General features: G+C 47.2%; 2 protein-coding genes across 3 annotated transcripts; one reads left to right on the forward strand and one right to left on the reverse strand.

Annotated features, from left to right (window-relative positions):
* Nucleotides 1–364: 364 nt before the first annotated feature.
* LOC136947418 (alpha-N-acetylgalactosaminidase-like) lies at nucleotides 365–8051 on the forward strand. Its single transcript, XM_067241491.1, has 9 exons — nucleotides 365–489; nucleotides 2746–2902; nucleotides 3965–4105; nucleotides 5317–5528; nucleotides 5921–6015; nucleotides 6215–6376; nucleotides 6734–6931; nucleotides 7021–7161; nucleotides 7482–8051. The coding sequence occupies exons 2-9, from the start codon at nucleotides 2748–2750 to the stop codon at nucleotides 7644–7646; spliced, it is 1269 nt and encodes a 422-aa protein (XP_067097592.1). The 5' UTR covers nucleotides 365–489; nucleotides 2746–2747; the 3' UTR covers nucleotides 7647–8051.
* Nucleotides 8052–20397: 12346 nt separating this feature from the next.
* Nucleotides 20398–33382, reverse strand: vegfab (vascular endothelial growth factor Ab). Of its 2 annotated transcripts, XM_067241280.1 has the most exons (8): nucleotides 32676–33382; nucleotides 31066–31108; nucleotides 29558–29754; nucleotides 28467–28543; nucleotides 27261–27293; nucleotides 25373–25441; nucleotides 22636–22767; nucleotides 20398–22532 (listed from the first exon to the last, which is right to left on the reverse strand). In XM_067241280.1, exons 1-8 carry the CDS (start codon nucleotides 32727–32729, stop codon nucleotides 22511–22513), a joined length of 627 nt encoding a protein of 208 aa, XP_067097381.1. In that variant the 5' UTR covers nucleotides 32730–33382; the 3' UTR covers nucleotides 20398–22510. The 2 variants fall into 2 exon arrangements, with proteins under 2 accessions (XP_067097381.1, XP_067097383.1); XM_067241282.1 differs by lacking the exon at nucleotides 25373–25441.
* Between the last annotated feature and the right edge of the window lie 18250 nt (nucleotides 33383–51632).

Raw genomic sequence — 51632 nt, forward strand, 5'->3', positions numbered from 1 at the left:
AAAAAAAAAAAAAAAGAATAAACGACGTTTAAAGTACATAGAAATGATGATATAAAAAATAATAAAATCTAAAGGTTAAAAAAAAAAGTTTATAGCCTGTCCTATAGTAATGAAATTCTACTTTCAAGCTCAACATATGATCTGAAATACTTTAGCTTGTTCTGCCAAAATATTTTTATCGAGTGTAAAAATGCAGTTCTTACGTACATTAAATGGACTAAACTGTCTAAATAATCTTTCAAAGAGCGTCAATAGCTAATCTAAAAGAAGAAGAAAACATTAAGAATGTAACCGAACAACCCTGTGGGTCAGCTGACAACCAGCCGCTGTGTCATGTGATTCTCACTTCCTGATCATGTCGTTTAGCGAAGTGGTTAAAGCAATGCAAGGCAAACTTGTTCCATAGTCAGAAGGCAGGCTACACTCGGTGCTTCAGCCTACGGGGATTTGTATACCGAAAAATTCCCCAACAACAAGAATTTAACATAGGTAAGTAGTCAACTTTTTGCGATATAATATTGGAAGTAATTTATCAGAGCTGCCAACTCTCACGGTTTCGCCGTGTGATACACGCATTTCAACCATTTCTCACGCTTTCACGCCACACATTGTATATTTCACGCTGAAAAGGCAACATTTACATTTACATTACATTTATTCATTTAGCAGACGCTTTTATCCAAAGCGACTTCCAAGAGAGAGCTTTACAAAGTGCATAGGTCACTGATCATAACAACAAGATAGCCAAAAAACATCGCGAGTAGCCAAAACATGAAGCACACATTGTGAACAACCAAAGTAAGTGCCAAAGGGAAGAACCATAAGAGCATGTAGTTAAACAAGTCACAACCAAACAACATGAACAGCTATAAGTGCAAGTGTACCTGTGGGAAAAAGCAAGCAACAGTAATAAAACAATATATCACAGCGAGAACCAAAAATTTTAATCAGTTACCACTAACCACAAGAGCAACAAGTCTCTAAGCAAGAGTCATTGTGATCCTTGAGGAAACTAACATCGGGTCAAGCGAACCGTTCCTAAGTACCGTTGTACTCCCGGAACAAGTGCGTCTTGAGCCTTTTCTTGAAGGTGGAGAGACAGTCAGTGTCTCTGATGGAGGTGGGGAGTTGATTCCACCACTGGGGGGCCAGACAGGAGAAGAGCTTGTGTTGGGACCGGGCGGTCTTGAGCGGTGGGACCACCAGGCGGTTGTCTGAAGAAGACCGTAGGTGGCGGGTGGGGGTGTAAGGCTGCAGGAGAGACTTGATGTAGACGGGTGCAGTCCCGTTCACTGCTCGGAAGGTCAATACCAGGGTCTTGAATCTGATACGGGCCATGATAGGTAGCCAGTGGAGAGAGATGAGGAGCGGGGTAACATGGGAGCGTCTGGGTAGATTGTAGACCAGGCGGGCCGCCGCGTTCTGAATCCTCTGAAGAGGGCGGGTTGCACATGCTGGGAGACCAGCGAGCAGAGAGTTGCAATAGTCCAACTTGGAGAGGACGAGTGCTTGGACTAGCAGCTGGGTGGAGTGCTCAGACAGGTATCTCCTGATCTTCCGGATGTTGTAGAGGGTGAATCTACACGACCGGGAGACCGCAGCAATGTGGGCCGTGAGGGAGAGCTCGTCGTCCATGGTAACCCCAAGGTTCCTGGCAGAGGATGAAGGGGTCACCGTCGCAGATCCCAGGGTGATTGAGAGATCGTGGGAGATGGAGGGTTTAGCCGGGATGATGAGAAGTTCTGTTTTGGCGAGGTTCAGCTGGAGGTGGTGCTCGGTCATCCAGGCGGAGATGTCTGTGAGGCAGGCCTCAATCCTAGCTGAGATCCCCGGATCGGTCGGGGGGAACGACAGGTACAGCTGCGTGTCGTCAGCGTAGCAGTGGTAGGAGAAGCCATGGGAGGTGATGATTGGTCCAAGTGAGGTGGTGTACAGAGAGAAGAGGAGGGGTCCAAGGACGGAGCCCTGTGGGACACCAGTGGAGAGCTGGCGAGGGCCCGACAGTTTGCCTCCCCAGGAAACCTGGTAGGATCTTCCCGACAGGTAGGATGAGATCCACTGGAGTGCAGTGCCAGTGATGCCCATCTCAGAAAGTCTGGCGAGCAGGATCTGGTGGTTAACCGTATCAAACGCTGCAGAAAGGTCCAGCAGAATGATAACGGATGACCTGGAAGCCGCTCTGGCAGACTGGAGGGCAGTGGTGACTGAAAGGAGGGCAACGCCAAACAAGTAGCCAAGCTAACGTTGTGAATAGTAACGGAATGAAGCATCTTTGACGCGTAAAGCATGAAAGTTTGCACAGACAAGGAATTTGCTTTGGCAGGAAGGTGCATACAATAAACATATACCTAAAATTTTTATATGTGGACTATCTATACTAAGGGTACATAAACTAGCAGTACTAAGTGGGATTACAATACAATAAAATATACAATAAAATAAAATATAAGTTGCCGTAAATGTAACAATACTTCATACAACCGGAATATTGGGCAAACGTTCCCGGCCCGGTTGGTGCTTTCAGACCGGTTAAACGCACACCTCACCGTCTCAGATGAAAGAGAAAATACGAGAAACCTCTAAGTTCTAGGCTATTGTTATTTTGGATTCATCTATATCCAGCCATTAATGAACGGTCTGGCAAGTGATTAGTCATTCACAGTTGGATTAATACATCCTGTATGCAACGCAACTGTAACTATAATTTATTATCTCTAATAATTACTAACAATGAGTGTTTTTCAGTAATGTACCTGGCAGCTGTGGTTTGTGTGCTGGCGTTCTCCCGGGCCACCCTGGCCCTAGACAACGGCCTTATGAGGACCCCTCCCATGGGCTGGTTGGCATGGGAACGCTACCGCTGTGACATAGACTGCGAGAACGATCCCAAGAACTGCATCAGGTTTGACTGACTACATCCATCACCTCCTACATCCATCACCTCCTACATCCTTCACCTTCTACATCCATCACCTCCTACATCCTTCACCTCCTACATCCATCACCTCCTACATCCTTCACCTCCTACATCCTTCACCTCCTACATCCATCACCTCCTACATCCTTCACCTCCTACATCCTTCACCTCCTACATCCATCACCTCCTACATCCTTCACCTCCTACATCCATCACCTCCTACATCCTTCACCTCCTACATCCTTCACCTCCTACATCCATCACCTCCTACATCCATCACCTCCTACATCCTTGTGGAGTCAGGTGGCTGAGCGGTTAGGTAATTGGGATAGTAATCCGAAGTTTGCTGGTTCGATTCCCGGCCGTGCAAAATGACGTGTCCTTGGGCAAGGCACTTCACCTTACTTGCCTTGGGGGAATATCCCTGTACTTACTGTAAGTCGCTCTGGATAAGAGCGTCTGCTCAATGACTAAATGTAAATCCATCACCGCCTACATCCATCACCTGCTACATCTTGGATATTGGACATTTTGTTTGATGTTTTTAAGCTAATGCTGATAAGGCGGTTTTCTATAAAACACAGAGATGTTAAATCTAACCACATGTCAAAGCAGGTCTTTTCTTTACCAAAAACATGGGAATCTTAATTTAGACTGAATGGCCGTTTGCTTGGAAGTGTTTCCTGTTTCCCTCTCCCACCACACCCTACCTGCTGGTGCTTAACTCAGCTGAATGTTACATATAAAGTACAGCAGGAGATCAAGGATCAGAAGTGTGTTGTTCTGACAGTATCCATGTGGGCAGAATCAAGGAACTGTGTATTTGCCAGGCACAGTGCAACAACAACAACCACATCTCAGCCCAACAAAGACTTTAAAAAATCTAAACAAAATCTGTCTCCCTCTCTCTCTCCCTCCCTCCCTCTCCCACTCTGTCTCTCTCTCCCTCTCTGTCTCTCTCCCTCTCTGTCTCTCTCCCTCCCTCCCTCTATGTCTCTCTCCCTCTCTGTCTCTCTCCCTCTCTGTCTCTCTCCCTCCCTCCCCCAGTGAGAACCTGTTCAGGGACATGGCTGACAGGCTGGCGGAGGATGGCTGGAGGGAGCTGGGCTACGTGTACATCAATATAGACGACTGCTGGTCCTCCCATCAGAGGGACAAGAATGGACAACTGCAGGCCGACCCCAAAAGGTGAGGGGTCACGCTGTTCCAGTGCAGTCCCAGAAACGGGCTGTGATGAAGCGTTACTGCTCAGTCAGACTGGGGTGCAGCACTTCTAGTGTTCCTGTTTAAACTCTGATTGGCCTGACGGCTGCTCTCCTCCTGACGACTGCTCTCCTCGGGGGAGAGCAGAACAGGCCTGGTGCTGAGGTCAGCTTTGTGTTGTCTGGTCTTCACAGGAACATAAAGTCCCTCAGTCCATCTTATCTTGACTGACGCTGTATGTGACTTATATGGAGGTTGTTGACATATATTGTAGCTGTGGAGGCCTTCTCTATTGGCCAGGGCTCATGTGATGAGGGTACTGACCTGACTGTCATGTGACATCTCTATTGTCTTTTGGGTCAAAGTAGCTTTGAGAGACAAGGTATGAGTCTACATTAATTTCTCTGCATGATACAGTTGTGTGTGTGTGTGTGTGTGTGTGTGTGTGGGGTACATGCTTGTAGGGGGTTAAATATTGGCCAAACAACCAAAACTAATTCCCATATGGTTTAAAGCAGGGGTGTTCAATCCTCCTGCATGTTCTAGATGTTTCCCTGCTCCAGCAGGACAGCGGCTCTCGAGGACCAGGATTGAACATCCCCGGTTTAACCCTTGTGCTGCCTTCGGGTCACATGACCCAAAGGCACATTTAACGAACCATCATTGTGTTTACCCAATACAAAAACAAATAAAAATAATTTTCTTTTAACCTTTGCAATGTGGGGGGGGGGGGGGGGGGGGGGGGTCTGAGACAGCCCAACGGTTTAAAGAAAATGCTTAACTTTGTTTTTGTATTTTGTCATCTGACCCATCAATGACTGATGGGTCAGAATAACCCGAAGATAACACAAGGGTTAAAGGAAGATGGTAAATTGAACAGTGTATTAACATGAACCAAATAATGCCAATACCAATGGAATTACAGTTATTTGACTCAGTTATTTGGTTAAGGTCAAAGTAAGTTTTAAATTAAATATACATTTAATAACATGAAATCAATTCATCAAAGCAATGCTACAGTAAGTTACACAATGAGGTGTGAGACCCATCAAGCAGAGACCCTGTCCAGTAACTCCCGATTTGAGCATATGGGAGGTGGGGGCAGGTTGACACCCAGCCTTACATGCTTGTGTGTGCGTGTGTGTGTGGTAAGTCCACGTCTCAGTGTTTTCCTGGTCTTGCCCCTCCCCCTCCAGGTTCCCAGGGGGTATCCCCAAGCTGGCGCGCTACCTGCACGACCGCGGGCTGAAGCTGGGTATCTACGGGGACATGGGCACCCTGACCTGTGGGGGATACCCCGGCACGCCCATGGACAAGATAGACATCGACGCCAAGACCTTTGCTGCCTGGGAGGTGGACATGCTGAAGTACGACGGCTGCTACTCCAACGCTACGGAGCAGGAGCAGGGTGAGGGGGGAGAGAGGATGGAGGGAGGTATGGAGAGGGATGAGAGGGCGATGAGAGGATGGAGGGAGATATGGAGAGGGATGAGAAGAGAATGAGAGGATGGAGGGAGGTATGAAGAGGGATGAGAGGGCGATGAGAGGATGGAGGGAGGTATGGAGGGGGATGAGAGGGCGATGAGAGGATGGAGGGAGGTATGGAGGGGGATGAGAGGACGATGAGAGGATGGAGGGAGGTATGGAGAGGGATGAGAAGAGAATGAGAGGAATGAAGGAGGTATGGAGAGGGATGAGAGGACGATGAGAGGATGGAGGGAGGTATGGATAGAGGGAGGGAAATAAGAATTTAGATGTTAATCCCAGCTGAACCAAATCCATCCGTTTCCTCTCTGATAGGCTACCCACTCATGTCCAAGGCCCTGAATGCAACTGGCCGGCCAATCGCCTACTCTTGCAGTTGGCCCGCCTACCAAGGTGGACTTCCTCCCAAGGTAACTTTCTCCTGAGGTCACTTCCTATCGGCTCCTGACATCTTTAGTAATTTCACACACGTGCATGCATGCCAGTGTCCCAATACTTTGGAACTCTGTACTCCTGATTCTTGATCATCGGCTGTAGTTTCTATAGGAACAGCTGTATGATGTTTTGGATGTAAGAAGTCAGACGTGTGTGTTTGTGTGTGGTTGCTAGGTGAACTACACCCAACTGGGGGAGATCTGTAACCTGTGGCGTAACTATGGCGACATCCAGGACTCCTGGTCCAGTGTGTTGACCATCTCTGATTGGTTCTTTGAGAACCAGGATGTCCTCCAACCAGCAGCAGGCCCTGGGCGCTGGAACGACCCGGACATGGTCTTTCTCTCTCTCTCCTGTCTCACCCCCTCCTCCCTGTCTCACCCCCTCCTCCCTGTCTCCCCCCTCCTCCCTGTCTCACCCCCTCCTCCCTGTCTCACCCCCTCCTCCCTGTCTCCCCTCCTCCATGTCTCACCCCCTCCTCCATGTCTCACCCCCTCCTCCATGTCTCACCCCCTCCTCCATGTCTCACCCCCTCCTCCATGTCTCACCCCCTCCTCCCTGTCTCCCCCTCCTCCCTGTCTCCCCCCTCCTCCCTGTCTGAGTGTTGTCTCACACCTAGGAAACGTCCTCGCAGCTTGTATAGTAAATATGTTGTGTGTGTGTGTGTGTGTGTGTCTGTATGTGTGTGTCCAGCTGGTCATCGGAGACTTTGGGCTGAGCTTGGATCAGTCTCGGTCTCAGATGGCGTTGTGGGCCATCATGGCTGCTCCTCTCTTCATGTCGAACGACCTGCGCACGCTGGACAGCCGCGCGCGCGCCATCCTGCAGAACAAGGCGGCCATCTCCATCAACCAGGACCCCATGGGCGTCCAGGGCAGACGCCTGCTCAAGGTAACAGCCCAGCCACTGACAGCTTCAGGTCAGTGTTTACTAAATGAAGAGAATGTAACGATGTGTGTTCCTCCTTCCCTCCCTCTCAGGAGAAGAGTGGTATTGATGTGTTCTGGCGCCCCCTGTCTGGTAACACCAGCGCGCTGGTGTTCTTCAGCAGGAGAGACGACATGCCTTACCGCTACCAGACCTCCCTGGCCACACTCAAATACACCTCTGGGAGCTACCAGGTCAGCACCGCTCTCTCTCTCTGTCTCTCTATGTTCCTCTCTCTCTCTGTCTCTCTCTCTCTCTCTGTCTCTATGTTCCTCTCTCTCTCTGTCTCTCTCTCTCTCTCTCTCTCTGTCTCTATGTTCCTGTCTCTCTCTGTCTCTCTATGTTCCTCTCTCTGTCTCTCTCTCTCTCTGTCCCCCCCCCCCCTCTCTCTCTTTCTCTCTCTGCCTGTCCCTGTGTGTACATACAGTATCTCCTGCTTGATTCTGTGAATGCCAAGGCTGTCAGATAGAAGCAGGAGTGCTAAAACGACAACAACATGTGAGTCTCTCTCCAGATCTATGACGTGTTTGCAGAGAGGGTCATGCCCACCCTGAAAGCCTCCACAGACTTCGTGGTGTCTGTGAACCCTACAGGTGTGGTAATGTGGTACGTGTCATCGCCCGCTGGAGAGAAGCACTGGACACCCACCTCAAACGCTCTCCCCAACCACTTCCTGTAGCTGCCCCAACCACTTCCTGTATCTGCCCCACCCACTTCCTGTAGTCCCCCCTCCTCTCTGATGACACCTTGAAGCAAAGAAATTAGCACATTCATGTTTTTTGATTAAGTGATAAAAACAAATCAAAATGCTACAGAAGCTGAATCAGAATGATAGATTTTTTAAACTTTTATACTGGAACCATGAAGTGGTCGTAGAGATGGATGCTTGGTGACAAAATTGGTCTCTCAGGGATAAAACTAAGTACAGTCAACTGCCCCCCCCTCATCACCATGGTAACTGGGGGGGCAGACAAGGGAGGGTTAGGACTGTGTGCTCTGCAATTATTTTAATACAGCCAGTGATTTTTTTTAGTGTCTGTTTGTATGTTTTACCTTCTCAATAAAAGGCACTTTAATGACAAGCTTTCAGCCATCAGTCTGACTGTATCAAGCACACTCCCCTACACACACACACTCAACACAAACTATTTCAATGAATGTGTTCTCTATCATCTTTTGTTGCTTACCTCAGACAGGAAGGAGAGACCTGGCTGTATGTGTAGTTCTGACTGCAGCCTCTAGATGGCAGCAGAACACTGGTTGTAAGTACAGCCATCACTCAAAGAAGACAGTGTTGCGATGCACCTGCTTCTCCCAGAGAGAACCAGCTGCCCCTGGCTCGGACCACCGCCACGCCGGGCCTGGTGCATTGTGGGATGGATGCCTCCCAGATGAAACGGCTCCATATCAGATGAAGGTAGGGAGACTGGCACTGCAGACTTATCCTGCTGGCAGTCAACATCCCATATCTGTGTTCCCACCCCGCCCCCACAGCCTCGATCTGTTCCTCCCCCCACACCTCCACTCTGCCCTGTAATCTGCACACACACACACACCGTGACCTCTGTTATACGTACAGTTGTGTGTGACCTTGTGCAACTTCTTACTGGTTCACATGAGACACACTGTGACTTGACTGCATACAGGGAATAGCACACACATGCAGTAAAACACGCACAAACACGGTTTAGACTGCAGAACACACACGCACACAGGCACTGGCCTTAGATGACGCCTGTGTGTGTGTGTGTGTGTGTGGGGGGGGGGGGAATGGATCTTTGCCTTCCCTTTTCCTTTCAGCAGTTTCAGATATCCAACCGTGAATGCGACACATCCCTCATTGTCAAGGTCTCTCGCCCGCTTGGGAGCGAGGGATGAGAAGTGGGAGAGAGGAAGAAAGAATGAGAGGGAGACTCAAAGGGAATGTATGAGAGGGGAGGGAGAGAGGGAGGAGAGAGAGGAGAGCATGATGGAGGGAGGAAGGGTGCATAAGTAGTCACAGATGAATGTGGGAGGGTGGAATTAGGGAAGAGAGAGAGAGAGAGAGGGAGGGACGGGTGAGAATGAAAGACAAGGATGGAGGGAGGGAGTTAGAACGAGTGCGTTCCTGCCGATGCTCACGTAGGCTCACAGCTGCAGAGGCTGCAGTTGCCACTCTCGTCCTTGCACCCCCCCCCCACACACACACACACAGACTACCCGACACCCCTCTTGCCCTGCACATGCACAGTCACCAAGCTCATAGTCATGTTGTCATCCTAGAGAGAAGTGTGTGTGTGTGTGTTGCAGGATAAGGGGGATAAGTGTGAGAGGGGGGGGGTAGGTCCGTATGTATAGGGTGATCTTCATGTACTTACACATAAAGGACTTATATGGACACATGCCCTCATCCAACACACACTCACTGGGTTCAAGACACACGCACACACAGCCTAATGTGGAGCATCATCAAGCTGCTACTGAGTCAGAGAGTAAATGTTTACAGACATTAAAGCACTGAATGTGTATATATGTGGTTTCCTGTGCGCCCACATTTCTCTCTGTATTTTCTTCTCTCTATATCTAGTTTCCTCTCTCTCACCAATTTCTTCTTTCTTTCTCTCTAACTCAATTACTTTGTCTAGGACTGCCAGCACGAGAGTGTGTGTGCCAGCATGCCACACACACACACACACACACACATACACACACACACACACATACACACATACACATACACACACACACAGGGCCATATGAGGTCTTCAGCTGCTTGGATGACATCATCATCCTCAGACACAGGCTAGCAGTGGAGACTGCTGCAGCTTGATGACATGTAGCCATCCCATTGGCTGAGGGGGAGATGGAACACAGACGGCTCCTCTCCTCTTCCCCCCTCATCTCCTCTATTGCTGTGTTATTGCATCAGCGCATGTGTCGAGGGACTGTGATGTGATTGAGGAACTGTGTGTGTGTGTGTTTAAATCTGCTTTACAGGAGCACGCTAGGGTTCACACCCTCCCAGGACTCCCAGCACCTTGGCAAATACTGTATGTGTATGTATGGTAAATAGGAGTAATGCAAGTGTCATGCAGATAATGAAGTACAATTTTATGGAATCCAAATAAAATGGAAATGTGGCATTCTGGCAACATAATACATGACAAAACGATAAAGAGCTGATACTTCTTCAGCAGGAGTGCTCACGGGCCGGGGCAGTTATCTGCTCACGCGCCGAGGCAGTTATCTGTTCACGCGCCGAGGCAGTTATCTTCTGAACTTTGAGATTACCTCAGAGGTGTTTTAAATGTGGTTTGGAATTTTTTTTGAGAAAGCTTCAAGCTTCCCACAGCGTGCGTCTTTATAGCCGCAGGTTATGTTTACTGTATGAACTGAGGTTAGTCGTGCCCAGTTGTGAAGTCATGTTTGACCGCGTGAGTTTTATGAATGGACCCGTTTCTCGTCTGTGTGACTCGTTGGCACGGTTGCCAGGGATGTGGACGAGGAGAGCTGCACGTTGCCGTGGCGAGGCTGTGCTTGGCAACGCTCCAGGCTGTCAGCTGCTTACTGATGAGTGTGTGAGTGTGCGTCTGTGTGTGTGTGTGTGTGTGTTTGAGACCAATTCGGAGGTGGCAGCCAAAGCTGCTCGGTCTCACACACACACACTTTCTCTTTCAGACACAAATATACACTGTTCTGTTCTGTTCTTTATTCATCTGCTGCCTGGCTCTCATGGTCTCCTCCACAGTCTGAATTTTCCCGATCGTTGTTTTAAGGAGCGACAATTACCGTTAACTGTCAGCTAATTTCAGGTTCTGTTGTTATAGGTTACGAATTGCGACTGGTCCCATGAAATCCGAAGTTGCTCTTTGTGATGACGTTGTTGTCTCGGTGTATAAATATTAAACCTATGCTGAAACTGAAATGTGACTCTGAAATATTAAACCTAGACTGAAACTGGGATGTAATACCATTCATTATGGCTCGTGTGGGAAAGAACCTTCACATCAGAGAGCTGGTCACAGCACTCCAGTGCCAGAGCTGGGCTTCTTATGAGTCTGTACTGTAAATCTTACTGCTGTACCTTTGATCCAGCATGACTCTCCTTCCCGGTTCAAAGCTGACACATGTATTTATCCTAACTCTGCCAGCGTGTGTCAGTCTTTATGTAAGCTGTTCTGTGTCGATTCCATCCACATCTCCACCTTCCTGCACTGCCCCTCCTCCCCCTCCTCCTCCTGTGGTTTGTTGGCAGAGTGAACCAGATACCCGTGTGGCTGGCAGGCCTCCCCCACCCTCCTCCACCTCCCCTGCCTGGCTGACCTTCAGTCTGGCTGCTGTGAGTTCATCACTGCAGGCATAACACACATAAACATTAACCTGCTCACAGCACAGCTTAGTCTAGCGGAGGTGTGTGTGTTTGTTCTGTAGCTAAAGTGGATTTGTGTTGTAAAGGAGGATTTTTGTGTGAGAGTGACTTAGAATTTTTCTGGGGCGTGCAAGTCTGAACGACTGTGAGGGAGAGGGAGAGAGAGAGGGGGAGGTAGGGAGGGAGGGTGTTTGAATCAGGCAGACTGAAATCTGAGTAGGTTTATTTGTCCTCCATAATCTCCTCTTTAATCAGTTGGTTACAAAGTCAGTGAGAGCTCCATTCAGGGTGCAAAGACACCTGTTGTGTTGGCACAATCAGACTAGTCTCTCTGGTGCTGCTGCACACTGAGGCCCTCTCCTCCACACTGGGACCCACCTGCACCGTGGGACTCACTTAGAGCTAGTGATGTGGCAGCGTGATGATGCCAGCTACGGCCCAGCTAGCCACTAAGGTAGCCTGCTTCACATGGCTTTGAGAGCCATGTGAAGCAGGCTACAATTTTAGCCTGTTAGCTTAGCCCTCGTAGTTCTGTTTATAAACTGGATTTATGCCATCATGTTTCCACATGCACCCCCAGCCCAGCCCTGCCGCTGACACAGCTTGCGACCACCAGGGGGCAGTGGGATGTTGCGGACCCACTGTTGGTGATGGGGCCGGTAGCACCAAGAGGTTTTAGGCTGCAGATCACCATTACAGGCCAGTTTCCAAACCCTGTCTGACCCCCGGTCGAGTCAGCCTGGATGGTACAGTGTTGCAAGGGTTGCGGGAGCGTTGCAGGAGCGTTGGGAGGACATTGTGGTTTGTGGAGCAGGGTATTGATTGGGTTCTTCAGAGATTCCTGGAATTCTCAAAGCTCTCCTGTGATGCAATGTCACTGGCCAGAGGGCACAACAGGACAGAAGACACACACACACACACACAGTCACACAAATACACACACACACACACAAATACAGTCGCACAAATGCACACACACACACGCACAGTAACACACATAAACGCACTTGCACAAATACACACACACAATTGTGTGTCCAGATAGTACAGACTCCAAAGTAACTACATGGAAAACCAACATTGCTCAGTGGTGGAGCATTTGACGCATTCTAGACATCGCAGGTTCAAATTTATTATTGGTCAGTGTAATGCTGGTGTCATCTCCAGGTGCATGGTGATGTCATATCTAGTGGCCATAGTCAAGCAGCCATGTTTCTTCCACTAACACCCCCTGCTTTCCCTGCCAGTGGAGCCAGAGCATAAACACATGCCATTAAAGGTTCAGTTAACATCAACCTTTCTTAGCAACAAGCACTACCCCTTTCAATGGCTCTAATTAGTGTGTGGGGGGAGAGGCTGTGTATGGGTGTGTGTGTGTGGGTGAGTGAGTTCTGTAAAGAGGGAAACATTTGACAGTTTGAACAGTGCTACTTCCTTTGACAAGGAAACACATTTTGGACCAAATGCCCTTCTGCCTGCATGATGTGGCAGTTGGGAGGTTTACTGTCTGAAAGCTCAGAGAAACGCAGAGCGAGAAGAGAGGAAGAAACAAGAAACAGAGAGGAAGAGGGATAGAGGAAGAGGGAGAGAAGGACAGTGTGAGAGAGGGACAGAGAGAGCGAGAGAGAGAGAGAGAAAGAGAGAAGCAGAGGATTGTTCCCGAAGCCACTTTCTAAGAACCTGTTTTCTCTTACCCTCCTACCCTGCCAAACGCCCAGAGTTATATTTGGCCTCTCTCTCTTTCTCCTCTCTGCCCTCGTTGGTTTGTAAACGGTTGTTTCCTGAGCCAAGACCGTCACGAGGTCACAGCACGCTGGTTTCAGAGGCTCTTTCACAACAACCAGCCAGTTCCTAATTTGGGGGAATATAAGATAAGATAAAGGTATGTATAGGGTGAGGGGAAAAGAGAGGAGAGAGAGAAAAAAAGAACATGGGGGATTGTGTGCAAGAATGTCTGTGTGTGTAGTAAGCGTGTGAGTGTGTGTGTGGGGTAAATGTGTGAGTGTGTGTGTAGTAAGTGTGTGAGTGTGTGTGTAGTAAGTGTGTGAGTGTGTGTGTAGTAAGCGTGTGTGTGTGTGTGTGTAGTAATTGTGTGAGTGAGTGTGTGTGAGTGTGTGTGTAGTAAGTGTGTGTGTGTGTAGTAAGTGTGTGAGTGTAGTAAGTGTGTGTGTGAGTGTTTGTGTAGTAAGTGTGTCTCTCTCGCCCTTCATACTCACCTTGGCCTTTTACAGTATGTTTCCTGCATGACGACTGAAGTCTGAGTCTGTGATACACACTCCCCGTGGCCAAGGATGCACATACACACACACACACACACACACACACACACACACACACACACACACACACACACACACACACACACACCCTAGCCAAGGATACACACACCCTCGCCAAGGATACACACACACATATACTCACCCTTGCCAGGGAAACACACACACAATCACCCTTGCCAGGGATATAAATAATAATGCAACTGCGCTCTTGCTCTGATTGTCTGACTTTCACAGCTCTGCCTCATTCATGTAGTATTATTTATTAATGATCACCTCACAACCTCATGCACTTGTATGCATACAGTATACACACATACCTTCATCACACACACACACACAATCTTCGCAGATATACTAAACACATGCCCTTTTTTGCAACCGATATTAGAAAGGTTCTGGCTAAGGTTGCTGCCTAGAAATGCCCTCCCTCCCTCCCTCTCTTCTCTCCCTTTAAAGCCTTATCTACTGACAGACTGGCATCACCTAGTCTCCAGTTTTCCTCATCTCCTCTCCTATCCTCTCCTCATCCTCCACTTTCAGAAGGTGGAAGGAAAGGGTGTGATGAGTCTGTTCATTCAGCGTCAGAGCTTGAGCATGTGTCAGCAGAGTGGTCTACACAGACACACCAGGCCTGTGAGGTCCTGACCCTGGCAAGCCAGCTGTTGAAAGAAGGTCCTGAACATAATGACTGCACGAAGCATTGTGGTGACAGAGCAGGCTTACTGGCATACCTGCAGGCAGGGTCATCCTGTCACCTTCTGTCACCCGAGAGGAGGGGGGAGGGGAGGGAGAAGTGGACAGGTGTGAGTGATAAAGTGAGAGAGAGAGAGAGATTGAGTCGATTTAATGTGTTTCTCCTTGCTCAGTGCAGAGTTTTAGGTACTTGCTTTCATCTCTCCTGGTCCCCTTGTAGATAGTAAAAGCTGTTTATTCACCAGCAGGGGAAAACTCATTAAAGGCCGTCTAGCTGATATGTGGCCTATACAGATCACATGATGTTAGTTGAATAGTTCAACAGATAAGGTTACACTGTTTCAGTTTGTCCTAAGTTTTCAAATACTGTAATGTGTGTAAGTGAATGTTAAGTCTCAGCAGTTTGAGAGGACTGAGGAATAAATTGTTAACTTATTCTGAAACTGTTTAAACCAAGCCAGCTCCTGTCAGACATACAAATACTTTACTGAGTTAAACATGGAAGTTTTCCACCATGTTATGTCTGCGTTCTTGGTCTCTGGCTAACTGTCTTTCGAAAGAAAGTAACCCTGTGTGTGTGTGTATGTACGCCGGTTGGTACTCTTATCAGCGTGACCTTGAGACCACCAGACAGATCTCTCTCCATCTCTAAACACGCTGAGGAACTTGGCTTTCCTGAGCAGCACATTTCAAAGTGTTCATTTAACACCTGGGGGTTCATTTCACTTGTTGAGTGTTAAAACAGGTCCACTATCACCATCATTCACACCCCAGCTACTAAATTAACACTTTCAAAATCTAGTTTCAGTTTGCAGTAGGTGCCCTGGTAGAGTATGCTTCCTGATGCAGTTCAGCTATCCATGCCTCCCTGTTAGATTTCCTTAATGGATTTGACTAGAACTATCCACCCATGAACACGAAATCCCTAAATATGGCAAAGTAAGAAGATTATTCGTAATCCACTTAACCTCACGGAATATTATCCTAATGTATAGGCAAAGTATGAATGAAACAGTTACTGTAATGTGAGGAGGTTGTGTATAATACGAAGGTAATCAGTCTGAGGACTTCCTGTGGGAGTGACTCTGCTATCTGCATGTGATCCTTGAAACCAGGGACAATCAGAGGGAATTGTGGGTAAACTGGTACCATAGAGGCTTCTGGGAATGGTTAGAGAAATCTGAGCTAGAGGGAAAGTGATGCAACACACACCACACACACATGCACATACACGCACGCACGCACACAGGCTTCCAATTACACGTTGACACTAGGAGGCATCCTAAAAATAGTGGTCTGGCCAATGAACATTTATGACGGTGCCCTAATTTGTTGTTTGAGTGGATACACACACACGCACACAGATACACCACAGACACAAACACATACACACACTCATGCACAGACACAAACACACCACCTACATAAACATACCATTACACACACAGCTTAACCCTGCGGCTTCTTGCCCCTGGAGGTAGCATGTCCTGGCTCTGCTCAGTGAAGCCAAGCCAATCACATGTGAATGATTTGAGCGGTCAGCAACTGGGGTCCCCTTAACACGAACGCATGGAGAATGTTCTAAATCTCTCCTTCCTGCTGCCCCTCTGCCTGCTAAGCTCTCTGTCTCCTGGTCGAGGCTCTGGGGGCAGGGAGCCTACACCCACAGCTAATAGGCAGGGCACACTGCCATGCACTTTGTATTTATTTATACACCAACAGTTGACTGGTTCATGCTATACGTTAGCAGTATGGATGGTAGGTCTACAGGTATTACTGGTTCATGCTAAACATTAGCAGTATGGAAGGCGCTGGTGTTACATAAGATACTTGTTATCAGCCTGGTGTTGCTTGTTTATTGTGCATCATCTGTGTTGAAGTGTTTAGTATCTATGAACAACCCTCTGTTCAACCCTCTGTTTTAAACCTGTTTTTTCCCTTTAAGCCCATCCTGGTGTCTCCTGCTGTAAGGAAAGATCGAGGCGCTCTCTGGAGTCTGGAGCGCTGATGCTGAGGTAAGATGCACTCTCTAACTCAGCCTCTCTCTAACTCAGCCTCTCTCTCGCTCAGCCTCTCTCTCGCTCAGCCTCTCTCTCGCTCAGCCTCTCTTTCACTCAGCCTCTCTCTCACACCCGCCTATTACTCACCAGACACACATACACACCCACAAAATCATTATTCAGAGCACAAACACACAGTGAGTGTGTAGGTGAAACAGTGGCGTGTCAGAGTTTGGGAGGGCATGAGTAACAGTCTGTGAGGGAAAAGTCACGGACTCCACTGTGTTCCTGTGTTCATGCCACCAGGTCAAAGTTTGTTATGGATACTTAAAGTAAAATAACCCTGGTCAGGACTGATTTCTGTACATTCAACACAAGACAGAGGAGTAGAGAGAAAGTGAATGTGAAGGAGAGAATGGAGAAAAAGAGACTGGCTTTACTCTTTGTTAATACCCTAGGGAGGTGTGTATCAACTCTGCCCTGCTTTCCCTCCCTCCCTCCCTCCCTCCCTCCCTCCCTCCCTCCCTCCCTCCCTCCCTCCCTCCCTCCCTCCCTCCCTCCCTCCCTCCCTCCCTCCCTCCCTCCAGACAGGAGGAGGAGGGAGACAGGAAAGAGGGAGACAGGAGGAGGAGGGAGACAGAACCAGTTGTACTTCAAATCGGAGGAAGTAATAATGGGATGGATTACTTCCTAGTGTGAGAAGGTATGTGTGGCTGAACACATACAACGTACATCTTTAATCCAGTAAACACACGGCTCACTAGACACACTCATGAGGCTGTGATTCAGCTGACGGCACGTCCATGCTGCGCTGAATCTTTCTTAAAGCTACGGAGTCATCCTTCCCTGCCGCAACCCTCCACCTCCACCTCAATCTAGATTTAACTTTCACACCAGAAGCAATGTAAAGAATCTCTCTCTCTCTCTCTGGGTCAAACGTGCCGGACCTGAGCTGCCTCCCAGTGCACACTTCCAGAGATGGCAGAAGTACACACATACTTTACTCAAATAGAAGTACAGATTCTCATGTTTAAAAAGACTGGTATACATAATATATCTTTTTTTCAACAACAAAAATTCAACCTTTAGAAACTTTTTTTCCAAAACGTTTTGGTCCACACACAACACCCCACCAAAAATTCTATTTTTTTCCAAACATTTCTTGAAAATTATTTTTTTTCAACCTTTCGAAAGTTTTATTTCATACACATAAAGAACCGAGAAGCCTAAAACTTTAAAAAAAAAAGTATTTTTTCAACCTTCGAAAATATTTTTGTAAACCTTTTTTTTGATACCTTTATTTTTTTACTTTCTTTTGAAACTTTATTTTGAAACTTCAAAAAAAAAATCGCTTTGGATATAAGCGTCCGCTAAATGAATAGAATGTGTTGATGTATGGGCAGCTGCTTGTAGTGTCTGAGTCCATGCAGTTATCTCGTCTATGGCAGTAAAGTCATTCAGGAATGTGAGAGGTCCCTAACCCTTCCCCAGGAGAGAGAGAGAGATGCCGCCCAAGATGATTGCAACACCATTGTCAAGGAGGGTTAACCAGGGGCAGCAGGCCACTGTGTAGGCCCAGAAGCCTGGGGCTAGATTTAGAGTTGCTGCGATTGAAGTGGCACATGAAGACAGACAGATTTGCAGTTTTTAAAAAGTGGGTTGATGTCCCACTCATGAAACCTACACCTCTCCTAACATTACTGGTTCCCTTGACCATCACATCTAACTGGCTTTTGTACTTTTTTTAACCTCTTGTGGAAGAAATGTATACATTTAGTTATCCTTGTATCCCCCAGTGTCCCTTCCTGGGATCTGACATTGATCTCTTGTGTTTAATAGGATAATACAAATAATAACACATTAAAATGTGGGTCTTATCTTCTCTGGGTAAATGTCTGAAGGCTTTTATATAGAACACCAAATTATGCTTTATTTTCTCATTATTTCAAAGAATAATATTTAGTCTGATCAGTCATAGGGCTCTCTGTGGATGTTGATGTATATACGGTTCAAGATTACTGACCGACCGTAATGAAGTGACACAGTATATATGGGAACAGACTGTTTCCACGCAGCGATAAGAACTAACATGAGATCGAGTGTGTGGGAAAGTTCTGTGCTTAAACTACCACAGGACAGAAAACTGACCTCAACGTCTGATTTAAAACGAGGGTAGGAAACCACGGATCCGTATCAGTCAAGAATCCACTTCATCACGCTGTTCTTTCTATGATATATCCCCCCTGATGAAACAAGTCGTAGGAGTAAAGAAAAACTCCAGCGCTGGATCACACATTAAAACGTCTCTTTATATAAACAATCAAATAGGTTACAGACTGCAGTTAAACCAACAGTCAGTGTAAAGTACGGTGTGTTAGTTTACTAGCATGGCCTAGCTACGTTTGCACAGGAGAACATAGCTATCTCACCTCTGCTACATGATCTTTGGAAAATCACACATAAATTCATTCAGATATGACATTCTTTGGGGATTTTTTTGCCCCCGTGAAAAGGGGCCCTGAGATTAGCAAGGATATTGTCTGGCTATAAACGGCTGTAATGTTGAGCTAAAGGCAGTGTTAGAGAACGCTCTTGCACGGCTGCATTACCATTAGCGCCGGTTGCCAACAGGCTAATCCTGCCAGAAGTGGCGAGTTACGGACTAAGAGAGTGCTGTTTAAAAACAAACACGACAAAAGACCCAACAACCGCCCCTTAATCCACATTAAATGGGAATTTGGCATGCTAACGGGCTAACAGGCTAGTACAGCGTCCTGGCATCCTACACACTGTAGTACAGTGTAGTGTATGGGCCAAGTCGCTATAGGCTAGTTGATGCAGGCTAATTTCTGTGGTTGCACGTAGGCTACTAGGCATATAGCTTTGTTTTATCTTTTACCTTGCAGTATCTGGGACTCTTATTTGAAATGCAGTTTAAAATTGCAATTAGTGGAACATACAATACATTAAAATCTGAACTGCAGGTTTTCCTCCAGCTCAATCAGATAGCGGTATCCCAAAATTGGTAAGGAGGAAAACCCTCATCAGACGCAATTGTCTGGAACAGGATTGCTCGAACATAATTGTCTGGAAACTATAGGGCCGCTCCAAAATTATAAATCGACATTCCACTGGCACTGAGCTGTTTGTGTTGCTAAACCATTCTCAAAGGGCCTCATCATCTTACACGATTTGTTTAAAGGGAACACATCTTTTTTTTTTTTACTGAAAGGATCTTACCTATTGTACTGTAATGGAAATGAGCTGCGGGCTCATGTAATTAGTGGCTGCAAGTGTGGCTGATTATAAGGGGTATAGAGGAGTGGTTAAAAGGGGGACTGGCGGAGACAGAGGAAGGCTAGTCGGAGCGTGAGCACTTTGGGAGGCGGGTGGCGAGCGTTCGCATCCAGTCCGGAAAGTGTACGGCGGGCCCAAGCTCAGACCCCGGGGGAGGGTCTCGCCAAGCGGCGGCTAAGTACCCTATCATTGTCTGTTGTCTTGTCCATTTTAATTAGCTTTATTGAATTACCTGGCAGTGGGAGAGAACAGGGTGCGAGGAGCATGGCACCGTCCAAAGGGGGATAGTTGGGCTCCCCTATACACGAGTGACGTAGCGTAGGTGTGCGTTCGAGTGAGTGCCAGAGTGCAGTGACGTTGGGGTGTCTATTGGGGGTTTGACCCAGCGTTGAGTGCCGTGCTTTCACAGGATTGGGGAGGGTGGAGTGTGGTCCGGGGAGAGCCAACTTCCTTGAGTGGCGGTGTAGCCTGTGTTGTGCCCTGGAGTATTTCACCTCAGCTTATGAGTTTTTAGAGAACCCTTGTCCTGACGCAATAAAGACCTTGTTATATTGTTACCCGTTTGTAGTGGTGTTCTTTCAGCCTGACACATTTGGCAGTAATTTCCTGCTCCACGAACGAACCAATATTCATTACAGTAACTTTAAATGCCATTAGTTTATCCTGACGAGCTGGACGGTTGAGTTCTCTTAGGAAGCCATGATGGAGAGTTGAAGTTCCTCCTGTTGCCATCGTGATTATCCCTACTATCCCTTCCCGCCGGTTGTCATAGTAATTATCCCACTGATGGAGGTAAACGCCAACTCAGTGAAGTCCCAAATAAATCGTATTTATTGAACTTGAAGATCCTTACAATAGCATCTGGTTGCTGTGTAGGCCTACCACATTAACTCTGCATTCAAAACAAAAAATCACTGCACCACAATCACTTTACATGATGTTTTATTCATACAGCTAACGTTTTGGTCTAAGTAGGGGTGTGTAGACACGTCTAGTGGGGGGTTGTTTACACTGTAATGCTCTTCAGGAGGAAGCAGTTACAAGGTCAGTTGGAGTATTTATCAAATGTTTGTTGTGGCTATAGTTTAACACACAGACATTCAAAAGAAGAAATCTCTGAGTTATGATAACTTGTTATGATACTGGTTATATCACTCTGCTGTTTTGGTAGGCGGTGTAGACGTTTCTTCTTTTGAATTATTTTTATTTTGACTATGCGTTTGTTTACACATAAGAGGGACTGACCTAACTTGTGTGTCCCTTTAAAGTTTGACACCAGCCTCCAACACCCCTGACATCATAATCCAGACAACCTTCAAAACACAGCAACCGTTTACTCATTTTATATAAAAAAAACAATATAATTTGTAAATAAATATGCTTTACTACTGTACAGTCACAAAAAAAACACATTAATATTGGAAAGGAAGCAATATAAGTAATGAAATCCAAGGTTACACTGAGATGGCACTTTGACACGCACTCTTATCGTTGTAAATACAGCCCCACCGTGATGGGGAGGGCTTGGCTTGTAGCAAAGGCTTTATTACTATCTGCACAATGTAGATCTAAGGATGGGCAAGCGTGGACATGTTCTCTCTCTCTCACACACACACATACACACATCACACACACACATATACACACATCACACGTTGGGTGTACCAATAAAGACAAACGCGTACATCAAAACAAACACACAAGGCAATAGCACTGGTTTAAAATCACACACAGCACCTACACCCTCTGATAAAAGAGTTTTCAAATCCAGAATAGATTCATTAAAGGAAGGAATTAAAGGAATTCCATGAAAGGAATGTCTAGATAGTATTTGTCTTAATCTTTGTCACAAAAAGCAAAGAGCAGGGCTCTCCAGGTAGCTAGCTTGAGAAGGAGCTGTCCTTGACACCACACAAGATAGGGGAGGGGATGCCAGTATGGACATAACACTGTATAAATAGATCCAATTAAATATGTGGAAAAGACTGAATACTGAAAAAGAATCTTTAGTGTTATAAATTATCTAAAGTGAGCAACTGTGACTTGACTGAACAGTGGTGACAGAACATCCAACGCTTCATAAGTTCAATGGCAGACATCTCTCTCCTCCTACGAAACAAAAATTAAAGAAGCAAAAAATAATTTAAAAGTATTTTGAGTGTTTTCTCAGCACAGTTTGTGAGGCACAGTTTTTTTTTCTCAATGGAATCCAAGCTGCTACAGAATGTGGTTACTAGTGGTTTCCACGGTGCAAGCCATGACAGAATCAGAATCCCTTTAGAAACGAACGACACCTCGTCCTTTCTCTTGGCATCAGACCAAGAAGGAAGTTGTACACATTTACAACTTGCAAAAGGAAGTGACTTCACAAAGGGTTGGGTCACCATCTCCTATTGGCTGTTCTGGCTCTGACAGGAAAGGAAGTCTGTGTCGGAGTTCTCTCCTTCCTTCCTGCTTCACAGGAAGTCTTCTACCCCTGTTTCCTCCACGCCTTGACACAGTTGTTCATGATTGGCACTTGGCCACAGTAGAAGTATCCAGTGAAGTTTTTGCATAAATGAATTGCCAACAAGACCACAGTGGAGCTACACAAAAGTCTAAAACCAGCAGGCGGCCGCGGGCTCTGGGACCTCTGTGGTTTTAAGTTTGTTTTCTTTAGCAGCAATACAAATTCTGTATTCTTTTTTTTATCGCGGTATATACACAGATGTACAGTGGGAGGATTTTTTTTAAATCAATTTTCTTTGTCACTTCTTTGATGTTTTTTTTCTTCTAATATCTCTCTCTTTCTCTCTTGTTTTCTCTGTGGTTTCTCAGTCTGTTTGTTCTACAGAGAGAGAGAGCATTGGGTTGAGAGTTCAAAGTGCTGTGCTGTGAAATATCCATGAATATTCCTTCATTTCTGTCTTGTCTGTAGATTGACCTTTCATCTCCGGGGTTTGTCACATCTTGGGAGGCAAAGGAGAGAGAGAAAGAGAGGGGGGAGGAGAGAGAGACATTAGAAAGAGTATTACACAGGAACAAGGCATTCACACACAGGCCTGCACGTACCTGCAGGTCCTCTCGTTGAGCTCTAGTTGGCGCTCCTTGCAGTCGGCCTCTGTGTGTTTACAGGAGCACTGGCAGGTCAGCGGGTCCTGAATGAACCACCGTCTCCTCTTCTCCGAGCATGGCTCACAGTGGCTGGGGAGGGAGGGAGGGAGGGAGGGAGAGGGAGGGAGGGAGAAGGAGGGAGAAGGAAGGAGGGAGTGAGGGAGAAGGAGGAGGGAGGGAGAAGGAGGAAGGAGGGAGGGAGAAGGAGGGAGGGAAAAGGAGAGAGGGTGGGAGAAGGAGGGAAGGATAAGGAGAAGGAGGGTAGGAAAAGGAGAGAGGGAGGGAGAAGGAGGGAGGGAGGGAGAAGGAGGGAGGGAGAAGGAGAGAGGGAGAAGGAGAGAGGGAGGGAGCATTATTAAATTGTTATCTCATAAAAAACAACTTTGCTTTTGCTGTAACTTAACATACCTGATATTTTTTTGCAAGTGTGTGTCTGAATGTGCCTTTTGGTACGCCCCCAGGTGTAGCATGGGACATGAGGGGGTGGTACTGCACATGTACACACACTCAAACTCATGCATGCACAAATGCTCACACATACACACTTCAAAATCGGCCATGAATGCAAGCAGGAAGATTACCCCCCATCCCCCCAGCCCCCCAGCCCCCCATCCCCCCAGCCCCCCATCCCCCCAGCCCCCCAGCCCCTCTCCCGCCCCCACAGATAAGGATACCCCCACTTCCTGGGGTAAGGGGGGTATGGAGGGGGTATGGGGGAACATTTTTAAGATGCTTTGCACACAGTGGCTACTGTTAGACATGCATTAGCAGGCTTTGGACCATCTGTGACTTAATACACAAAACATAACATTTGAACTCAGGCTAAACTCAAAGGACCCGACAGCAAACATTCAGATTGTATTAATAATTAATTCTGTGAGTTAACTGTCTCAGCTGTGTCCTTGGTGTGCAGTAAAATAAGACTCTGTAGGTGAACTGATAGGAAGATTCAGACTTTATTGAATAAAAGCTGAATCATGGCTTGACTTTCTACTTACAGTTAAACATTTCAGTTGGAAAATCAGCGGTTTAAAGATACAACTGGTTTGAATTTCATCACAAAACTATATGAACAATACCAAAGTAGATAGGACAGACTAGGGCAAACAGCATTCTGTTTCCATATGGGGAGGTGGACAAAACCATCTTCAAAGAGTACAAACTTCCGACCAGTAACATAATTTTAAAACCTCCAGTCATTGGAAATCTGTTCTATTAAATTGCAGTCATGAATCCTAAGTGTGTTCTTGCTGTGGTTGGAACCCTTGTAAGCAACAACAGAATAAAAACAGCAGTTGGCAACCAAAAAGATTCCTTCGTTTACATAGCTGACACAAGAGGAACAGAGTGATAGCCATCTCGGCTATCTTCTCATCGCTAACAAAGGCACACTGGGTCTGTGAAGACGACCAAAACCTGAGGGATGAAAAGAAAAGAGAGAAGGAGAGGGACGAGTGCTATAGACAAAACAAAGCGAGACAGACTCAACACTCAACATCGAGAGCGGTGATTGCACAGATACCAGATTATTATGCTCTGTAAAGCCATGCTGGTTGGGGTCCTGTTCTGTCGCTGTCATTGTGGCACTGTAGCTATCTGGGATGTTGTTATTGTTGCACTGTGTCTGGTAGCTGAGATGTTACTTTACACTGTGTCTGGTAGCTGAGATGTTACTTTACACTGTGCTGGTAGCTGATATGTTACTTTACACTGTGCCTGGTAGCTGAGATGTTACTTTACACTGTGTCTGGTAGCTGAGATGTTACTTTACACTGTGCTGGTAGCTGAGATGTGGTTACTTTACACTGTGTCTGGTAGCTGAGATGTGGTTACTTTACACTGTGCCTGGTAGCTGAGATGTGGTTACTTTACACTGTGTCTGGTAGCTGATATGTTACTTTACACTGTGCTGGTAGCTGAGATGTGGTTACTTTACACTGTGCTGGTAGCTGAGATGTGGTTACTTTACACTGTGTCTGGTAGCTGAGATGTTACTTTACACTGTGCCTGGTAGCTGAGATGTGGTTACTTTACACTGGGTCTGGTAAATACAGACTGTTTATTGACTGACCACCAAAATTCTTGGAACTTAGTTCTAAGTATATACTTAGTTAAAACTCTACACTCTCTTCTGGTCCTTGATCTTCTGCTGTACTTTCTAAATGCACTATTTATCTCTATTCACTAGAGGTTAGAGGAGACCTCCACCCCACCACCCATCAAAGCACCCCGTCACACTCCTGGGAGGTGGGGCAGGACCTGCGCAGAGGGGCTGGGAAGGGGTGGGGGGGGATAGGGGAGAACGGGAGAGGCGGTGGAGTTGGAGGCAGGTCATGGGGGGTTGAAAGTCTGCTTCTGCTGCGACTGCTCGGATGCTCAGTGAACTCAGGAGCCTGTGTGGCTAACATGCTAATCAAAGTGTGCTAGCTAAGGTGCTTCCTTAGCACTGTATGCTAAAATGCTAACAACGCTAACGTATTAGCCAACGCAGAAATAGACTGACAACTCTATGCATGGGTTGGATTTTAGTGTCAGCGGTGTAGCTGATGGGTACGGAGAAGCATTCTGCCAATCAGTGTGGTCAGCGGGCAAATTAAACGGCGCAAATTAAAAAGGACAAAAAAGCTTTCCCCACACGAGCGTAAAGACCAGCTGAGCAGCACTCAGGCGCAGGAAGGAGGCGGAACTGACGTACGATTCACGAGTCTTTTTGTCTCTGTTTTTCTTTCTCTTTCTCTTTTGGCCTTTGCCCCTCCGGGATTTTCTGGAAGTGAAGAAGAGGCAGAGCAACGCAGAACGTCTGAGAGGACTGGGCGGGTTAAGGAGGCAGTACGGCCACGTGTCAGATATCAGTCGGCTGACCAATACGTAAATGGATGGGTATATATTACTATATATTTATATAGTAGGCCTACTTGTACTTATATAAATGATATATATCATATATTACCCAACACAATGATATAAGGTACATGCACCTGTTTCTTTAAAAAGAATCTCATGTTCACGTTACACAGAGAGTTTATGTGATTGTTTGGCTCCAGAAAACACAGTTTGGAGCCAAACCTCTCCCTCAGCAGGTCTCACAAACAGAGAACAATTAGACTGCTCTATTTCAGCCCTGTTCCAGTTCTCTGGCCCAGTTCAGCAGAATCGAGCTTCCAGCTTCCAGGAACATCCAGCCAAGCTCCTTGATCTGCCCCGTCACCTCTCAACAGGAGACAGACTGCAGGTGCCAGACTACCAGACTACTCCAGCACTCAAACCCGCTAAATAATCCCACTCCAGTTCCTCTAGGGTTGGGTATAGCTCAGTGTGCCTTTGAGTTCAGATCAAGAGGTTGCAGGTTCAAATCCCCCCTGCGGATAAAAGCATCTGGTAAGTGAGTACATTAATATGCACCACAACTGCCTTGCTGAACAAGCCTGCTGCGGTCGCTAGGTAGATGCTGAGAGACCCGCTAATACAACATGGATCACTGCCCAGCAAACACCAGCAGGTTAACGGCTGAGCGCCCCCCTCACCACCTCTGATCATTGACCTCCCGGTAGCAGCTAAACATCAGCCGGGGGGGTCAGAGGTCCCAGTGGAGTACGGTAGCTCAACAGGAGTTGAACGACCACCAGAACATTCCAGTTAGGAAAACTCGCTGAAGACGGAACCATAAGCAGTTAAAACCAAGGTCAGCGATGGCCTCAAGATCCAATTCTTATCTATATTGTAGGAGACGTAAAAATGTACATAAACCCCAGCTGAGAAGCTTGTTTCTCGCCCGTGGCTGCAGGAAGAGGCGAGGAGGGGAATGACCCTCAGATCCTTAACTCCTGTTGTTTAGACAAACAAACCGTCTTCAGCTCTGATCATAAAAAAGTGAAGAAAACACAGAACCCAGTCTGAAGAGCAGGTCGCCAACATCAGAGGAGGCAATAAAGGAGAGGTGAGCTCTTTAGGCGTCTGTTAGGGTGGTGATAGTGAGAGAGGAATAAGAAAAGAGGATGTAAAGGCCAGGTGCAGAGGGCGATGACCTCGTTCACCTGAACAGCATTCTGGGAGATTACGTGTGTAACACAGCAATGATTGGTCATCAAAATGATAATGGAATGAGAAGTGGATCCAGATGATTTATGGGACATCGACAGAGAGAAAGAGAGGGAGAGAGACAGAGAGAAAGAGAGGGAGAGAGACAGAAAGACATCGAGAAAGACAGACAGAGATGACTGATCCAAGATGGCACCGATGAAGACTGCCTCGGTCGTTAGGTGCGCTCGGCAACTTATATTTTATTATTTTATTGTATATTTAATTGAATTCTAATTCCACTTAGTACTGCTAGTTTATGTACCCTTAGTATAGATAGTCCACATATAAAAATGTGAGGTCCCTATATGTTTATTGTATGCACCTTCCTGCCAAAGCAAATTCCTTGTCTGTGCAAACTTTCATGGCGAATAAATCCCATTCTGATTCTGAGAGAGACGTATAGAGAGAAAGAGATGGAAACAAGAATGAAACAGAACAGGCACCCACAATCCCCTGCCAGATCCAGAGTCTAAACACCGAACACAGAAACAGTTTATACTCACTTTTCTCTCGGTTCTTTCACCTCTGGCTTCGGCCTGAAACAGAGAAACAAACGGCATGAGATGACATCGCACCCCAGTGCCTGTGTCCAGGTAAACAGTACGCATCATCAACGTGAGCCGTCTGCCTGTGAGGTCCTACATACACACTCGGTCTCTCCGAGTCGCCATAGCAATACTGGCTTCACTCTCCAATTTCTTTACGCAAATTATGTGTGTAACATGCATACCTCACCCCCCCACCCCACACACTCCACACACACACACCACTAACACCCACATCTGACAACAATAGTGGCTTGTCAAGTTATTTCATTGCTCAACTGGACAGCTCTGTTGCTGATAGCAGTGTGGAGCAACAGGGCTGCTGGCAGAGCTAACAGCTAATCCACAGAGAACATGGGGCCAGGAGTTGGGAAACTGTTTAATACTCGTAACTCTGCTCTGAGGTCAAAGAAAACTTCAACATTAACTGGAAGATGTGTTGAACATGAACCATGTTGATCCAGTTTTGATTCATACATCAGGACTGCAGGGCCAGGAGTTCGTCCTCTGTGAGTACAGAAAGGCTTCCCAAAAAGTCTCTTCTCAATTCAGAAAGGAGTTTTTGGTGGCTGTCTCTGGCAGTTGTGGACATTGTGGTGTGATAGTCCTGACCCTGGGATGAAGTATAGATTTGTAAAAAAAAAAGGTTTGTGAAGGAGGGTTGTAAAGGAATCGATGTCACTCGTTCACCTGAACAGCATTCTTGGAGATTATCTGACACAATTATGATTGGTCATAAAAATGATAATGGAAAGAGAAGTGGATCCAGCCCTGAACAGCGTGTCTGTGCTTTGGGGCTGTGCTGATTCATTATCAGAGACACAGCGTGTCTGTGCTTCGGGGCTGTGTTGATTCACTAACAGAGACACAGCGTGTCTGTGCTTCGGGGCTGTGTTGATTCACTATCAGAGACACAGCGTGTCTCTGCTTCGGGGCTGTGTTGATTCACTATCAGAGACACAGCGTGTCTGTGCTTCGGGGCTGTGTTGATTCACTATCAGAGACACAGCGTTCTGGAGAGAGCTGGGACACGGGTTCATCTGTTCAGGTGTTTGAGATTGGGACAGAGAAAAAATGACAGGAAAAAGAGATCTATGTGGAGACCATGGTCTTAGATGAGCAGTGTGTGTGTGTGTGTGTGTGTGTGTGTGTGTGTTTTCTTACCTGCATTCACAAGAATTGTGTTCTGTAAAACTCATAAAAATATCATTTTGTTGCCTTTGTGGTTTTATTCTTTTTATCTGGGGAGACAAAGAGAGAGAGATAGTGTCAGTGTTGTTGAGAGAAAGAAAGAAAGATGGAGGGAGAGACGGAGAGAGGGAGGGAGGTAAAATATTGAGGATTAAGGAATATTTGTGTATTGGGTACAGGTTAGGGAAGGAGGTAAGAGGTCAGGAGTCAGGTCATGGTGTACCTTCTCGTAGTGACATCATGTTTTGGGGTGATGGAGGAGGGGTTAGAGGTGAGGTTAAAAGGTCAAAGGTCACGTCTTCATCTCCATGGAGATGGTCAGAGAGAACGAGGATTCAGAGGTCAGAGGGCAAGCCTACCCAAGTGACAGAATATTATACTTAAAGTCTACTTACAAAGGATAAGTACAAACATACGTACATATACTAAAGATGTCAACAAGTATGTGCATTATGTGTAGTCATGTAAAAAAAAGCTAACTTGCTCTCCACTTGGGTATACTTGTGTCAGATGAGAAAGTGAGAAGTATCATAGTGAGAGGTCAAGGGTCAGAGTTCAGAGCTGTAGGGTGAGAAGTCACGGGTCAGGGTCTGAGCTCCATGGTGATGTTGTGTGTTGAGGTGGGGAGGTGTAGGGTGAGAGGTCAGGGGTCAGGGTCTGACCTCCATGGTGATGTTGTGTGTTGAGGTGGGGAGGTGTAGGGTGAGAGGTCAGGGGTCAGGGTCTGAGCTCCATGGTGATGTTGTGTGTTGAGGTGGGGAGGTGTAGGGTGAGAGGTCAGGGGTCAGGGTCTGAGCTCCATGGTGATGTTGTGTGTTGAGGTGGAGAGGTGTAGGGTGAGAGGTCAGGGGTCAGGGTCTGACCTCCATGGTGATGTTGTGTGTTGAGGTGGGGAGGTGTAGGGTGAGAGGTCAGGGGTCAGGGTCTGACCTCCATGGTGATGTTGTGTGTTGAGGTGGGGAGGTGTAGGGTGAGAGGTCACGGGTCAGGGTCTGAGCTCCATGGTGATGTTGTGTGTTGAGGTGGGGAGGTGTAGGGTGAGAGGTCAGGGGTCAGGGTCTGACCTCCATGGTGATGTTGTGTGTTGAGGTGGGGGTGCACTGCAGCATCTCGTCGTTGCAGCATCCTGCGCAGCGCGTCAGCACCACGCAAGACGGGATGTAGATGTGCTCCACCTCCTCTGGGTACTCCTGCAGGATCTCCACCAGCAGCTCTCTGGGCCGACACAGGCTCTTATTATACACCTCCATGAAGGGGATCACTGCAGGACACACACACGGGGACACACACGGACACACACACACGGACAAACACACATGCACCAACACACACCTTCAGTAAACAGTGTGTAGAGTGTGTCTGCGATGCTCCAGCTGTAGACAGGAGAAGACAGCACTCTGAGACACACACCATCTCACTACACACACACCATCTCACTACACACACACCATCTCACTACACACACACCATCTCACTACACACACATCCTCTCACTACACACACACCATCTCACTACACACACATCCTCTCACTACACACACACCATCTCACTACACACACACCATCTCACTACACACACACACACCATCTCACTACAGACACATCCTCTCACTACACACACACCATCTCACTACACACACCATCTCACTACACACACACCATCTCACTACACACACACACACCATCTCACTACAGACACATCCTCTCACTACACACACACCATCTCACTACACACACCATCTCACTACACACACACCATCTCACTACACACACATCAAAATCCACATCCTCTGGTTGCTAATCTATATTATATCTTGATATCAAGTCTGGATAATCTACGTGACCTTTTCCCTCTCTCAGTTTAGCCCACATCCTCCCTCCACTTTCCTCTCTCCTCTCCCTCCCCTCTCTCCCCTCCTCTCCCTCCCCTCTCTCCCCTCCTCTCCCTCCCCTCTCTCTCCTCCTCTCCCTCCCCTCTCCTCCTCTCCCTCCCCTCCTCTCCCTCCCCTCTCTCATCTTTACCTATCTCCCACATAACAGAGATGCCAATGTTGGGTAACACATGGCCACATCTCTGAAGTGTGTCTCTGAGGGGGAGCTGACTCTGTTGGGGATGAGCAGATCTCACCCCTAACAGAGTAGCTTCCCCAGCCAAACCCAACACAGCATGACACAAAACCACGCCAGCGCTGCCTTCTGATTATACAAAATATTGTGCAATTTTGGATTGGGTAAAAAAACAAAAAAAAACAGGGAATGGCCAAGGAGCAAATTCCATTCCTATCATCCATTTAAAATACTAATTGCCCCATCTTAACCTCAAATAATTTTTCAGATTCGGAATGTGTTCCGATTCTCTGTGTTATTTACATATTCTAACAGGCCTACTGTGTTCTTAATGTTGTTTTTACTCGGGCCGTCCCCTGGGTGGCGCTGCAGTTATATGTAAGTCCAGAGAGCACCGTTGGTTTCTCTGTTCTTGTCATCGTGAACCTCAACAATCCCGTTTGGCTTTCTGCCTTCGAGGAAGCCCCGTTAAAGCTGTTCCCACGATGCCCTACCAGACACCTACCGTCATGCGCGCTCCTCCCGCCTTCCTTTGGTATGTGGGCTCCCTGCACGGGAGAGAGCAAAGAGAAACACGTTCGAGGTTATACATTTCTGCCAACATGACATAATTACACTCGGCAGTAGCAGTTACATATGTTTAACCGCTTCAGACTGGCTACGTGGCGCCAGGCTTTCGATGTGACGTGGACGCTGTCAAAGATCACCAACTAGCCTATGTTTGTTTTGTGTCGAAGCCAAAGGCGACATTGTCATTAACTTTCAAGTTATTCAGTTTTCGAAAATGTTTCTACCCTGGTAAACTAACATCTGAATGAAGGCGAGCAACCTGTAGCCGGTATGGCTGGCAATAATTTAACGTATTCACGTGGGATCTGCTTGCTTTCACTGTGTAGCGGCACAAAATTGCCCATGCGCATTGACTCTCTCTCAGACACACACACACACTCACAGACACACACACAGACACACACATACACACCAGAGAGACACAACATTGCGTGTGGCAAGGGGGATATTATCAGTGCGTCAGACTATCCTTCATTGGGACAACCGGTGACCGATTTAATTTAAATCTAAAAAAGAAAAACATAGGGGGCCCTCGTGTGTCTGCAGAGCCCGCCCCCTTCGGTGGTGTGAGGGCCCGCGAGGCCCCCAGAGTTTGAAGGCTGTTTTATTAATGAGGACGATACTTGCGAGAATGTGCAGTGTTTGTAGTCATGTACCTTAGTCTAGGCTACTCGGTAGCGAGGTTAGGCTGTAAGTCGTTCACAGAAAGCCCGTCAGTCACGAGAAAGCTGCGATCGAGTTGGAGATAGTGCTATAGACAAACAGCTTAAAAAAGTGTCAGGTTGTGAATAGTTGGCTAAATAAGAATTAGGTAGGTATAGGATGTATAGTAACACGTTAGACTACCTCTTAATAAATGAAAATTAACACATCGCGATCCAATATGGAGTTAGGTCACACTGAAATAATTGTTAAGGCTTAACAGCAATATTCTTGTCAACCTTTGCTCCGCTGCTGGGCACAACAGTGGTTTAGAATCTAGATTAATGATTAAGTAGAAAACTCGGCTAAGTCATATTCAAGTCTCAACAACTAGACGATGGAGAAGTATGTATCTAGGCTATATAATCCATACCGTAGGCCTAAACATTTTTTGAACATGACATGCAATTTTTATTTTTTTCTGGTGCAAATCTTGTGACATAATAAAAATAGAACCTGCTTCTCCCATAATTCAAAATGAAGCGCTGCGCCTTTAAAGCGTAATAATATCACCACGGTGGTTTTAGCAGGCCCGCAATCACCCGACTCTAAACTTAATAACATTCGACCAGAAGCTTTACATATTTCCTCTTAGCAACCAAAATGCACCGCCCACCACGCAGGGCTGTATGCGTGAAGTCTATAGTCAGGTTTGCGTAATGACTATTTAATTATCCCTGAAGCCATGAAATATTTGAGGTTGTTTAAACATGAGCAATGACCTAGCCGGGGGAGCGACAAGGACGGCCAACACATTAACGACACTTGACCACATTTCAGAAACTCTAGTCTATTTCTCTCTGTCCGAACTGAAGACCTTTCATTTTAACCCACATAACTTACCCTGACAGCCGACAGCGTCAAAAATAGTAATGTCAAACTGTCAAATAAGTTCATGATTGAAATTCCAAATGCAGACGTCGATTTAAAATCCAATCCAGTATTGTAGCGATTTCTGCCAAAGCATTTGTGAAGTTTATAACACGGATAACAAAGTATGACTGCTAGAACTTGTCTAAACAGTAAACTGGCTGCTGTAAAGGCGTTAGGTCCGTTCCGGTCCCACGGTCGGAGCGACACCTGGACGAAAATCCTTTGAGCATAACGTCTTTCTTTCAACTGTTGCCAATAATTTTCAAGATATCCAGAAACATGAGAATCCAGGACGCGTACCTTCTCACATTGTTCTGTAATAAATCTTTATTTTCTTGAAAGGCAATTGCAATCCACATTACAAAAGTAATCCCATACTTGGTGTCCCAGCCGTTTCCAAGTGCGTGTCCATTGGAAAAAGGGAAAATGCGGCGACTGAAACTTTCGCTCCTTCAACTGTCGTGCCAGTCTAGAGCTACACTTGAAATCACATTCACTGAATCAACATTCTGGATTTCCTTCAAAACTTCTCTCCGTGTGATAAACCGCCGTTTGATTTTTACTTCCTGTTCCTTCTACCAATTCGTTTGTGCCAGCAGTCTTCTTTCCTCTCTGAATCGTTAACACATCACCGTAAAAGATTCTCGAGGTCTAAAATTTCTCCGTCTCTTCCAGCCGCAAGGACGCTGTCTGCTCAGACGGTCGGTCTACGGGCGGATTGGGAGCTTTAGAAGCCGCGGATTGGCTGCTGGTGAATGGAGGGGGTGGTCCTATGTTTGCGCACTGGCCCGAGCCCGTTGGAGCTCAGGAGGTTTTGAAGTTCATCTATTAAACCTTGACTTTGGTGATAACCTCAAAGACGAACTACTGTAAAAGCGAAAAAGTCCGTTAAAGTGTAGGGCTGCATGGTTGTTGTACTACATTGGGTTTGTTCCGAATGTGTGGGTGATCTTAATGATAGGCCTATTAAAATGACCATATAGGCCTACGCCGTTATAGGATAATAAGAACATGTGACATTATAAGTAAACAAACCAACATGTAAATAAGAAAATTATGAGATTGATCATTTCTACGAGCCTGTCACACCAGCTCCTGCATTGCTGTTCAACATGAACAGCGTTGTCATTTCATTTTATTATGTGAACTCAATGAAGAACCAACTGAACCGAGATCGAGGTCACTTTGTCTGAAAATTTGAATGTATTTCATTATATGGATTACGGAATATGTAGCCTAACTATTACGTAGGCAGACATAGGCTATGTGTAATCCTGTACCATGGCCAACTGCGTAGATGGAAACTCCCGTGAGCAATAAAGGGAAATTAAACTGAATATCACTTCTCATGCAACCGGCGAAATCCCTGGACATTGGAATCGAACCGAATTAGGACTAGGGAGATTTGGTGCGTGTGTGTCTCCGACCACGTACAGGTGTGTGTGCGTGCTTTAGCGAACGCAGCCGTGCCGGTCGGTTCCAGCACATGTGATGTGAGTGTTGGTCATCCCAGCGTCACTGTGCGTCGTTGTCATGGAAAGTTGGAGCGTGCGTGTTGTGTCGTGTGTTTTTTTCCCCTCGTCTCACAGAGCTAAAAAAGGTTTCTGGGTTTCCTCTGCTGGGATCTGCAGGTGTCCGGTCGGCACTTGACAGCCGGCAGATCCAAAAAAGACCGATCCGTTAAAATATCTTGCGAACGTGTGCAATTGCACTCTTCCAAAAGTCAAGGAATTATAATGAGTTTAATAGTCTATCTGCGCGTTTCGATAAAAATATATATAATTTCTGAAAATGTAAAACCATAGGCATTTTCTTCTCTTCCTCTTCCTGATCATCATGATTTCATATAATAGTGGAGTGTGTGTAAGAAAACATTTCACACGGCCTCACACACCATTGTGGAGTCTGGTAATAGTCTTATCCTACAGTGAATATCAACAACAGTTTTCAGACCGTCTGATTTACATCACAAAGGAAGTGAACATGAGGATTTCTGAATGAGAATATTGTTCTGGATAAGAGCGTCTGCTAAATGACTAAATGTAAATTGTGAGATCTGCGTCCAATCAAAGCTCGTAATTTCCAAAGCTTCAGTGCTTCCCTCTGCTGTGGGGTTAGGGTACTGCAGGCGAAACAAACCGCACAGCCAACATACAGGAAGTTCACAGGCAGCCAAGGAGAAATGTTGTGCTTAAACACAGCAACTTTTTGGTAGCTCACCTATGGATCTGTTATGTATGGATTGAAGCCTTTCTGTGTGTGTGTGTGTGTGGGGGGGGGGGGGGGTCAGATGGCTGAGCGGTTAGGGAATCGGGCTATTAATCAGAAGGTTGCCAGTTTGATTCCTGGCCGTGCAGAATGGATAAGAGCGTCTGCTAAATGTAAATGTGTGTGTGTGTCTGTGTCAGTAAGTAAAATGTTTAAATAATAGTGATGGAGGAGAAATGTAAAAAAATACGAAGAATGAAGTGACGCTTTGTCAGGAAGTTTGTGAACAAGAAAGAAAGAAAGAGAGGGGAGGGGGAGAGAGAGACAGAAAGAGAGGGAAGAGGAGGGGAAAGAGAGAGGGAGGAGAGAGAGAGAGAGGAGGGAGAAAGCTTTTAGAGTGGAGGGCTGGTGTGTAAGGTGAGCAGGGATGAGGAGAGTTTCTTGGCTTCATAGTTTAATTGAAGAATAACACACAAGTTCATCAGCCATGTCACCAAGCTCCTGTTTCTGCTGACTCAGAGTGTGTGTGTGTGTTAACACACATGAATACGCCATATGCGTTTACTTTGTTCCTGCTGACAATTGAGTGAAACATACACACACATACGCATGTGCACACACAATCTTATTTGAACACACACACACTTAATGAGGTCTCTTGTTCCCACTTGTAAAATAACATCATCCCCAACACACTCTCACTCTCAGAGTTCCACCTGTTACTGCTGCTGCTGTGTCGGTACTTACACACACATCATGACACAGTTATCACACACACACTCATATCATTATCACACACACATCTCTACATCATTATATCTATAGATATTTGCTCGATATTTCCTAGTTCCACACTGTCACTGAAGCCTCCCAGACACACTGCCAAAGTATGATGTTGCAAATTACAAAGGATTTTCTGTTTGCCTTTATTCCCCCCATTTTCTTCTTCTTTAATTTTCTCCCTCCCTCCTTCCCCTCCTCTCCTCTCCTCCCTCCCTCCTCTCCCTCCTCCCTCATTCTTCCTCTCCCCTCCATCTTCCCTCGGAAGAGATCATGTCTTGGTAATGTGTGAGTGTGTGTGTGTGTGTGTGTCAGAGAGGGTAAGCCTTTGGCATGCCTCTGGAATGTAGTGATTTAGAAAGAAGAAACAGTGTTTGCTCCTCCTCAGAAACATGGAACCTGAAGGAAGTTTCCTCGTCCGCAGCACCTGATAACATCCACAGCCAATCATCACAAGGGGAGATGTTCTGGAAGTCTGCCAACGTCTTATTATTATTATAACTTTTACTTAGCCAGGATCGTTCCCATTGAGATTAAGAATCTCTTTTTTGCAAGGGTGACCTGGCCAAGACCTGACCATGTGTGTGTATCAGCAAGCCTGAGTGACTAAAGATGTCTGTGTGTGTGTGTGTGTTCATGGGTCACTCACACACAATGCCCTGGGCTGTGGGATTGTTAGAGATGAAATGGTCGGGTGCTGTTGGTGGCCTGGTCTGCTGCTGTTCCTGTCTGGTGGCTGGTGGGGTCAGCACGTCCTACAGGAATGTGTGTGCGTGTGGGGGAGGGGGGACAGTGTGTTTTGGAGAAGGGCTACTTTCTCTGGCATTTCTCTCAGTTCATCATCCCCCTTTCCTCCTTGTGTCTCAGCAGCATGTTAGAGATCTGTAACAAGCTTTCTACAGGAAGTGGCCTTTACTCTCTCTCTCTCTCTCTCTCTCTCTCTCTCTCTCTCTCTCCGCTCTAACAGACACATCATATTCCTGCACGGAAGTGCTGACAGTCGTAGACAGCCTGAAATCAAGCCCTAACCCTCTCCACCACACCACCATCCAGGACACTGATGATCTTTGACCCCGGCAGCTGTGCAGAGTGTGCCGTGGAGAGGAAGCACAAGTCTAAACTGTTCTGGTGTGTGTGTGTGTGGTAATGAGTGTGTGAGTGTGACTGTCCGTCCTCCTCTTGACTTGTAGCATGTCAGACTTCTAGACTTGATGAACATGAAGATATGTTTCAGATCAAGAGCTAGAAAAGTTTGAGTGCTCTGGCAATCAGCAAAGCATCTCTCTCTCTCTCTCTCTCTCTCTCTCTCTCTCTCTCTCTCTCTCTCTCTCTCTCTCTCTCTCTCTCTCTCTCTCTCTCTCTCTCTCTCTCTGTCTCCCTCCTCCTCTCTCTCTCTCCTTCTGATCCAGGATATTAATAGACGGGTGGTTCTGAGGGAGTCTGCTGCTTTGACGCTGAAGATGACATGGAAGTAAAGAAACCTACATGAAGCCCTGACATGCATCCTGCTAGGCCTCGCAGACATATCTCACCTTCTGACTCTGTCGGTGGTTACAGGCCTCACAGACATCTCTCACCTTCTGACTCTGTCGGTGGTTACAGGCCTCACAGACATATCTCACCTTCTGACTCTGTCGGTGGTTACAGGCCTCACAGACATCTCTCACCTTCTGACTCTGTCGGTGGTTACAGGCCTCACAGACATATCTCACCTTCTGACTCTGTCGGTGGTTACAGGCCTCGCAGACATATCTCACCTTCTGACTCTGTCGGTGGTTACAGGCCTCACAGACATATCTCACCTTCTGACTCTGTCGGTGGTTACAGGCCTCACAGACATCTCTCACCTTCTGACTCTGTCGGTGGTTACAGGCCTCACAGACATATCTCACCTTCTGACTCTGTCGGTGGTTACAGGCCTCACAGACATATCTCACCTTCTGACTCTGTCGGTGGTTACAGGCCTCACAGACATATCTCACCTTCTGACTCTGTCGGTGGTTACAGGCCTCACAGACATATCTCACCTTCTGACTCTGTCGGTGGTTACAGGCCTCACAGACATATCTCACCTTCTGACTCTGTCGGTGGTTACAGGCCTCACAGACATATCTCACCTTCTGACTCTGTCGGTGGTTACAGGCCTCGCAGACATATCTCACCTTCTGACTCTGTCGGTGGTTACAGGCCTCGCAGACATATCTCACCTTCTGACTCTGTCGGTGGTTACAGGCCTCACAGACATATCTCACCTTCTGACTCTGTCGGTGGTTACAGGCCTCACAGACATCTCTCACCTTCTGACTCTGTCGGTGGTTACAGGCCTCACAGACATATCTCACCTTCTGACTCTGTCGGTGGTTACAGGCCTCACAGACATCTCTCACCTTCTGACTCTGTCGGTGGTTACAGGCCTCGCAGACATATCTCACCTTCTGACTCTGTCGGTGGTTACAGGCCTCGCAGACATCTCTCACCTTCTGACTCTGTCGGTGGTTACAGGCCTCACAGACATCTCTCACCTTCTGACTCTGTCGGTGGTTACAGGCCTCACAGACATCTCTCACCTTCTTTTTGTTCAATGTATCTTTATCGAACTATCTCTCACCTTCTGACTCTGTTGGTGGTTACAGGCTGGGAAACACTCGTGGACTCTCATGTACAGTGACACTAGTTAACGTGCTGACTTGTGTTGAATGACAGTAAAGACAACCACACGTTAATCTGTTAGACAACCACCCGTTAGTCTGTTAGACAACCACCCGTTAGTCTGTTAGACAACCACACGTTAGTCTGTTAGTCGATGTTTGTTTGAAGACAGAGAACAATGTTCACTTATTGGAGTGGTCCGTGGGATCGTTTCCCTTCGTGAGAAAGAGTCTCATTGTGATGACCCAGGTGGGAGATGTTGCTTGGTAACTTCACAAACACTCTTAAAACACACACATGCACAGATGCACACGTAAACACACACGCAAACACACATGCAAACACACGCAAACACACACGCAAACACACACGCAAACACACACGCAAACACACACGCAAACACACGCTTTCCTGTGTGTACTGATCCTAGTGATGCTTTCACGTACACACACATTTATTTACTCTGTTTAGTTATAACAAACAAACAGGTCTCTCTCCCTCCCTCTCCCTCCCTCTCCCTCTCTTATCTGTGTGTACCTGTCAGCACAAACATGCATTAACAGAGGTCTGACCTCCTGCAGGTCAGTGCATCGTGTAGTTGAGATAATCTATCAGCGTTTCAACAACCACAAACCACCTGGTCTGCTTCATCGGCTGAATGGGACAATGATACCAGTTACCAACTTGTATTCACCTCCTTTCATTTAATGATTAACTTTGATGATTTGAGATAGAAACTGAAGTGGTTTCATTCTGACGTGGTCCAGCTGCAGGGTGTGTAGTTGTACAGTACGTGTACACAACTGTTATGTAAACAGTGCTCTCTTCTGGTCTCACAGATCCACAGATGAAATGTCAACAGGAAATGTCATCGTTTGCAATTCTGGTTGGTTGAGGTTTGGATGACAGCCAGGAGGAAGAAGGAAGTTTGGATGACAGCCAGGGGGAAGGATGACAGCGTTTATCTAGTCGTCCGTGTAATCGTCCTTGCCAGCAGTTGGCTGTAAGTCAGAATCGACCTGTCCTGTCTCACACTGTGTGTCAGAGTCTCTCCGAACTGCAAATATTTACTTCATTGACATCCAGAGTTCTGTGCTCCCTAAAACACAAAATCGCAGCTATGAACTGTTACATCATAAAATCAATGTTGTATGAACTGTACTGTACTTTGAAGTCATCTCAAATCTCAAGTCCTCTTACGTCGCATAGGATCAAAGTGTCTGCTAAATGAACACCATGTAGACGGTGCATCCAGGGGAACTTGGTTGTCAGAATGAGGAGTGTCGCAGCGAGAGCTGACTAGCGACGGCACCGGGGAGCCAGTGAGCTGTCGGGACTTGTTTGCTCGTATTCTCAGAGGAATTGAATAGGAGTGTGTTTGACCTCTCTGTGTGAGATGGAATTCCTCGTAATCAAAGCCGTGGAAATTGAAGCAGGTAAATAGGTAGGGCGTCAGGTGGCTGAGCGGTGAGGGAGTCGGGCTAGTAATCCGAAGGTTGCCAGTTCGATTCCCGGTCATGCCAACTGACGTTGTGTCCTTGGGCAAGGCACAACCCTACTTGCCTCGGGGGAATGTCCCTGTACTTACTGTAAGTCGCTCTGGATAAGAGCGTCTGCTAAATGACTAAATGTAATGTACCCCCTAGTCTGGGGGAAAGCTGTTCACTGCATTCCTGAGTTCAAGATCAATACACACACACACCAAAAGACACAAACATGCAGATAAATACATGCATGTACTGTACACAGGCATGCATGTACTGTACACAGGCATGCAAACACACATACAGAATCACATACTGTACAGGCCTAAACAAAACATTTGCACCAACACCAGTGAATACACCAACCTCAGAGCACACACACAACCATGCAAGCACTGGTCCCATCACAGCTGAGGCACAGCCTCATCCCTGCCTCCCCTCTGCCTCATCCCTGCCTCCCCTCTGCCTTCCTGCCTCCCCTTTGCCTCATCCCTGTCTCTCCTCTGCCTTCCTGCCTCCCCTCTGCCTCATCCCTGCCTCCCCTCTGCCTTCCTGCCTCCCCTCTGCCTCATCCCTGCCTCCCCTCTGCCTCATCCCTGTCTCCCCTCTGCCTTCCTGCCTCCCCTCTGCCTCATCCCTGTCTCCCCTCTGCCTCATCCCTGCCTCCACTCTGCCTTCCTGCCTCCCCTCTGCCTCATCCCTGCCTCCCCTCTGCCTCATCCCTGTCTCCCCTCTGCCTAATCCCTGCCTCCCCTTTGCCTTCCTGCCTCCCCTCTGCCTCACTGCCTTGTGTATACCCCTCCTCCTGCTCCACAGACCAGCTGTAGTTTCTTATCTCTGTGTTTTCTCTTTGTTCTCTGTAAAAATGAGCTCTCTGACCTTCACGCCTCACAGAGACTCGGCAGCAGAATGTTTCCTTGTGTTTCAGGTGTTATTATCCTGAGTCGTGTTAGTTAACTGCTGTTTCTGTCCTCTAAACTCCAGTACATGGGCTGAAGTCACGCTGTGAAAATAATTCTTCTTCTTCTTCTTCTTCTTCAGCAAGCTGTCGTTGAACATGCTACCGAGCAGTCAGTAAATGGAAGAAAAAGAATTGACACTATACTATACTACACTACACTACACTATACACAAATGAATGAATGGATAGATAAGTTGAGAATGTTATAATAATGTTATAATAAGTTATGAATTTCTTGAATTAACTTATTGAATGTGAAAATGAATGATTGAGTTTATGAATCATGAACTTGGTATGCACTTGGCTCAGTCTGTGTTTAACGGTGAGAGAGTGAGTCATGAGTCAAAATGACTCTTCTTTGTGTTCACAACTTTGAAGTAACTTAAAGCATACACGACACGCACGCACACTCAACATGCTGTCACATGGTCCCATTAGAAAACGCCTTTTTCTAAAGTGCTCAGAAATTAGTTTGTGAAAGCAGAAAGCATTTCACAATATAACCTGGAAGCCTTCTGAAATCACACTGGTCTCCACATGCACTTTCACACACCCACACACACACACATTAAACAATGCACTAAAACACACACACACACATTAAACAATGCACTAAAACACACCCACACACATTAAACAATGCACTAAAACACACACACACACACACACACACACAAAGTAAGGGAATCGAATCCTTGAGGCATTCTTCTCCAGTGAACACACTTCATTAAGAATTTAGACAGGAGACAGGCCCCACCCCCACCAACGCCTTGTAGAACACACCCCTGTTCCCTCCCTTACACACGCACACACACACACTCACACACACACGCACACACACTCACATAAGCGTACAGACACATACAGACTTATAGGTGTGACTCACGTGTGTGCGTAAGAGAAACAGGAAAAGGCAGGAGGTGTGTGTGAGTGTGTCGGAGACTCAACACTCAGCAGAGCTAGAGGGGTTCCCTCCCCCCTTCTCTTGCTCCAATGGACCGGTCCAGCAGGGTTCAGAACCCTGACCTGGGACCCCCTGGAATAATGGACCCACCCAGTGACATCATTAAGGAGAGGTTTGACCTCCTTTCAGAGATGGTGAGAGAGAGAGAGAGACAGAGAGACAGAGAGACACAGAGAGAGAGAGAGAGAGAGAGAGAGAGAGAGAGAGAGAGAGAGAGAGAGAGAGAGAGAGAGAGAGAGAGAGAAAGGTAGAGAGAGAAAGGTAGAGTGACTAAGAAATAGAGGGAGTAAGAGAGTGCATGAGAAATAAAGAAAGAAAAAGGCAAAATCAGGAAGAAAGAATGTTAAACTATAAATATTTAATGTTTGAACATCACACAGGCCCCAAAGTATGTTTTTTTTTTTGACTCATTGGTATATTTAATGTGAGCACTGACATCCATTTGCCAGCTTGTTAATAAATAATTACATTGCATAACAATTATTACTATTTGCACTAACCTATTGCTTTTTGCACTTCTAGTTAGATGCCATCTGCCTTTCACTGGTTCTGTACTGTTAAGTCTAATCTAATTTGAAATCTAATTTCCCAACAGACACATGAGCAATAGTGCATTTCACATGAATACAGCCTTATGACATCTCCATCATTAGATTACTGGAAAGTTCATGGCTTTTTACAGATAAAGGCAGTCTGTCATTTTTGGTGAGGAGAGTTTGGAGAGAGAAAGAAAGAGGGAAAGAGAGACAGAGAGAGACACAGAGAGAGAGAGAGACATAAAGAGAGACAGAGAGAGAGACAGAGAGAAAGAAAGAGAGAAAGAGAGACATCAGAATTGTTTCCTTTGTTCAAGTTTGAAACTGTAAATGTCAGAGAAGATGGTGGATATGTAGCAGTGATGCAGGGGTCAGACAGCGGGAATTCTTACTGTCAAATCAAGCACAAGATGATGTATCACAAATGTAATAATACAGATTTTTTATACAAACACTTTATGCACTGAGAGGTCAGTTTTAACTACAGAAATCACACAAATGAATTACACTCGAGTGCAGCGCAAAGGTCTGTCTGTGCGTAGGTTCACACATAGCATATGTTTGATGTGTGTAGGGGTGTGTGTGTGTGTGTATGTGTGTGTAGGGGTGTGTGTATGTGTGTGTAGGGGTGTGTGTGTGTGTGTATGTGTGTGTAGGGGTGTGTGTATGTGTGTGTGTAGGGGTGTGTGTATGTGTGTGTAGGGGTGAGTGTATGTGTGTGTAGGGGTGTGTGTATGTGTGTGTAGGGGTGTGTGTATGTGTGTGTAGGGGTGTGTGTATGTGTGTATGTAGGGGTGTGTGTAGGGGTGTGTGTATGTGTGTGTGTAGGGGTGTGTGTATGTGTGTGTAGGGGTGTGTGTATGTGTGTATGTAGGGGTGTGTGTAGGGGTGTGTGTATGTGTGTGTGTAGGGGTGTGTGTATGTGTGGGGGGGGGGGTGTAATCCCACACCATGGGGGGAGGGAACCTCCAGCTCATTTACGAGGTGTAGCGCCATGCTAGGTGGGCCTCACACACTGGGGAGTCTGAGGCTGTGTGTGTGTGTGTGAACAAGAGAGTCTATGAGTGTGTGTGTGTGCACTGGGGAGTCTATGAGTGTGTGTGTGTGTGTGCACTGGGGAGTCTATGAGTGTGTGTGTGTGTGTGTGCACTGGGGAGTCTATGAGTGTGTGTGTGTGCACTGGGGAGTCTACAAAAACTCACCCCAACCTCTTCACGTTTACACAGAGCTGTTTAGCCTGTGCGCTGTCCCAGTAAAGAAGCTGTGGTTTTAATACGACACAAGTAAATCAAACAGAGACGAACCAAAGAAGGGGGATTGAATAATAGCATTTTGACCTTTCACCTCGTAGGAGAGTAATTTATGTGGACGGGGTGGGGGGTGGGGGGGAGGTCAAGACAGGGTTGGGAAGGGGGCGACATGTGGTGTTGACAGAAAACTTTGACACTCAGTAGAAGTGGTGAACTGTGATGTAGAAGTGTTCTGGAATGCTCTGGTTTTCTGGAATGCTCTGGTGTTCTGGAATGCTCTGGTGATCTGGAATGCTCTGGTGTTCTGGAATGCTCTGGTGATCTGGAATGCTCTGGTGTTTTTGTCCGAATGTTCCTGGTGTTCTCCTCTTAGCACAGACACATCAGCGGGATAAGTCCGAACTAAGGTCTTATAGAATGTGGAATATGTACAGTATTTATATTGTGCTTTATATGCTTCCACGGATTGTCTGTACTGCCATCGTACGTGTCTGAACTGCCATCGTACGTGTCTGTACAGCCATCGTACTTGGAATATTATTTCAAAAGTTTCTATCACTCCATTCCATCCCTCTCTATCGCTTTCAGTCTCTCCATCTTAGCCCCCTCTCGCTGTCTCTCTTCCTCTCCTTCTCCCTCTCCTCCTCTCCTTCTCCCTCTTCTCCTCTCCTCTCTCCTCCTCTCTCCTCCTCTCCTCTTCCTCCTCTCCTCTTTCTCTCCTCCTCCTCTTCTCCTCTCCTCTCTCCTCCTCTCCTCTTCCTCCCATAGGCTCTCCTTTCCTCCTGTAACAAATCTCCTCTTTTTCTTTCTCTCCCTTTCTTTCTCTCACTCTTTCTCTTTATTGAGTCGCTGATTGTCCCTCTTTTCTCTTTCTTGGTCTGGCTGACAGACACTAGATCATATATAAACTCCCTCTCTCTCTCCCCTACCTCTCTCCCTCCCTCTCTCTCCCCCTCTCCCCGAGGACATGGCTGTAACTCAGAGAGGGCAGCAGTAAGTGTCTTATCTTGAGTTTATATCAGCCATCTCCTGTTCTCCCAGACAGGGTTTTAACGAGGACACAGACACCGTGTCCAGCCTCAGTATGCACACGTGTGGTCCTCACTCTCAAGAAACCCGGGAGGGTAAGGAACCCTACACTTACTGAACATATACTGAAGAGGAAAAAAGTTTCCAAAGGCTGAACAAAATAAAGGTTTGCTAAGTTAGGCCATATCTATAATACCACCTCACACACCCAGCTGACTTTTGAATACAATGTTAGCAATGTTGCCAATTTAGAGACTTTGTTGCTAGTTAGCGCCGATCATGGCGCGGTAAACATTCCTCGTAGATGTTGTGATGACTGCTGTCCACTGTACGAGCCGAGATTAAAAATGACACAGGTTCAAATTGTTCTCTATCCCCGGAGTATTAAATACTTTTCAGTAGAACAGGAGAAAGCTGTGGCTGAAAGCTATAAAACGAGCAGATTGTGGTCCCAATTGTACGAGCAGCACTCACGAAAGTTAGTGTGGTGCACGTCATCTCAATCTGGTAAATGAACATGTTAGCTAACTTGTCTGAAACAGAAGAGCAACCAGCTGACGTTATACTTATACACATTATACTTCAATTTTATTGTAGATTTTTTAATGTAAGATTGAAACATTTTTAAATCCAGATCCGAACGCTGATGGGACAAGCCCGTTTACATAGTTAATAATCTGTTAGTTAACAGTTACAGTTGCTAAAGTAGCTAGCTACCTTAGCCAATTTGGCTAGGTTGCGTAAAAGTTAAGTCAGTTGACTCACCCCAAGCAAACAGGTACCCTCTAATGTAATATTTTGATAATTCGATAATGTAACATTTCGATAATTATTAGCGTTTGTGCTTACATTTAATTAATGTTACAGTGCACTTTCTACTGGAAACCCTATAACTGTTTACGGTACAAGGTTAGCCATAGCATTGTCAATTCGTGAAATGTTTTTTGTATTGTTTGGGCAGTTGAATGTGTAAGTGTAACGGGTGTGAACCTGTGAAATTCACTCCTCAGGTATGTAACAGGCCTAGCCTGGCTCTGCCCTCCTACGTACTTCCGCTCAATTTTCATTTTGCTTCTGTACTAGGTCTGGCCATGAGGTACGTAATTCAGATTTTGCAGGTTGAATTTTCTACCGGCGAATCAGCGAACAGAGGGAGTGGCTGAGAACGATGATGTTGATGTTGTGCGCTAGTTTGTGTTGTAGTTCCGTAATGGCGGCGGAGAAAGATGCAAGCAAAGCCATTTAGTCCGTTGTGGCAACGCTGCCGAATATCCAACAGCTAAAGCCGGAGCAAGAACAAATTTTGCTGAGTTTTGTTGGTGGCCATGATGTTGTGGCCCTCCTCCCCACGGGGTTCGGGAACAGTTTGATTTTCCAGCTACTACAGCTAGCTCTGTTACAGTAGTGGTGAAGGAATTGGCTAAGGCGAACGCTAGCGATTGGTTATGGCAGATCAGAGTGGCTCTGGGCAGATCCAATAGTTTAAACTTCAACAGAGTACCCGCCTACAAGGAAGTCAACGCTTGTCAATGGAGCGAGGCCAGACTCTCTGTACAAATGCAATGTACGAGAGTCTGGTTAGGACCAGGCTATAACAGGCCACCCACATCAACGAATAGCTAGCTTTTTTTTTGCGTAGTTGGTAGTAGTCGCGCTTGGCTAGTCAGAGGCCGTGCGTTCGAGCCCAGCGAGTGCCGAACGACACCTTGTTGTGACGGAGCGTTGCTACGTCTGTTACATACTGTCACATAAGCTTGCAGTATGTGACGTTTGACAAAATTGAACACAGTTTTTTTTATTGTTGTTGTATTATAGATATGCCACAAAACGCTGTTTTCACAGTACAATAGAGTCCTCATCAAGTATTCATCAACTTAAAAAAAAAAAAATCCTTTAGATCAATTCAGATTTAAACTAAAATAACGAGCCTGGCATTAAAATGTAAGTAGTAGAATGTACAGATAATTTGTGTAAAATGTAAGGAGGGAAAGTAAAAAGTTGTCAGAAAAATAAATATTGAAGAACGTACTGATACCAGAAAATGTTACATCGCATCTTTGGTGGATGCTACGTGGATGCTAGCTAGGTGGATTATAGCTATATGGACCTTATGAAGTTGCTAACTATGTAAATCATGTAGCCTAATGATGTAGCCTGCAAGCAAACAGCCAATTGAACATTCCAGGGTTCAAGTGAGGCATGCCCTGGGGAATGCTAGCAAATGTAAACACCTTTTCTCCCACGAGAGATAGGGAGGGTGGAAGGGGGGCAGAAAGAGGGGTGGGAGGGGGGGTAGAAAGAGGGGTGGGAGGGGGGCAGAAAGAGGGGTGGGAGGGGGGTAGAAAGAGGGGGTGGGAGGGGGGCAGAAAGAGGGGTGGGAGGGGGGTAGAAAGAGGGGTGGGAGGGGGGCAGAAAGAGGGGTGGGAGGGGGGTAGAAAGAGGGGTGGGAGGGGGGCAGAAAGAGGGGTGGGAGGGGGGTAGAAAGGAGGGGTGGGAGGGGGGCAGAAAGAGGGGTGGGAGGGGGGTCGAAAGAGGGGAGGGAGGGGGGTAGAAAGAGAGGAGGGAGGGGGGCAGAAAGAAGGGTGGGAGGGGGGCAGAAAGAGAGGAGGGAGGGGGCAGAAAGAGGGGTGGGAGGGGGCAGAAAGAGAGGAGGGAGGGGGGCAGAAAGAGGGGTGGGAGGGGGGCAGAAAGAGGGGTGGGAGGGTAGAAGAGAGAGAAGGAAGAACAGAGAACAGGCATGCATACTTAGTGAGTGCTCAGTAATGCTCAGTATCTGCTAGCTGTGTTGATGCTGGCGTCAGCACATACGACTGTCCCATTCACACAGACCGGCTCTATAGGAGGAGAACATGAAACAACTTCACACTGTGGACAGTATGTATACATGTGTGTGTGTGTACAGTAAATGTGTGTGTCTATTGTAATAAGCCTTGTGTAAACACAGGGATGGTGCAGAGGCCTAACTTGTGTAACACAACAAAGAAGTACTAACTGGAGCTCATCCAGACAGCAGACAGAGAGAGCAATATCCTCTACACACACACTTACACACACTTACACACACACACATGTAATGTCCCCTCTTATCACACATACATTAATTCTTTTGCTCAGTGTTCTATCCTGTGAGTTAGTTTCCTGTTTCCTGTCTCAGACCCAGTCTCCTCAGAGCTCCCGGCACCGTGGTACTCTTTCAGTGGAGTAGGAGGAGGAGGAGGAGAAGAGGGAGGAGGAGGAGAGGGAGGAGGAGGAGAGGGAGGAGGAGAGGGAGGAGGAGGGAGGAGGGGGAGGAGGAGGAGAAGAGGGAGGAGGAGGGAGGAGGAGGAGAGGGAGGAGAAGGGAGGAGGGGGAGGAGGGAGGAGGGGGAGGAGGAGGAGAAGAGGGAGGAGGAGGGAGGAGGAGGGAGGAAGGGAGGAGGAGGGAGGGGGAGGGAGGGGGAGGCAGGAGGAGAGGGAGGAGGGGGAGGAGGAGGAGTGTGTTTTTGAGGATGACCCATGTTCTACACATGGCTGGGGGGATGCTGGGGTGATGCTGGGGTGATGCTGGGGTGATGCTGGGGTGATGCTGGGGTGATGATGGGGTGATGCTGGGGTGATGCTGGGTGATGCTGGGGTGATGATGGGGTGATGATGGGGTGATGCTGGGGTGATGCTGGGGTGATGCTGGGGTGATGCTGGGGTGATGATGGGGTGATGATGGGGTGATGCTGGGGTGATGCTGGGGTGATGCTGGGGTGATGCTGGGGTGATGCTGGGGCCCTAAAGGGCTGCAGGTCCTATAGGACCCCAGCATCACCCCACAGCTGGCAAACTCACAGTAACTGACTCCATGACGTCCACCAACTCCTGACATGTTCATGACCTCTGCACACGCCTGGCTTCAACAGCAGCTGCACACTATCAGCACATCAAGACTTCCTGTTTGTGAAGAAGAAAAATCGTGTGTGCAGGTAAGGGGGGGGGGGGGGGGGGGTGGGGGGCGGCCAGGAAAGGGGAATCATGTCAACACAGAAAACGGTGATTACTGTCACCCAGAACGAAGACTGCATGCCAACACATGTATGTGACACGGATGGACAGATAGAGAACTTACAGATACCATGTGTGTGTGTCTGTGTGTGTGTATTTGTAAGGCTAAGCTACTGCAAGGGGCCTCATGAGATAGATTTCTCCCTTTGATTAGCTTTCTTTTTCCCTCCCTCCCTCCCTCCCTCCCTCCCTCCCCTCCCTCCCTCCCTCCCTCCCCTCCCTCCCTCCCTCCCTCCCTCCCTCCCTCCCTCCTCCCTCCTCCCTCCCTCCCTCCCTCCCTCCCTCCCTCCCTCCCTCCCTCCCTCTCTCCCTTCTCTCCTACTGAAAGCAAAATGAGAGAAAGTGTCCACTAACGTCAAGCCTAATGCTGAACCATCTCTTGACAAACATCCAGGATCAGAGGTTAGTTCTCTCCCTCTTTCTCTCGCTCTTTCTTTCTCAATCTGTCTTTCTCTCTTGCTCTTTCTCTGTTTCTCTCTCCCTTGTTGTCTCTCCTCCCTGTCTCTGTCTCTCTCTCTCCGTTTCCCTCCCTCTCTTTGTGGGGTTTGCAGGGAGAGTCAATATTGACCAGCAGGTCAGCCTCACATCCAGCGTCATTTATATCCTCTGACCGTTCTGTCCTGGACCAGAGGGGGGAGCGAGGGAGAGACAAAGGACAGCAAAAAGGGGGGTGAGAATGGAGAGGGAGCAGTGAGAGCGAAGGAAGATGAAAGGGGGGAGGAGGAGAGGGATATAGATGACCTAAGATGGGAGGACTGTTGAGGTTAGAAGAAAGAACAGTTTAACAGAGAAAACAAGGGAGGGGGAATGAAAATAGAGCTCTGGAGAAGGAGAGCGCTCTGGAGAAGGAGAGCGCTCTGGAGAAGGAGAGCGCTCTGGAGAAGGAGAGCGCTCTGGAGAAGGAGAGGGCTCTGGAGAAGGAGAGCGCTCTGGAGAAGGAGAGCGCTCTGGAGAAGGAGAGGAGGTCATCAAGTGATGGATGGTGGTGAGAGAAAAGAGAGGAGTGGAACGAGTGCAAGAGGGGTAAGAGGGAGAGCAGCGACCCAGGGGCGACAATGAGGACCAACTCTGCAGGGTAGTTTGGGAAAATCTCTTCTCTCTTCCCTCCTCCTCTCATCCCCTCTCCCCTCCTCCTCCTCCTCCTCCTCTCATCCCCCTCTCCCCTCCTTCCTCCTCTCATCCCCCTCTCCCCTCCTCCTTTCATCCCCTCTCCCCCTCCTCCTCTCATCCCCCTCTCCCCTCCTCCTCTCATCCCCCTCTCCCCCTCCTCCTCTCATCCCCCTCTCTCTCAGTGAGAAGAGTACCTCCTGGTGTGTCGGTCATCCATTACGTTTCCCAGAAGCTTCAACAGGCTTTAACATCTCCTTTAACATCTGCATATTGCTCTATCCTCTATCTGTCCTGTATCTCTACTGCTGCTCTGCCCTTTATCTTCACGCCAATACACTCATGCCAGCTTGCTGTGGAAGCAGCTGAAACAGTACCTTGTTTATAAAGGATGAATATTGAACAGTAGTAGAGTGTTGGTAGATAGTGCCCACAAATCATCACCCTGTCTTATGTCATGGATGAGTGTGGATCCAGTCAGCTCTGCAGCTCTGCTGGTTCACATCCTGGCAGGGAAGGCTGTGTGGAGAGATGTGTTCAGAAGATCAAATAAGTGTGTTGTTATTTAGACTCATCCCAACATCTGGATACTGGAGCTTTGAGAAGTGAGAAAGCTGAAAGAATCATGATTCAAGTTCAAAGAGGTGAGAAAGGGGTCAAGGGAGAGAGAGGAAGAGAGAGGAGGGATTGAGATTGAGAAAGAAAGAAAGGATTCTAGGAGACAGTTGAAGTGTTCAGAGAATGAAACCCTTAGTGGTTTTCTTGTTTACCTGCTGTGCTCCAACACTGGTGCAGACTGTTCCTGAGTCTCTAGTGCACTTCTGTTCTGAGTTGACTTGAGAACGTGGAACTATGGTTAGAACAGCTCTCTTCTTCTTCCTGCTCCTTGCCTGAAACACACACACACACATTCCTGTCCTGTAAAGGGTGTGTGTCTTAAGGAGACCTTATCAGACTCCTCTTGTCCCGTTGCCCCCAGCAACACATCCCACCTGGAGCACGGCCAGCACTCCATTAGCAGAACAAATGATGAGAACCTCTCTCTCTCTCTCTCTCTCTCTCTCTCTCTCTCTCTCTCTCTCTATCCTCTCTATCCTCTCTCTCTATCCTCTCTCTCTCTCTCTCTCTCTCTCTCTCTCTCTCTCTCTCTCTCTCTCTCTCTCTCTCTCTCTCTCTCTCTCTCTATCCTCTCTATCCTCTCTCTCTCTCTATCCTCTCTATCCTCTCTCTCTCTCTATCCTCTCTCTCTCTCTATCCTCTCTATCCTCTCTATCCTCTCTCTCTCTCTATCCTCTCTCTCTCTATCTCTATTCTTCTCTCTCTCTCTCTATTCTCTCTCTCTCTGTTCTCTCTCTCTCTATATATATTCTCTCTCTCTTTCCCTCCCTCCCTGACCTGGGAGGTGAACCCACCCTCTCCGGTGAGGGGTGGTGGGTGTGTTAGCTCAGGACTTACATCAGTGTCGTCATAAAGAGCCACGCTTAATTATGTTCCACCAATGTATGCATACATACACACACTCAATCCATTTTCGTGATTCCTGTGTGCCAGCGACCCCCCCAGTGGAACGCTCTGGGGGCCAATCATGTGTTTCCACTCCCAGCAACCCCCACTTCTCCCCAACTTACTCCCCCCCAACCCCCTGACCACCCTCCCCACAGCAGCTCCCACTCCCCCCCAAACCCTTGACCCCACCTGACCATCAACCCCAAAGACATGGGGGGAGGGAGAGGACAGGATAGAGTGGGAGGGGACGGAGGGAGGGAGGGAGGGAGGGAGGGAGGGAGGGAGGGAGGGGAGGGAGGGAGGGAGGGAGGGAGGGAGGGAGGGAGGGAGGGAGGGAGGGAGGGAGGGAAGGAAGGAAGGAAGGAAGGAAAAAGAAAACTAATAAAAGGGAGAGATCTATCTCATGAGGCCCCTAGTAGCTTAGC

Source organism: Osmerus mordax, chromosome 8 (genome assembly GCF_038355195.1).
Source record: "Osmerus mordax isolate fOsmMor3 chromosome 8, fOsmMor3.pri, whole genome shotgun sequence".
Taxonomy (NCBI): Eukaryota; Metazoa; Chordata; class Actinopteri; order Osmeriformes; family Osmeridae; genus Osmerus; species Osmerus mordax.

Bases quoted from the DNA above. Each gene is read 5' to 3' on its own strand.
- LOC136947418 (XM_067241491.1), top strand. From the start codon at position 2,748: ATGTACCTGGCAGCTGTGGTTTGTGTGCTGGCGTTCTCCCGGGCCACC. The intron at 4,106-5,316 runs GTGAGGGGTCAC...CTCCCCCTCCAG, and splicing joins CTGCAGGCCGACCCCAAAAG to GTTCCCAGGGGGTATCCCCA. The intron at 5,529-5,920 runs GTGAGGGGGGAG...CCTCTCTGATAG, and splicing joins CGCTACGGAGCAGGAGCAGG to GCTACCCACTCATGTCCAAG.
- vegfab (XM_067241280.1), bottom strand. From the start codon at position 32,729: ATGAACTTATTTGACAGTTTGACATTACTATTTTTGACGCTGTCGGCT. The intron at 31,109-32,675 runs GTAAGTTATGTG...TCTCCCGTGCAG, and splicing joins TGACGCTGTCGGCTGTCAGG to GGAGCCCACATACCAAAGGA. The intron at 29,755-31,065 runs GTAGGTGTCTGG...TGTGTCCTGCAG, and splicing joins CGGGAGGAGCGCGCATGACG to TGATCCCCTTCATGGAGGTG.